The following is a 72,089-nucleotide window of genomic DNA, read 5'->3' as shown; positions in this document are numbered from 1 at the left end:
TCTATATGAAATTGAAAATGACCTAGAAGAGTCAAAACAACTTTGAAAAATGACAAGCTGAGAAGACTAAAATTAGTACCTGATCTCAAATTATATAATATATAAAGTTTAAGACAATGTGAGATTAGCTTAAATTAGACAAAATACAGAATCCAGAAATAGACCAATGCAAATATTGTCAGTTGATTTCAACAAAGGTATTGAGGAACTTTAAAGAAGAAAATTAATTATTTTCAATAATTGTTTTTGGAACAATAGAATATCAGTATGGAAAAATGTTAATCTCCATGCCTATTTTACATCATATACAAATATTTACTTGAAAAGGATTATCGTTTGTATTTGTCAGGGTTCTTTAGGGAAACAGAATCTACAGGAGATATCTAAATAGTATGAGATTTTTAAAAAGCCTCTCATGAGACCGTGGGGATGCACAAGTCCAAATTCCCCAGGCAGGTTACAAACCAGGGCCTCTGATGAAGGGCCTTGATGAGCTCCCAGGAGAAGCCGGCTGTCCAAAGTTGAGCTTGGAATTCTCTCTGAATGCTGAAATTACCTCTCCTTTTAAGGCATTCAACTGGTTGGATAGAACATCACTCACTGTTGACAGAAATTTCCTGGTTGATTGTAGATTTATTCAGCCATCAATGCAATGAACTCACTAATGATTAAAGTCCATAAGTGTCCTTGTAGTGCAATTATGTTGGAAATTGAGGTATAGTGATCTGGCAAAGAGAGACGTGCTGTTTCCATGGCTATGCTTTTAACATAGGAATGCAGCAATTAAGTCTTTTGGGTCATTGTCCAGGGCAGGGAGAAATACAAGCAAACACACTTTACAGTTTGAAAGGAATACTAAATCTTTGTACTCTGAGATAAGTTCTTTAATTTATGAGTATTGTTAATGTGTAGTTACACTGCTTGTTATCTCGATAGCTTGAGTACCTGTAATGCCACATGTGGAAAATAAAGTTGTCTGAGGAGTCTCTACTTGCAGACCTCCTGATCCCAGCTCTCTCTCTTTCTTTCTCTCTCTCTTTCACTCTCTCTTTCTCTCTTTCATTCCCAATACCCTTTTTGGGTCCAAATCACCAACACAATTACTCCAGTGTTTGTTTGACCAAACTATTGGGCACAATTATCTGGCTGAGTTGACACATTAGCCTAACAATCACATAGAACTTAAAGCTAAACTGAAGCTCTAAAACTTTTAGAAGAAAATGTAGGAGGTAACCTTCACAAAAAATTTAAACAGCATACAAAGAAAAAATGGATAAGTTGGACTTCATCCATATTTAAATAAACCTGCTTTTACAATGACATTTTTGAGGAAATGAAAAGACATGTTACAGAATGGGACCTATTACAAAAAACAAATGAATCATATTCAGTGTATATGAAGAACTCTTAAGACTCAGTAACAAGATGAAAACAATCTAATTTAAATATGGTTAAGTGATTTGGACAATTCACAAGAAGTGTGAATAAGCAATAAACACATAGTGTAATAAGCACATAAAGCATGCCCTAATTATCAAGGAACTAAAATTAAATTGTGATGCTATGCCACCATTGCACATTCATTAGAAGTGCTTCAATTAAAATATTGTCATAGTCCAAGTTTGGTGATTATGTTGGTGGTAAGAATATTGAACAACTGCAACTCATAATTTGCTGGTATGTATGTAAAATGGAACAATGACCTTGGGGAACAGTTTGTCTCTTTCTTATGAAGTTACACATGCACTTACCATGTAACCCAAATATTAAAAAACACTCATATCAGCTTTATTCATAATGGCCAAAGCTATAAATGCCCCATGTGCATGTACCCATCAATACATGATTTGATTGACAAATTATGGTATATACATACAGTATTATACTACTCAACCATAGAAAGATGTGAACAACTCATCTAACCTATAGTTAAACAAAACAGATCAGTGGTTGCTAGGACTTGTGGAATTGACTGAAAAGAGCAAGATGGAACTATCTGAGATGACAGAAAATTTCTATTTGTTGATGGAGGTGATGATTACATATGTGAATGCATTTGATAAAACACATCTATGTGCACACTTAAAGTGGTTGTATTTTGTTGTTTGTAATTATAAATCAGTAAACTTGATTAAAATATGAATATAAAAATTGCAACTATTTACATGCATAATAAAATAAATTAGCCTTTAGAAAACAGTTTACTGGCTAAAAAGTACTTTTACAATACAGATTTTTATTGCTCTTTATAACCACATATGATAGTTATATTTTTAATTCTTCTTAGTTGAGAAACTGAATCTCAGAAAGTTTAAGTGACTTAGCCATGGCCTATAGTTAAAAGATGGTTAATAATTAGATCTTTGAGCTGGTGGTGCAACTGGAAAAATACCTTAAATAAAAGGGGAATGGTAAAGACAAGAGAGTTTATATGGCTAAGAGACTTCAAAATGAATTGGGAGGTCATCAAAGGGGTCATGCTTCTGCATGTCTCAGCAGGATCCCAGAGACAGCCAAAGTAGATACAACCCCAGGTACATGTTCTATGGTCATGGCAGATGGCACTGGAGTTTAATGCCTTACCAGTGGGCCCTACTTTGGAATTTGTGCTCCTAAGTGTGATGGAGTTGGACTCAGATGTGACCTCTTTACACATGCTTCTTCTGTCACTTTTACTGAACATGTGGTTAGCCCTGGGTTTGGTATATACCCAGGAGTCTTGAATCTCTGGACTGGCCATGTACCAGCTGGGCCGTGAGCCTCAGCAGAGTTGCAACTCCTACTTTATGGTTCATTGGACTTACCCAGATCAGCTAACAGGGAGGTGAACATGGATGGTCAACCACCACACTAGGGAACTGAAAGTGTCTACAACTGTAAGCAGGAGAATAACACCCATCAACCATGTGGGATCTAAGCCCCCTCTTGATATAGAGGTGGAGTGGACATCACCATCCCAGGGTCCACAGGAAGGGGGACTTACTGGTATTCTTCTGTAGAACTATTGTGACTCTAGCAATGGAAGAAATTGTACCATTAAAGTGGAGACAGGGGCCACAGGAATAACTGAGGGCAGGAAGATGGAGAAGAGTTGTGATGTGGGGGCATTTTTGGAACTTGAAGTTGTCCTGAATGATATTGCAGGGACGGATGCTGGACAGTATATATCCTGACATAATCCACTGAATGGACTGTGGGAGAATGTACACTGCAATGTAAACTATAATCAGTGTAGTGTAGCAGTACTCCAAAATGTATTCACCAAATGCAATGAATGTGCAACAATGATGAAAGAGGTTATTGATGTAAGAAGAGTGGGGTGGCAGTGGGGTGTCAGGTATATGGGAATCTCATACTTTTTATTTTTTATTTTTATTTTTTTATCTAAGGAAGTTTTTTTTATTCATTTTTTTAAAATATTACATTCAAAAAATATGAAATCCCATTCAACCCCACCTCCCCCATGCCCCCTCCCCCCACAGCAACACTCTCTCCCATCATCATGACATATCCATTACATTTGGTAAGTACATTTCTGGGCATCGCTGCACCTCATGGTCAATAGTCCACATCATAACCCATACTCTCCCACGTTCCATCCAGTGGGCCCTGGGGGGATCTACAATGTCCCGTAATTGCCCATGAAGCACCACCCAGGACAACTCCAAGTCCCGAAAATGCCTCCACATCTCATCTCTTCCTCCCATTCCCTGCACCCAGCAGCCACCATGGCCACTTTTCCCACAACAATGCCACATTTTCTCTGTGGACATTGGATTGGTTGTGTCCATTGCACTTCTATGTCAAGAGGGGGCTTATATTCCACATGGATACTGGATGCAATCCTCCTGCTTTCAGTTGTAGGCACTCTAGGCTCCATGGTGTGGTGGTTGACATTCTTCAACTCCATGTTAGCTGAGTGGGGTAAGTCCAGTAAATCAGAGTGTAGGAGTTGAAGTCGGTTGAGGTTCAGGGCGTCGCTATCATATTGTCAGTCCAGAGATTCAAATCCCCTAGATATATCTTAAACCCCAGCACCAACTACAATTATTCCAGTAAAGTAGCATGAAAGTCTTGTGAAAAGAGATCCCATCTGTGTCCAGTTCCATCATGCAGAAACACCAGCTCCAAAGAAGGGCCAACTGACATGGCAGTGAACCCCATCTGCCATGACCATAGAACCCATGGGTCTCTTTATCCCTCAAAAGAACCAATACCTGGGGTTGTATCTACTTTATCTATCTCTGAGACTCTGCTCAGGTGTGCATAAGGGCAATCCTTCTGACAACCTCCAGACTCTTTTTCAGAGACTCATAGCCATATAAACTCATTTCTCCTTTCCACTTCCCCGTTACATTAGGTCAAACAGCATTTTAAACTCCTGTTATTATATGTAGACAGGGATATTCTGCTGGTCCACGTTGAACCTTTAATTCAAGGTCTTTTTCTAGTTGCATCATCAGCTGGTATTTGGTAGTGATCCCTCGGTGCCAGGGAGGCTCATCCCCGGGTGTCATGTCCCACGCTACGGGGAATGCACTGCATCTACATGCTGAGTTTGGCTTTGAGACCGGCCACATTTGAGTAACATGAAGGCTGTCAGGAGGAAACTCCCAGGCACAGTGCTGCTCTAGGCCTTGTTCTTATTTCAGGCATATCGGCTCACAAGCATAGTCATTAGTATCAGGGGCTCACTGTTGGACCCTCATTCCTTCCTGGTTCTTCCCGTTGCACCTGGGGGGCTGCCACTGCTCCCCTAGGGACCACGACAGAGCACCACTGGCCAGGAACCCAGTACCCCCCAGCTGTTGTTTTTAATTGTTTCCACTATGAGTATATCCAAACTTTACCATGCACCCTGGACATATGCCCTGTATAACTCCCTGTCAACCATATATCACCTGTCAATAACATCCCATACCAGTATTCCTCCACTGGCATTGTTGAACCACTCTGTGATCCAAAACTTCCTGAAAAGTGAAGCCCAATATAATGTCAGGTTCCCTTACTAGTAAAATGGAATATAGCGATGAGTTTAAAGGTTAGATCTAGAATACGTATTGATTTGGAAAAATTCTACATCCTATCTTTTTCTTTTCTTTTTTCCTAATTATTGAGCTTCTCTTCACAAGAGCCTTAGATCACAGTAATTCATATATACAATATACAGTACTCCCACACATCCACCATAAAACCTTTTCCCTTCCACAGTGATAATCTTATAACTTATTCATATCATATTTACTTAAACTGATGTAAAGATGCTGAGACAATAGCTTTCAAACAAGGTGACATCTGTGTTTACATTGTGGTCCATACTTTAGGATATACAGTTTTCTAAATTTTTAGTTATCCTATGTTTTACATTATGGTTTACATTATTAGTCTGTCGTCCCCTATATGTTTTTGGTGTAATATTCCATGTTTTATATCCATCCTTGTGTACTCTCACAAAACTCCTCTTACCCCCATATTTACCTTGGTTCCATCCATTCCACATCCATTTTCCCCTCCACTTGGGGCCCACAGTGACAGCCAATCTCCATTTCCCGAGGAGCCACGTCCAGAGATACTTGCAACAGTGTTCAGGGCCTGACTTGCTCAACTGCCCTAATGCCCTGGGAGCCACCCTTTCACTCAAGAGATACAGTTCCCTCTATTTGATGGCATTAGTCCTCCCCAGGATGTGAGTCCACCCCCACTCTCACAACTTGGGTCTCTACCCAATGATACAACCCACCCTGGCAAAATGAGCACTCAGACACTCCCCAGGAGTCTATCCTGCGTCAGACCATCCCCCCCGAGCATCCCAAACAGGTAACCCTCCTAATTATATTTTGATACGATTTTCTCAGCATTTTACTCTCAACCAACACCTGACAATCTCCTATGTTCATTTGTTGCCCCTCCCTCCCCCCAATTTTTTGGGCAATATTACCCATCCGCCCATCCCCAGCCCCCCTCAAACCTGCAAAGCCCAACCCAAAGGCAACCCCTTGCCCCCATTTTATCTCTTATTTGTGCTCATATTTACCGCCAGCTCATCATAGATTCCATACCTGCAAACGTCGGCTCACGTCCTTCCTCCACCCCCCGATTTCCTGTACGTCTATCTTCCAGTCTCTAGCTCTCTGAGGCAGCCTGTTTATTTCATATCATTGAAGTCATGTAGTATTTGTCTTTCAATGCCTGGGTTGCTTCACTCTACATAAGGTTCTCAAGATTCATCCATGTTATCACATGTGTTTGTAGTGTATTTGTTCTTACAGCTGAGTAGTATTCCATTGTAAGTATATACCACATTTTATTGATCCACTCATCTGTTGATGGGCATTTGGGTTGATTCCAACTTTTGGCGATAGTGAACAATGCTGCTATGAACATTGGTGTACATATACATATATTGTTTTCAGTTCTGCTGGGTATATACCCAGCAGTGGTATTGCTGGGTCATATGGCAAATCTATGGTTAGTTTTTTGAGAAACTGCCAAACTGTCCTCCAGAATGGTTGGATCCTTCTGCATTCCCACCAGCAGTGGATGAGTGTTCCCCTTTCTTCACATTCTCTCCAGCATTTGTATTCTTCTGTTTTTTTCATAGCTGCCAATCTTATGGGAGTAAGATGGTATCTCATTGTAGTTTTGATTTGCATTTCCCTGATAGCTAGAGATTTGGAGCATTTTTTCATGTGATTTTTAGCCATTTGTATTTCTTCTTTGGAGAAGTATCTGTTTAAATCTTTTTCCCATTTTTTGAATCGGTTGTTTATCTTTTTATTTTCAAGATATATGAGTTCTTTATATATGCAAGTTATAAGTCTCTTATCAGATATATGGTTGCCAAATATTTTCTCCCATTGTGTGGGTTCCCTTTTTACTTTCTTGACAAACTCCTTTGAGGTGCAGAAGGCTTTAATTTTGAGGAAGTCCCATTTATCTATTAGTTCTTTTGCTGCTTGTGCTTTTGGTGTGATATTCATGAAGCCATTTCCTATTACAAGGTCCTGTAGATGTTTCCCTACACTGCTTTCCAAGGTCTTTATGGTCTTGTCTCTTATATTTAGGTCTTTGATCCATCTTGAGTTGATCTTTGTATAAGGTGTGAGATGGTAATCCTCTTTCATTCTTCTACATATGTATATCCAGTTCTCCAGGCACCATTTGTTGAATAGGCCATTCTCTCCCAGTTGAGAGGGTTTGGTGGCTTTATCAAATATTATATGGCTATATATATGAGGTTCTATATCAGAACTTTCAATTCGATTCCATTGGTCTGTGTGTCTCTCCTTATGCCAATACCATGCTGTTTTCACTACTGTAGCTTTGTAGTATGTTTTGAAGTCCGGAAGTGTGATTCCTCCAATTTCATTTTTCTTTTTCAATATGTCTTTGGCTATTCAGGGCCTCTTTCCTTTCCAAATAAATTTCATAGTTAGTTTTTCTAGTTCCTTATAGAAGGCTGTGTTGATTTTTATTGGGATTGCATTGAATGTGTAGATCAGTTTTGGTAGGATAGACATCTTAATAATGTTCAGTCTTCCTATCCATGAACAAGGAATAGTCTTCCATTTATTTAGGTCTTCTTTGATTTCCTTGAACAATCTTGTATAGTTCTTGGTGTATAAGTTCTTTACCTCTTTAGTTAAATATATTCCTAAGTATTTGATTTTTTAATTTACTATTGTGAATGGTATTTGTTTCTTGATTTCCTCCTGATCTTGCTCATTATTGGTGTACAGAAATGCTACTGATTTTTGCGCATTGATCTTATAACCTGTGACTTTACTAAACTCATTTAGGAGTTCTAGAAGCTTTGTTGTAGATCTCTCAGGGTTTTCTATGTATAGGATCCTGTCATCTGCAAATAATGAAATTTTGACTTCTTCCTTTCCAATTTGAATGCCTTTTATATCTGGTTCTTGCCTCAGTGCTCAAGCAAGTACTTCTAAGACAATGTTAAATAGAAGGGGAGACAATGGGCATCCTTGTCATGTTCCTGAGTTTAGAGAGAAGGATTTTAGGATTTCTCCATTGTAAACAATGTTGGCTTTAGGTTTTTCGTATATACTCTTTATCATGTTCAAAATATTTCCTTGTATTCCAATCTTTTGGAGTGTTTTTATGAAGAAAGGGTCCTGTATTTTGTCAAATGCTTTTTCTGCATCTATAGATATAATCATGTGATTTTTTTCCTTCAATCTGTTTATATGTGTATTACTTTGATTGATTTTCTTAAATTGAACCATCCTTGCATTCCTGGAATAAATCCCACTTGGTCATGGTGTATAATTCATTTAATGTGTTGTTGAATATGATTAGCAAGTATTTTGTTAAGTATTTTTGCATCTAGGTTCATTAGAGAAATTGGTCTGTAATTTTCCTTTCTTGTGGTGTCTTTGTTTGGCTTTGGTACTAGGGTAATTTTGGCATCATAGAATGAGTTAGGCAATGTTCCTTCTGTTTTTATTTTTTGGAATAGTTTCAGTAGGATTGGTGTTAGTTCTTTCTCGAATGTTTTGTAGAATTCACCTGTGAAGCCATCTGGCCCTGAGCTCTTCTTAGTTGGGAGGTTTTTAATGACTGATTCTATCTCTTTACTTGTGATTGGTTTGTTAAGATCATCAATTTCTTCTTTCGTCAATATGGGCTGCTTATGTGTTTGTAGGAATTTGTCCATTTCCTCTGAATTGTCATTTTTTTGGAATATAGTTTTTCAAAGTATCCTCTTATGATCATCTTTATTTCTGTGGGGTCAGTGGTGATATATCCTTTCTCATTTCTTATTTTGTGTATTTGCTCTTCTCTCTTTTTTTCTTTGTTAGTCTCACTAAAGGTTTGTCAATTTTGTTGATCTTCTCAAAAACCCAGCTCCTGATCTTGTTTATCTTTTAAGTGCTTTCTTATTTTCTATTTCATTTAGTTCTACTCTTATCTTTGTTATTTCCTTCCTTCTTCTTCCTGTTGGATTACTTTGTTGTTTTTTTTCTAATTCCTCCAAACGTGCAGTTGCAGTTAGTTCTTCAATTTTTGCTCTTTCTTCTTTTTTGATATATGAATTTATGGCTATAAATTTCCCTCTCAGTACTGCTTTTGCTGCATCCCAGAAATTTTGGTATGTTGTGTTATCATTATCATTCGTTTCAAGGTAGCCGTTGATTTCTTTTGAGATTTCCTTTTTGACCCACTGTTTTTCTAAGAGTGTGCTGTTTAATTTCCAAATCGTGGTGTGCAATCTGGGCCTCTGTCCCTTGCAAATTTCCAGCTTCACTCCACTGTGGTCAGAGATATTATTTTGTATGATTTAGATCTTTCTGAATTCATTAAGCCTTTCTTTGTGGCCTAGCATATGGTCTTACTTGGAGAATGATCCATGTGTGCTTGAGAAAAATGTATATCCTGCTGTGTTTGGGTGTAATGATCTATATATGTCTATTAGATCCAGCTCCTCTAATATACTGTTCAAATGTTTTGTTTCTTTAGTGATTCTCTTTTGAGATGTTCTGTCAAGAGTTGAGAGTGGTGTATTAAAATCCCCCACTATAATTGTAGATGCATCTATTCTTTCACTTAGTTTTTCCAGCATTTGCCTCATGTATTTAGAGGCGTCCTTGTTAGGAGCATAAATATTTATGATTGTTCGATCTTCTTGACAGATTGTCCCTTTCACTAAAATGTAGTATCCTTCCTTGTCTCTCACAATTGTTTCGCATTTAAAGTTTATTTTGTCTGATATTAATATAGCTACTCCTGCCTTTTTTTGGTTATTGTTTGCTTGTATGATTGTTTTCCAGCCATTCACTTTCAGCCTCCATGAGTCTCTGTTTCTAAGCTGTGTCTCTTGTAGACAGCATATAGACAGGTCATATTTCCTTATCCAATGTCCCAGTCTGAATCTTTTGATAGGTGAGTTTAATCTGTTGACATTCAGTGTTATTACTTTCAAGGAATTATTTGTGTTAGCCATATTTTGATTGGAGTTGTGTTTGTCATATTTTGTTTGCTTTTTTTTCCCCTTCTCTTTTTGTCTTTTTCTTGCTCTTACACTCTCCTCCAACTCTGCCTGTCCTGTTTTTTCCTTTCTTCCTGCAGACTCCCTTTAGAATTTCTTGAAGGGGAGGTTTCTTGTTGGCATACCTTTCAGTTTCTGTTCATCTGTGAATATTTTGAGCTCTCCATCATTTTTGAATGCTAGTTTAGCTGGATAGAGTATTCTTGGTTGGAAATTTTTTTCCTTTAGTACCTTGACTATATCTTACCACTGCCTTCTTGCCTCCATGGTTTCAGATGAGAAATCAGCACTTAATCTTATGGAGCTTCCCTTGTATGTGATGGTTTTCTTTTCTCTTGCTGCTTTTAGAATTTTCTCTTTGTCTTGAGCATTGGATAATTTGACAAGTATATGTCTTTGGGTGGGTCTGTTGGGGTTTATGACAATTGGGGTGTGCTGTGCTTCTTGGATATGTACATCTGTCTCTTTCAGTAGATTTGGGAAGTTTTCAGCCATTATTTCCTGCAACACTCCTTCTGACCCCTTTCCCTTCTCTTCTCCTTCTGGAATGCCTATAGTACATATGTTTGAGTGTTTTGCATTATCATTCAGGTCCCTAAGTCCTAGCTGGATTTTTTCTATCTTTTTATCGACCAATTCTATTGTCTGTTTGATTTCCAATGTCCTGCCTTCCACATCACTAATTCTCTGCTCTGCCTCTTCTAGTCTGCTGATATTTGCTGCAAGTGTATTTTTGATTTCTTGAACTGAGGTGTTCATTCCCATCATATCTGTTATCTTTTTGTGTATGTCTGCAATTTCCCCTCCAAGTGTTGTCTTCATGTTGTTAACCTCTTCCTTTACTTCATTAAATTTGTTGGTGATAAATGTTCTGAGATCTTTCATTGCTTGTGCGAAGTTCTGTTCCCCTTCCTGATTTTTAGTTTGTTCATTGGATTCAGCCATGTTTTCCTGATTACTGGTTTGGTTTGTAGATTTTTGTTGCTGTCTGGTCATCATTTTATCTTGATGGGTTTATTCAGTTCCTTAGCTTCTTCGTCTAGTCTTGGGGATTAATTAGCTGTTGTTTTTGCATAAGTGTTATATCTTCTCTTTGTCACTTTGTTCTTCTTATTCTAATTTCTTATTGCTGGTTGATTTCACTTTAAAGGAAAGTATTAGGGCCGGGGAAAGACAATTGTGTAAGCAAGGAAAAAGTGTAAAGTAGTATTGGTGATATATGTTAACAGAGCAACAATATGAGATCTGGGAGGATGGATGTTAGATTCATGTAAGTTGTGTAGAGTTATAGCAGTAGGTAGAGTACCTATAATGAGGTAGTTGACTGAATATGGGAGGAATATGGTATGAATTAAAAAGCTATTGTTTATGTGAGAGAGGGAAATAGAAAAGAAAGGCAGTAGTTGCAAGAGTGGATAACAGACAGAAAACAAAACAAAGGTATTAGAAATTAAGAGTTAGACACTTTGTGGATCAAAGAAAGGGAGGTGGAATTTAGGAGAGACAGTAGATGATGGAGGATATCAAGATGTACGGGAAAGGGGATAGTGTAGGTAGACAAAATCTATTCACACAGAAATGAGGCAGTGGAGGATGAGGAAACCCAGCAAATGTGAGGTGTTCCCTGCAGCACCTACTGTATAGTTAAGATAAAATAAAATAAGAAGAAAATGAGGGACGAGAGAGAGAGAAAAAAAAAGAGAAGAAAGGAAGAAAGAAAAAGGGGGTAGGTAAAGGGCGGGGAACAGCTAGGGAAAAGAAAAAAAAGATATACACCAACCACAACAGCCACAACAACAATAAAGAAAAAAAACCCTAAATAACTGAAAAAAAAGACTTTGGGGCATACACTGGGAGAGAAGACTAGGGGATAATGCAATGTTAGCAATCAGGACATTAAAAAAAATAAAAAATAGAATAAAAATAAAAACAAAACAAAAAAGAAAACATGCAAACATTGAGGGCTAGGACATTCAAGGACCTCAGATGGACCTCAGGGCATGATGTATTCAGGGATTGAAAGTCTGAGATATTGAAGACTCAAGAGGTGTGAGTCTCTGGGGTGTGGGCCACCAGGGTTTAGGGGACTCAGACCTGGCAACCTCAAGTCCAGTTAACAGGGAGCCTGGGAGCACCACAGTGCATCACAGCCTTCAGGGATCCCCACAGCTGGGTGCCAGCCCTATGGGTGAGGTCACATCTGCAAGCTCTATCCTGTGTGTCTGTACCCCACAATTCACTCACTCACTGGGGTCTATTCTGTGGCTGTATCACCAATTCAACTTCAGGACCCCTCCCACCCTGTAATCCCCCGGAACGGCCACCTGGGGGCGCCTCTACACTGCAGCCAATTTAATGACGTAGATCAATAGCCAGGCCCGGGGGTGGGGCTTCAGCCAGAAATGCTAATAACAAAGTCCAAACCCGAAATTCCCAGGTTTCGTAAAATATTCCCCTTATCGGCTTCCAAATGTCTCCCACCCTGCCAGACCCTGGTGGCGTCTCTTTATTGCTACCAATTTAAGTCCACTGTAGATCGGCAGCCAGGCTTGGGAGGGCAGGGCTCTAGGTGGAAATGCTATTGTTTGTGTCCGCAATAAAAAATTCCCCCGCTTCGCAATAAAACTCCTGTTTGTCTCCCCAAATCAGTCTGCAAGCACCTCCTGTCCTATTAACCCCCCAATAGGCTGCTCAGGGCTTATGAATTCCCCAGTACTGCAGAGTCTCCAAAAAAAAAAAATGCCACAGCAGTGCCTGGTGCCGGGCTACACCCACCCTAGGAGGGAGCATTCCACGTGCAGCCCGGACCGCCGTGTGAAGAGTCTCAATTATATTTTATAGACGTATTTTCTCTGTTACCTTCCCACCAAATCGATGTCCAGACACCTCCTGTCCTGCAAAAATCCTGAAACAGCCTGGTCCCGAAGAACCTCCAATGCTGCCCAGTCACTTCTTTGCAGGAGAGACCATCAGGTAAGCTCACTCAGCCACCATCTTGCCCCACCTCCTCATACTTTTTAATGTAACATTTTTTGATCTATATGTTTAAAAACAAAAAGACAATTGAATAAAAAATAAAAATAATTAGGTCTTTGTATTTCAGTGTTCTTTCTATTAGACAATAGTATTCATTAGTCCCTTGTCACATCTACTATAATTGCAGGTTGCTAAGCAAAGTAAAATTACTCATTCTTATTTTAAATATGATATTTATTATTTTTAAAACCACCATAAAATAATATGTAAAGTAAATAATTTTGGTGTTTCCTAAAATTGGGTGATTTCTACAAAATTGGCATATTTTTGACAGGATGTATTATCTTGAATCACAAGATTTCTTTAAATTCTTTGCACATTGAAATCACCACAAAGGATTACTAAAATTACTTAAGGGTAGAAAGTCAAGACTTGTGTAAAACAAATTACTTAGATGAAGGTCATCTGATTTGTAATTGTCAATGACCAAAATATTTGTATACTGTAACTATATAGAAAAATATGTCATGTATACTTGCCAATTAAGACCTTTGCACCCTGACTGGGAAATTGACATTTCATTTAAAAATATCTTTGGAATAAAAATGCAAAAATACAGATTATTCACCAGCTTGCTTAAATTTTAAGTCCAGATAATATTCATCTTCTTTGAAGTAGCAGTAACTAGTTACAGGTTTTAAAAAAATCAAGTATGCTGTAAACAGAGCTTTACACAAACACTTTTCCCCCACTTTTTACACTTATCTTTAACAGAATCATCCAATTGTTGCAAAAACTGCTTGAGAAAGTCAAAGATTAACAACTGCTGCTGATTTTTTTCATCTTGTTATATAACCTGGCAGCAACTCCTCTCAGACCAATACCAAAAATCTGTATTGTATGCGTTTACAAGCAAGAATCCCAGCACTTGGAAAAGGCAAAATTGAAGTAAACATCAGGTTATGAAAAGGCCTGGCCACCCACCAATTTTATATTTTTAAGGAGTTCACTGAGGGAGCTGTGGTGGGCACTGGGGGCCAAGCCCTGGAGTCTTAAGTCCAGAGCCTTCACCTGCTCCCAGTGCAGGTCAAGGAGCAGGAGGACAGACTGCAAATCCTGGAGATCCAGCTCCAGGGCATGTGGAAGCCGAACAAGAGAGCAGTGGTCCTGGAGGACTCCAGGGAGGAGGAGGACTGCCTGCAGGAAGGGAGGCTTCCGCCGTTCAGTGTTTGGAAACTTTCCCCTCATGTTGTGGAAGCTGCTGTGCTTCCACATGGTGTGTATCATTTGAGGATCTGTACATAGTTCTTGAGATCATTTCTTCCCCAACTGGGTCAAAAGAGCTCTTCATGGGGACTAAAATTGCTTCATCTGGATAGATATTTCTTATAGGAGTGAAATGCGGGTTTCCAGCTCATGTAAATGGAGTTGATTATCTTCAGCATTTACACATGCTTACTAGGGGAACTTTAAGTAATCGCACACTGGTAGTATTGGCGTTTACCTATTTTTTAAATCTCAAAATGCTGTGTTTCCTCTAAACAGTAGCTCTCTTAGAAGTCATGATGAGAACTTTTACGTGACCACTGAGTTACCGGAAGAAGCTGACATGACTTGTGGTTGTCAACAATGAGCAATAATGTTGTTTCAGGATGGACTCCATTGAAAAATTTAAGTTGATTGTAGCAATTTGATATGGTTATGAATTCCAAAAACAGATATTGGATTATGCTTGTAATCTATCTGTACCTGCATGATTGAGTCATGATTAGAGCATGACAAAGAATAGAGTTGAGGATTTCTGATGTTGGGGTTTTTGATGTTGGAGTTTGATGCTGAAGCCTTAAAGCTGGAGCCCTGGAAAGTAAGTTCACAGAGGAAACAGGAGCAAGACCCTGGAAGGGAGGAACCCAGGAAACCTGAACCCTTGCAGACATCAGCAGCCATCTTGCTCCAACATGTGAAAATAGACTTTGGTGAGGGAAGTAATTTATGCTTTATGGTCTGGTATCTGTATGTTTCCACCCCAAATAAAAAGCCTGTATAAAAACCAACTGTATTTCTGGTATTTTGCACCAGCACCTCTTTGACTGACTAATACATTGAGCCTTCATCTGTTCTGCTCTCACGTCTTCTAATGATGGCTAAAGCTCTTGCTTTCCTCTCTGCTTTTATTTTGAAACATTTGAAATGTGCAGGAAAGATGGAAGAATAGAGTGAGCTCCTATAACTCCTTCACCTAGTTTTACCTGATGCTAATGCTGCCCTTTTCCTGATCTTAAGGTTTACAGAGTCATCTGTATCTTTCTAACTGGTTTTTATATTACTTTATCAGGGTATCTACAGTTTAATGTGTAGGAAAAAACTTGCTATAGAAATATACAGAGAAAATATTTAATTGTGACAACTTAGTCATACTCTAAATTTAGTTAATTCCTTCAAAAGTACTGATCTTTCTTCCAAAGCTAGCTTCTCTTAGAATTAAATTTTAAAATTTATGACAATTCTACAATAAAACTTCTGCTACTAAATTTTATTTTAGGTTCAGGGGAGTAGGAATTAATACATAAGTAGGATTTAATTTCCTAACATATTAGAAAGAAGATCTCAATTCTGTTTCATTTTCAGCCTTCAGCCCCCATCCTCCATCAAAAAAATCAATTAGGAGATTTGTTTTTAAACATGCAACTTAACAGTAGACTTTGGCCTTTTCTAGAAAGAAAGTGTGTAACACTACATGCTGTGTTTAACTTCCTTTAAAATCAGGACTAAAAATTATAATTTCTATTGCCTTGTTTTATTTTTTTAAAATAAAAAAATAGCTCATGTTAGTTCTATATGTTTGAAATGTGAAGCATTCAAAATCATAACTTAAGTTTAAGGGCCATTTGAAACTATTACTAAAATAGCTTTACTGTTGTAAAGAATAAATTTTGCTGATCTAAAAAAAGTTCATTGAGTGGATTGCACATCAAAAATGAAATAAGTAGAAGTGGAATTACTGATATGCTCTAATGGGATAACACGGTTGAGTAGAAGATTCTAGAACATATCTGTGGATGCTTATTTTCCTAGGAAAGTTTTCCACCTTATCCATGTCCCCAAACCTTACAAACAAAATTCATAGAATAATCTATACCATTATATCAATGTATATGGCTTAACCCAAACAACAGTGATGATGTTGTGTTTCATATTGGCCCAAGGATATCCAGTAAAATGACATCATTTTTAGTCTCTTGCCAGAAGTAGGCAATTCATGAACTGCTGAGAAACTCCTCTAGAGCACCTTGTTCTGGACTGTGTTCCTTGCATGGCGGATGACAAGGCCACATGAGGGTTTCTAGGAGGGAAACACAAGCTTATACTCATGCTTGTGGTTGCTGGAAGAAGGCCTCAGAACACAAGTGATCCTGAGAAGGGTATATTCCATTTCTTACCCATCCAGAAGTTGCCTCACTCTCTCTGTGGTGGAGTCAATATTTTCATAGCCACCATCATTGGAGCTTAGTGAGGACCTCTGCAAATGACTGTGATTCATGACAATGGAGCACATTTCTTCGTAACTATTGCCATCCTTGTTTACCTGTCAAGCACAAGGAGAAAAGAAATCAAGGATCCAGGATCATCCAACAAATACATATTGAAGTGCCCTGACCTTCCTTTCTTCTGTGTCTTTAGCCTAAAGGATGTCACTTTTACACCTCAGGTATCCAAAAGCTCTTGTTCCATGTCCTGGCATCTTAGAGACTTCATTTTAGCCCCACGTTCTGTGCTTCATGCTACAACATATTCTACTGTTAGGACTCACCAAAAAATAAAAGAGGAAAGAAAGACACTACTATTTCACTATCTGGAGAAAAGAATTCATTCTCTCTCTCTCTCTCTCTCTCTCTCTCTCTCTCTCTTTCTCTCCTTTATGTCACCAGAGGTTCTGAGGGGGGAGAGCAAAGAAAAGATATAACATGGGGCATTTTGGGAACATTTAAGATATTCTGCATGATTTCACAATGATGGATCAAAGTCATAACACATTTTGTCAAAATGGGTAAAATTGTGCAATGCAAAGTGTAAAACCATAGTGTAAAATATAGACCATGGGTAGTAGCAATTCTTCAATATGTGTTCATCAATTGTAACACATGTACCACACTAATGAAAGATGTTGCTGGTGGGTGAAAGTGTGGGAGGGGAAAGGGGTGGGGTATATGAGAATCCCCTATATTTTAGACGTAATATTTTCTACACATGCCTCTTCTGTCACTTTAATTGAACCTGTGGTTGGCACTGGGGTTGGTATATATTCAGGAGACCTGAATCTCTGGACTGTCCATGTGACAACCAGGGCCTGAGCCTGAGCAGATTTGCAACTCCTACCCTCTGGTTCATTGGACTAACCCTAGCCAGCTAAGAGGGAGGTGATGAAAGCCAACCACCACACCAGGGAGCCAAAAGTGTCTACAACTGCAAGGAGGAGAATTGCATCCATCATCCATGTGGAATCTAAGCCCCCTCTCAATATAGAGGTGGAGTAGACATAACCATCCCAGGGTCCACAGGATGGAGGAATAGAGTATGGATTAGAGTGGACTTACTGATATTCTACTATGGGACTATTGTGATTAGTAATGGAAAAAATTGTAGCATTGATGTGGAGAAAGTGGCCACAGTAGCTGCTGAGGGTAGGGAGAGAAAAGAAAAGATATGATGTGGGGACATTTTCAGCACTTGGAGTTGTCCTGGGTTGTACTGCAGGGACAGATGCTGGACATTGTATGTCCTGCCATGGCCCACTGGATGGACTGGGTAAGAATGTAAACTACAATGTAAACCATTATCCATATGGTGCAGCAGTGCTCCAAAATGTATTCCCCAAATGAAATGAATGTGCAATTATGATGAAAGAGGTTGTTGATGTCGGAAGAGTGGGGTGAGGGGAATGGGAGGTATATAGGGACCTCTTATATTTTTGAATGTAACATTTAAAAATAAATAAATAAATAAACAAAACAAAAAACACATTTAACCCTTATGTTTTTTCCTAATACTTTTAGAAATTTTAGCCCTTACATTGAGGTTTTTGGTCCATTTCGAGGTAAGTTTTCTATAGGTTAAAATGTAGGGGTCCAATTAGACTATTTTTCTGAGAATAATAATTTGTGCAAGCATCATTTATTGAAGAGATTATTCTTTCCCCATTTAATAGACTTTTCACCATGTCAAAATCAATTTAACATACATGTATGGGTTTAGTTTTGAAGTCTCAACTTTAATCTATTGGTCTATATTCAATGTCTTCCCTTATACCAGTGCCATCTTGCTTTGATTAGTTTTTGCTTTGTAATACATTTTTTTACTTTATTGAAGTATATCATTCATACATGAACATACATGAACAATATAGTAAAATTTGTGAGCTTATAAAACAAACATGCAAAATAAAACAGTCAGAATTAGTGAGATCTTCACAGACTATTAATTATGGCAAAAATCTTCCTGTTCATAAAAAGAAAATTGATTCTGAAATCTACAACCTGACAAACTTAATGGTGATTCTTATCTAGATCTTATAGTATATTAAACAACTTTTAAAAAGAAAATTAAGAATTTCTACTAAATTCACAAAAGCCATATTTCATGATCTTATCTGAAACGCGGTAATATAGCCTGTGCATGAATTCAAAATTATCTAATTCTGTATCCAAGTGCTAGAAAGCCAATTAAGTAATATAGGCCCTATAGGCTTTAAATATTCAGAAAGAATGTAGACTGAATGTGTATTCAAAGTTACATCCAGACAGAATGTCAGTGATATATTAATTCAAGTTTACCTGGGGGGGTGGATAATATGTTAATTCAAGCTTAGCTGGAATGTGGGTGATATGCTAATTCAATCTTCGCTGGTGGCCAAACAAATGGCTAACAACTAACAAAGTCTTTTTTGACCCCTAAACTTCTCCTGGCCCACCATGTGTGTGTCTTGTATTAAAAATAATCTAAAAACTCCACTCAGGGCTCAGCTTTTTGGACAGGAGTCTGCCAGGTTGGGCTGGTCATAATAAACCTTTCTCAGAGTTTCCTGTGTCCTAGCCTTCAATATGCGATCATTGAATCCTCTCTGCTTCCACTACATTTCCTGAGGGCTCTTCTGGGATCACAGTGAAGGCCAGATATGACAGCATTTTGTTGTCCCTTTCAGACACCTCCCAGGAAGCCAGGAGGGTTCAGGCAAACCCCAGCCCAGGGTGCCCCTGGACCCCTTTTAGTCCAGAAAGAGGTTGTGGGCTCCACCAGATCCTTCCCAGGAAAAAACTGGATGCACTGAAGGGTCTAAAAGGAAATCCTGAGAGTGAAAAAGGAGCTCTGCATGCCAGACAGGTAAGACCCCCAGGGACATTGTATAAGAAAAGCCTAACTGTAAATGTTAGAAGAGGGTTCTGATTAGTTCCCAAGAGAATACTAATACCCACAAATTTTGGTGGGAAGCCATCTTCTCCAGGTCTGAAAAGTGGAAAAAAAAAAGCCTGATGTTTGGTTTTAGCTGACTGTGTGTAGGCATCTAGTTTGCTTCACTAGTGGAGGTTTGGTTACAGTGGGAGAGGTGTTGATTGGTTTAAGTCTGGCTCCCTATCTCACTTTAAAAAATAAAAAGCTTGCTGCCTCTTGTGCCTTTATTTTAGCTGTTCTCTCTCTCTCTCTCTCTCTCTCTCTCTGTCTCTCTCTCGCTCTCGCTCTCGCTCTCGCTCTCGCTCTCTCTCTTTCTCTCTCTGCTGCCACAGGAAATGAAGCATCAGTATCCCAGGGTCAATGGTGCTGCATCCCCTGTGAAGAACATATGAAGTGGAGCAATGAATACCAGAGTACTGTGAGTAAAACTTAAACAAAATTGTCACTATAGCTTGCTCCTATGGAGAGAGAACCTGTATAGTATTGCAAACCTGAAACTTAAAGCTATTAATTACAGCTCAAGGAGAAACTTATTTATTAAGCAGCACATTAATTAGTATTAAATACTGTACCTATATCCTACTATAAATATATCAGATGACTATGGTAATACTTGTAGTAAATCATATGCAGAAGGACAATGAACATGTGTTAAAAGTCCTGGTCAACTTCATTTTCTGAGTAATTAATGAACATGTCTGTAAGATAAAGGAATGGCCACCTTGCCTGAGAGCAGTGGGCCCAACAGTCCTTTTAATTGAAAAAAACACCAAATTAACCTGGGGGCAACCTCTCACAATCTTTACGCCACACCAGGTGAAAGATGTGCTTAAGCCCAAGGCCACTAGTGACTTACAGGTAGCTGGTTAATTAATACTAGGCTCAATTATTAAAAACCCGCAAGGTGCAGATAAGGAAGGGTGTGCCAAACTCTCAACCCAGCCACCCTACTACAAGTAGAGGGCCCAAAGTCAGATCCTGAAGAACCTCTTCTCTACTCCTGCCTTGACACTCTTTACCAAAACTACTCAAGCAGGCCAGATCTAAAGGATGAGCCTCTTGTGAGCCCAAACATTAAATAGTTCACAGATAAAAGCAGTTTTATTAAGAAAGGAATTAAAAAGGCAGGCTATGCAGTGCTTTCTCAATTTGAAACCACAAAATATGGAGCTCTTACCCCTGAAATTTCAGCCCTGAAAGAAAAGCTAATTGTCTTTACCCAAAGTTTAAAACTGGCAGTTGGGAAATGGGCTAATATTTACAGACCCTAAGTATGCTTTCCTTGTTCTTCACACTCCCACTACCGTGTAACAAAAACACAGCTTGTTTACTAACAGTAAGTCAACTATTAAACATGGACAAAAATCCTAAATTTACTTTGAAGCAGTACTGTTACCTCAGGAAATAGCAGTTATGCATTATCCAGAGCATCAGAAAACAAACACTGCTATAACGAAAAGAAATGCTGAAGCTAATGCAACTGCTAAAGCAGCAGCACAAACCCAGGTTTCCCTCCTACCCCTTATTCCTGCCCCTGTACAGTACTTAAATTTCCACAGTATACCAAGGGTGAACAAACCAGGGCAGCTAGCTTGGGGCTTACCCTGGAAACTGATGGGTGGCTTGGTAAAAATACTCAAGTCTACCTACCAGGAGCAGTGCAGTGGAAAGTCCTTCATGAACTTCACCAAGGCACTCATCTGGGGATGAATGACCTAACCAGCTTAGCCAAACAGGTTTTCAAAAGACAAAGCCTGGTAAAAACAAAGAAATTAGGAGGAGTTGCTCAATTAGAACCAAAATGTAAAACCTTTACTCTGTAGTTCTGATCACTCCCACAGCTATTAAAGTTAAAGGAATGTTGAGCTTGGTGCACTAATCCTGAATAAAGTCAGCTGCCTGAGAATGCCAGTTCACCAGAAGCACCTGACAGAATGCACAAATCCCAGTCATTGGACAGCCTGAGCTGCATCTTCAAAACACAAAGCTAAGTAGTGTCTATGTCAAAATCAACTGTTTCCTCTAACTCTAGCCCAAATACCTATTGCTAGGATAAAAGGCAAACTAAACTTCCCTTTAAAAACCTCTCCTTTTCTCATCTCTTTTAGCTTAACTGAAAAGAGAACTGATATTGACAGTTTATATCTAACCCCATTGTCTATTGCAATTTCTCTCTAAAGTTAACCAACAGCATAAAATACATACATACACACACACACACACACATATATATATATACTGTTTCCCACCAACTTTAGGAAAATGCTGCCTTTGCAAGAACCTGACCTTTTCTACTTCTGTGGTCCAGTGTCTTAGTGGAACTGTATATTCTCAAAATTCTAATTAAGTTTATTTCTTCCAGAATTAACATCTTGTTAGCCATATGAAGACTTCATCCAGCTTCACCCAGGATGCCAGATCTATCTTCCTCCAACTGAAATAAGATAGCAAGAGAGTTTTACCCCTTGTCAGATAGGGTCAACTGCCCCTGACCATCAGGAAGTAGCTACAGAAAAAAGATCATCTCCCTTCAGCACCTCCTTTAAGTTTAAAAGTGTGAACTCTCTAAAGAAAAAAAAAACCAGGCTAGTAAAATAGGAAATTGGTAGACATCTGGAACCTAGCAAAAAATATCCCCAAGATTCCACCACTTAGAAAAAGGCTTCCTCCAAAAGACAAAAGAAGCCCTGGATGTTCCCAGAAACTTTATCATTAAGCTCTCCTGAAAAAATTAATGAGAAAAATTAGCTGTCAAAATGGTGAACAGCTGAAACTCTTCCATGCTCTCCTCATACTTCCCTGCTTCCTCTCCTTAATAATACAGTGGCCCACCTCATAACTCTGAAATAGTGATTCCAAAGCTTAATAAACTTAAGAAAGTCATCAAAGATGGTATAATATAGCCTGTGCATGATTTCAAACTTATCCAATTCTGTAACCAAGTGCTAGAAAGCCAATTAGGTAATATAGGCCCTATAGGCCTTAAATATTCAGAAAAGAAGGAGACTGAATGTGTATTCAAAATTACATCCAGACAGAATGTTGGCACTATGTTAATTCAAGCTTACCTGGAGGGTGGATAATATGTTAATTCAAGCTTACCTGGAATGTGGGTGATATACTAATTCAAGCTTACCTGGAATGTGGGTGATAGGCTAATTAAGCTTAGCTGATATTCAAACAAATGGCTAAACCCTAAAAAACTAACAAAGTATTTTTTGACCCCTGAACCTCTCCTGGCCCCACCACATGTGTCTCTTATATAAAAATAACCTAAATACTCTACTCAGGGGTCACCTTTTTGGACAGGAGTCTGCTGGGCCTTACTGGTCATAATAAATCTTCCTTCGCAGAGTTTCTTAAGTCCTAGACTTCATTACATGATCATTGAATCCTCTCTGTTTCCACTACAGTGGGATGCTGTATATTTTCATATAGTCCTATATATTTATGAATAGAGTCATATTTAATGATTTAACTTAACAAATAGACTTTGATTTAATATATTTTTATTTCAATTCTGTTGTCTGAACACATTTAAAGGATAGGAGACAATGCTTTGGAGAGCTAAATGTCAGTATAGAGGACATGACAAAATCAGGGATTATTAAGTGAAGTAATTGCACCTAATAATGTTGAAGATGTTAAAATGTTTAGGAACCACCAGTTTAAACCTCAGATTAAAAATGTGGAACCTGCCATAACTACGCTAATCACTGGTTAAATTAATGTCCTAAGCAAGTCTCTTAATGAAAGTTAGGGCCTGGGCTAGGAAAGAGCTGGAGTATTAGAATCAGAAAGGAAGTATTTGAGAGAAAGCCTGGTGACTGTAATTACCCTAAATCCCAACCTCCAGCAAATCCCTCTTATCAGATGAGGCACTCCCTCTGGGCCTGACTGCTGAGGCTCTTCTCTCCTTTCTGGAAATACCTGAAGAAATAACTTTGCAAAGGAAAGCCAACTCTTAAGCCTTACCAGAACTGCATCATTATATTCACATTGAAAATGAGAATCAGATCCAAGTATGCTCTTTAAAGGGGGTTGATTGTAGCAGAAAGGGAATATTTACCCTACAAAACTTACTAAATGCCCAAATCAAGAAAATAGAAAAGTTAATTTACATTGTGTGGTTATTGCTTGAACTCTGGATCCTAGACAGTGGAGGAAACACTTAGATGGGACTGAATGTCTTCATACTGGTGCATTTACCAGAATCTGAGCCCCACATGCCAGCTCACACAGCTGCAAATATTTCTTACACTGAGATAGTAGCCTGGAAAATGGCCTTAGTCATGGCCCTATCAAATGGCATTAATGTTCCATGTTGTATTAATTCCTATTGCTACTGTAACAGATAGCCACACACTTGGTGATTTCAAACAATAAAAATTTATTATCTTATTATTCTGGATATCAGAGGTCCATAGAGTTCAGATGTCAGGATCAATAAGTCTCTCTGGGCATAAATCTGTTTGTGGTAAAACAAGTTTAGATGTTTTTGGTATCTTAATGAAATTGATATTTTATTACCAAGGTTTATTTTGTCAGGAAATCCAGTTGTCTTATTAGATTTATTTGTCTGGTATTTGTTATATAATTTCATTTCCTTTTATATTATTAAATATTCTATATATCTCTATATTATATGTACCTATTGGAATGGCATACAATTAGAATTGTTTAATTAGGCTTATCAATCTTTTCTAAGAGTGTATTTTATTCAATTCATACTTATAAATAGGGAGATGATTTGTTTATATCTAGAATTATATTATTTATAGATTAAATAGTTCATATTCAGTATAGCAACCATGATGAATAGTTGACTATAAATTTTATGGGTCAGTTTTACAATATTTGACCTACATATATCAATTTTAGTTTACTAAAATTTGTATAATATATTAGAAATATTGTCTACCTAAAGTGATTGTTAGTATTTTATCTACAAATAATTTGTTTTTCAAATTTCTGTCATTTTTTTATTATACATCAGCAATATACTTTTGAACTTGAGAGTAGGTGTTGGCTGCATTTCTGCTGATATTCAGGGCTTACCCAGCATATGAAGAGCTGGAAGATGTAAGTCTCTGGAATATATATTTTAATAGGTGTAATGTTAACCATAGGTTCAAATAAAAGGGGCAGAAAAACCAAGCATAAGAAAATTATAAAAGAATCTAATTCTGATACATTGAGGGTATAGTGTTATCATATATTCCAAGATAAGGTCCACCAATGGGGTGCTGATTTCCAAGGGGTGTCTCTATAGCCCTCAGGAGCACCCCAGCTTGAGGCACTGTTTACTGTGGTGACCAATGATATTCTCCTGAAATTTGCATAAGCATAACCACTGGAATGACCTCCTGACTCACTTTGAAATCTCTTAGCCATAAAATCTCATTTGTATTTAATATTTCCCCTTTTTGTTTTAGGTCTTTTCCAAATGTACAGCTGGTTGGTGGTGGGTAATAATCCCTTTTTGCCAGGGAGACTCATCCCTGAGAGTCATGCCCCATTGTCAATGCGAAAGTAGTGAATTTGTGTGCTGGGTTTGGCTTAGAGAGAGGCCGTATTTGAGCACCAATATGAGATATCTCTAGTCAATATATATTACTAGGATAAATTCCAGTTTCACAAGAACAAGGTTCATAAGTACAAGCATCAATATCAAGGGCCTAGTGTATTGGTCTTTCCTTCTTTGCTAGGCATTGACCATGCACTCTAGGTATTCAGGCCACTCTATTAGAGAATGTAGCTGGACTCCCCAGGATGGGAATTCAATATTCCATTGGTTTTCCTCTGCATCTCCACCCACCATGAAAACAGCCCATGACTATATAAATAAATTCATATTGCACAGAGGCATGCCCCACTGCCCCCTCCCCACACATCCCCTCACCACTGATACCCCACATGAGCAGTCGTACCCTGCCACAGTTGCAACCCTTCTGCAATTCAAAGCTTCCCCAGAAACAAAGTCAACAAAAATAATAATAATGAAATTAAAATACTATAAAAGAAATAAAAAATGAAAAAAATTAAAATATAAATTTTGGGGGCATAGTACCTTTCATCACCTAAGATCTGTTATCTTTCATGTATACTGACAATTTCTTCTGTATGTTCCCTCAGTGTCTAATTTTTTTTCACTTTATTTTTCAAAAAGCTTAGGTTACAGTAAAGTCACATGGAAACTACAGTCCATGGTTAGTAGCAATTCTTTAATATGTGTTCATCAATTTTAACTAAAGCACCACACTAATGAAAGATGTTTATGCAAGAAACTTTGGGAGGGGGAGGGAAAGGGGAATGGGGTGGCATATATAGGAATCCCCTCTGTTTTTGATGTATCATTTGTGTAATCTAAAGCTTCTTTCAAAGTAAAAAAAAAAACTTAAAAATTAAAAAAAGAAAATATAGGGAATTTCCATATACCCCTCTCTGCCCCCCACATCCTCCCCAGCCACTAACATACTATATGAGTTTGGTTAATTTGTTATAATTGATAAACAAATATTGATGCATTGCTACTAACCATAGTCAGTGGTCTACATTATGGTTTACCTTTTCCACTGTGTCCTTTTATAGGTTCTGAAAAAATGTATAATGCTTGTACAAGGAAAATGGCAATAAAATATGTGACTTGCATAGTCACAGGCAGCAAATTAATTAGGACCATGGCTGAGAATTCCCGCTGCTGGTTCCTGTTTTGAGGACTTCTAAGATGTTCATGCTGCTATTGCTTGAACAGGACATTTAAAGCCCTGAATTCATCCTTTTATTCCTCAACATTCTCTAACTCATTAGGAAAACCAAGCCAATCTCATTGTACTTGTCAATTTCACACAAATGCAATACCTGGTGAACAAAAAATTTCCTTTTGTAAGTCTTTGATTAGGAGTATCCTATAACAATATTTTTAATAACTCTATTGATACACCACATCATAGACTGCTTGAGTCTTCTTTACCACCAGAAACAGAGTTGTTTTAATTTGACTAGATTAAAAGCCAATTCCAAAAGCCCCAGGATAAACATAAGAAAATGACCCTATAGTTTAGGTTCCTCTTCTGATATCAAAATCAGTATTAGAGTCCTCCAGAGAAATAGAAGCAACAACATATATGTATGTGTGTGATTGTGTGTGTATATATGTATGTGTTTGTGTGTGTGTGTGTATATATGATTTATTACATCTATGATTTGTTGTAAGGAATTGGCTCATGAGATTAGGGAGGATGACAAGTATGAAAATGAAGGGCATCCAGGAGGATAGATATCCCTGTAATAATGATATTGATGTCTTGAGTATGAATTCCTTAGTTTGCTAACTCAGGAAAGAGTGACAAGTGTAGTCTTGAGATAGAATTTCATCCTTCTGGAACCCTCAATTTTATGCATTTAATGTATCCAACCAATTGGATAAGGTACCTATATTATCCAGAGTAATCTGATTTACTTAAATTCACCCAGCTGTAGATTTCAATCCATTTATAAAATACATTCGTGGCAACATCTAGACATTGTATGACAGAAAAACTGGGCACTATAACAGTCAAGTTGATATGTAAAATTAACCATCATACCAATCTGATGGTTGCCAGTCTGTTGACTCTAATGCTGGTGAGTGTAGCTTTATGTGAATTTAAATTCTCTGTATCAAACAGCTTTGGAAGTCACCCCAGTCCTGAGAAATTTCCAAGATGGGGCAAAACAAAGGCTGGTACCTGAGTCAGGTCAACTCCGGACAACTGGTCAGGGCAAAACACAGTTTCACAATATAATAATTGTGTTTTTTTTAAATGAGCAGAAAATTTTGAATGATCTCTGAATAGGAAAATTGGATAAGTCAGCTTCAAGGCCTTGATTTTGAGAAATCAACAAGGGAAACTTTAGGTTAAGTACATATAATACTTGAGTGAGTTATTTATTGTTACTGTTGTTCAATTATACTTATTCATAGTTATAATTTTAAAACACTTTTTGCAATATATTTTTTGCAATATACACAAAATTTTGTATATATAAGTTAAAACAGAAGGCATTACTATTAAAGGAAAATCAATATATAGTTGAAATTTATATAACAATTAAAATCATTTTAGTATTGTTTACATTTTCTTAAATAATACTTTAGAAGCAGTTACATAGGGTTGAATTTCCTTTTGACCCACCATAATGTAAAGACTTAAGGACTCTTTCACTAGTTGAATCTTAAGGACTTTTCTTAGTATTTGCCCATTTTGGCATTTCTGTTGGACTTGAAATTTTTACCAAAAAAATACATAGTGAGTCAGATAGAAGCTTACTTATTTCAGGAACAAAAGTCATGGTTTCATGAGTAATAAATTAAGCCAGTTTTCTGATTCATTCTTAAAAGATTGTGTATTAAATATATGAGTCTTAGGTATTCTGTTGAATCTTGATGAAATCATAGGCCTGATAGGGTCATATATAGGAAATTCCTACATATAGCAGGTTTAGCAGCACTGCATGAAATATATATATTTTTTTTAATTATTAAACTTATATGGTACTGATTTCAATACATGGTTAGTAATGACCAATTATATCAAAGAGATTTAATGAGGCTAAAATTAATTACATAACAAAGATAATACAAATTTTATATATTCCTTAAACTGCATTATTTGTCTTGACTATATTTGTCCACAACCAGAAATTCAAATTAAAATCCTTAAATTCTTAAGTTGTTTTTTGTAATTGTTTTATTAGAGAACTTGTGACTATATAGACCAATCATGCATAAAATACAGGATTCCCATCCACCATCCATTCACTAACACCTTGCATTTCTGTGGAACACTTTACAATTGAGGATATCCAAGGCAATATACCATACATGAATTGGTTTTTACAATGGGGATTTGTTAACATATATACTTACAGTTCCAAGGATGTGAAAGTGCCCAAATCAAGGCATCATCAGGAGAGAATCTCTCCCTGATCTGCAGCTTTGGTGAGCAGGCACATGGTGGTTTCTGCTCATCTCTCAGTTCATGCAGGCCTCATTTCTTTCATCCTCTGGCTTCAGTGACTCCTCTCAGCTTCTGTTTCATTGATTTCACCTTCTGGCTCCCAGGGCCTTCTCACTCAGATTCTAGGTGATTCTCTTTCTTTCTGCAGCTTTTTTCTCTATCTCTGTGGCCTCCTCTTTCCCATTTATAAAGGTGCATAGCCCAACCATCTGTCCTGGCCTAGTGGCAAAAGATCTGACTGTGTGAAAGAAACTTGTGGCTGTAAACTTATTTCATTATATTGATAACATTATGTTAACCAGTAATTCTTTTTCAGACTTAAAAGAAGCATCAGAAACAATGTATCTTATTTTAAGAGCCTGGAATGGGAAAACAATTGGACAAGCTGCAGTGTTCATGCTTGCTCTATCAAATTCTTAAGTGCTGTTGAAGTACAGTGTTTTCCCACACCACTGACTCCAAAACAACTAATGGCCTTTTGGGGTATGTTAGGTACTGAAGACCTTTCATCCCTCATTTAGCTCAGATATTAAAACCATTGTGCTAATCAGGAAAGGTTGTGCATGAAAATGAGAACCCCCACACAGGCTGCTTTTAAAAACAAATTGGCCCATAGCACAGGGTCAAGCAGTTAGGAGGGTGGGCCCTGACTTAACCTGTGAATTGGATGTGACCAGCACCAATGTTGGCTTTGGGTGGGGTTTGTGAGAAAGGCCACATTCTAAACAAATATCTCTTGGGTTTCAGTCACAATTGTGTGAAGGGGCCAAAACATGATATAGCCACAAAGAAAAGCAAGTATGTGCAACATGCCATGCCCTGTTGCAAGGGAAAGGCTTAACCCAATAGTGTCCGCTCACTCTGAAGATTGCCATCCCTATCCAGGGGTGTATTGCAGATACTAGAAACAAGACAGGCACAGTGGACTGTTGTGGGCTGCCCTCTGTGGGGGAGAGATCTGTGGAAGGACATCTGGTATCAAATCCCAGTAAATCCTAGAGGAGAGAAAATAGAGAAGAGAAGACAACAAAGACAGCAAAAACAGGGCAGGAGGAGGGGAAGCCTCCTCATTTTACATTATTAAAATGAATAAATAAATCTTTTTTTTTAAAAGAGGAAACAATAATAATTTATTGTTGCCTATGCCTCAAACTACATAAACTGGGAAAAATGAATTCATTTGGCTAGGGTACTGGCCTGTGCAGCCTCACTGGTTGGGAATCTTAAGCCCATGAGAATAATCTGGGATCTCCTATTCCCACTGACATTCTGTGTTTATCAATGTGGACTCTTCTTATGCCTAAAGTGGATTTTAATGCCACTGAAAGAAACTCAGAATTTTGAAAGAGAAAATGCATGGTATAAAGAACCTTTTCAGAAACCCCCTCTACCTGGTACTTTGTAACCCACTAATGGAAATGTTGCTTATTAACAAAGACTTTTACTCTAAGGCTGAAATCAAACTGCCATCTTTTACTGGATATCATGTTTCCCCTGTCTGTACAAAATAACAAGAAAAATCTGTGATATAAAATGGTTAACCCCCAAATTATGTAATTTCACGGCCAAGCATTAATGTTCAATGTTGTGTATGTTACCTCCATTATTCTGTTGTCTTTTATATTGCTATTGTAAAATCTGAATGCCCTAACTGCTCAGGTTTTATCTTAGAAGATTTACATGTAGAATGGAAGGTGGAAGGGGCATTGGGGTGGACTGTGGGGACATGAAATGCTTGCTTACCCCTCCCACTAATTATTCATATATATTGCTGAAAAGGGTGGGGTGAAATTGGCCAGCAATCCATCCCGGAAAGTTCTGCTACAGTGCACACAGGACCCTAGGCATAGAAATCATTAACCCATGTACATGCTGCCCCTCACTATTGCGTAAGTGCAGCCTCTCACTGTTGTGCACTTGCTGCCCCTCACTGTTGATCAGTTACTGGACTACATCCACCCTCAAGCTGCTTTATGCATTAGTTAAACCCTCTCTTTGTGCTGTCTAGGCCTACACAATCTTTGTCTTCCTGCTGTAGCTACCTGACCAGCTGTCATCAGGACTTGTGAGTAAATAAATGGCATGACTGCTGCTGGCCTTCTGTGTGGGTTCTTTGGAATATCAAAGTGTTCAGTTGACTTTCCCAGGCTTGATTTTCATGCATTACAGTGAGAATGTGTGTTGTTATTATTTTTTAACTAGTAACTCAAACTTCGATTACAATAATGGAGCAGTCACCAAAATACTAAAGTAGTTACAAAGAAAAACCAGCATTATTAAAGATGACCCTTTTTTAAAGTCAGGCTACTCTCAGACCTCTTCAGAAACAATTAACTGTACTGTCTTGGCTTGTTACTTAAATAGAATCTTTAGACAGTAAGGATCAGTATAAACTTCATGCATTGGAAAAAGTTGGAATTTCATGTCTCACCCAGACCTACTAAATCAGAAGCAGTATGTGTAGAAGATCCTCAGGTGATTTATTAACACATTAAAATCTGAGAATTTTGCTTCTGTGTTGTATGATCTAAAATTATTAGGAAAAGCAAGCATTAACACAATATTCACATGTGAAACAAACTATAAAGTATAATGCATGTTTTCTTTGAATTATTGGACTGGGAATATGTCCTAGTTGGTTCCAAGGGGACTATTTGCAGAAAGAAAGCTTAGAGTATTTTTCAGCAATTACAGTCAAAGTGTATTACTCCAATATGTGATACAATATTCTCACAGAGGGTACCCCAAGGGAATCTGAACATCTATGCAAAAGTGCCCCCACACCTCAGCTTAAATTCTGGACCTTTTCAACACGCAATCAGTCTTATCCATTCTGAAGAAAATTCACCCTTTTATTCTTTTCTTGAATACCTGTAATGTCAGTTCCTACTGGGTGATGATAAAGATACTCCTGAAATCTGATTTCTTATGATCACTGAATCCAAATCAAACTCTTGTGTTAAGATATGACTTGTTTTTTTGTATGTTTGTTTTCTTACTGTGTACTTCCCAAATGTGAAGTGTTATGAAATAAATGTTATAAAATAAAAATTAATGTCACTACAAGATGCCAGTATGTTATGAATCAGATGAAAGAAATGAAATGGTAGTTTGTTTTAAAAACTCAAGGAATTTGGTATTTTAAGAATGTTTTAAAAATAAACTGGTGATGCTAATATTCATCCATTCAACAATTATATAGAGATTATTCTCAGAACCTTTGAGAACTATATATAAAGAACATAATATATAATACAGTGTTAAGCACTGACAGTTTACAATATAATGGAAAGTCTATATCATTTAGAATAGACATTTTCCCCAATAAAACTAAGAAACCTCAGGGATACATGTTACACAAAATACTGGAAAACTACTTTATTAATCAACAGAAATAACAATTTATTCTTTTCCCTGAGTGATTTTTGGAATAAATCAACAAAGTTTCTGATTTTTAAAGTGAGGATAAATGGTCCTCAATTCCAGGAACAATATAGACATATTTCCTGACACCTTTGAGGTGAGTTACATGCCAACAGAGAGTGGCATCAGAAAATAGAATTAGGGAGAATGCCAAGAAAGATTTCAAGAGTATACCCAGCTTTGACTGTTGTAAAAGTTTCCATTAAAATAAAGAAAAAAAATAAGGGAGAAACAAAAAAAGAAAGGAAGGGGGGAAAGGAAGGAAGGAAAGGAGGAAGGGAGGGAGGGGAAAAGGAAGGAAGGGAGAGGGAAAGAAAGGAAGGGAAGGAGGGAGGGAGAGAGGGAAGGAAGAAGGAAGGGAATCCCTCCAAGGGACTTGCTGCCAGGCAGGAGACAGATCACTCTACAAATCTAGGAAATGTTCACAGTTTTGGGAATTGATAAGGGAAAACAAGGTTTCATTAAAATTTATTTTGATACCAGGAAATGCAAAGTCTTTAACTTTAATTTCCACAACTTCAAAATTGGAGTTCTAATACCTGACCCATAGGATGAATTGAAGATTAAAAATAATTGATTTCAAGTGATCAGTAGAGTAAGTGGAAGAATGTAGTGATTTTGTACCAGGTATAGGTATTATAACTTTTTAAATGTGGCTCCACTCTCATCCAAAGGGCCTTGAACTCTATGTGGAGAACTGGAAAGTGAGCCTGGAATTCCAGAAGGGGAGTAATTTTTAACAAAAATAATAAACTTCCAGTGAAGTGTCAAGTCATGCTTAATCATTGTGTTATTAAACCTCCCCAATTTGAGGAGAATCTGCATATCTTCACCTGTGGCAAATGCTCCTGTTGGAGAGGCCTGAGTGCTGACATTGCACTAAGAGATGGAAAATTACATGGTAGGGACAGGAATGTGTGCAGATCACATCAGTGTGAAGTTTTGAAATTAATAGAAATCCAGTGGGACAACATGAATGTTATGGAGATGGCTGGGGCAAGAAAAAAGTGGTTGTAATTTTACATAATACTTTTTCAGGAGGCAAGGGGAATTGTTAGATATAACTAGATGGCAGAGCATTCCAATTTCCCTAACCCCTCAGTTTGAACAAATGGCGCTATCTCTGACATTATAAGCAGGGAGAAACTGAGATGCAAAGGTTGGTAGTGTGTGTTCAATAAAAATGGCTACATAAATTCACCACTACTACTATTTCCCCTAAGATATAATAAGAATAACATTTCTTAATAATGGTATGAATTCAAAATTAACACTTTTAGAAGTCCAAAAAAAGTTAGGCTACAGGTTATATTGACTTTTGCTTGGGTGTATAGCTCAATTTATACCATTACTCCCTTCTTGGCAAATATACATAGAAAAAGTCACCAAAATGTGTAGGTTCCCAGTGCTGAGGCAGGAGAATTAGAAGAGTTGACTGCTTTTTTTTTTTTAAAAAAGTGTTCTTTCTGCTCTTAGGTAGTTCTTGTAAGGTTCTGATATCTCAAATGTTGGTGATTATATTCGTGAGCTCATGAGAAAAAGAAGAGAAATGTTATGCCATTCTCTTTAATGGGTTTGTTGGTCAGAGGTTCAAATCCACAATGAAGAAGACAATTGAAGGTATTTATAAACACACATGCACACTCACAGAAACTTAGCTGGCTAAATTACTGAAAGACATTTACCTGGCTAAATCACATTAAAGCACTGAAGCAAAAATGTACAGCCTTGTTTGGCTATGGAGAGAGAAAGAATTTAAAAAAATAAGTAATATCTGGTTTGAAGAATTGAAACAAAAATTTAAAAAAATTTTTATTATCTTTTTTTAGGATACATAAATCACACAAAGTGTTACAATAAAAAATATTAGAAGTTCTCATATACCATATATTGAGTACCAAAGGGAAACAAAAGTATTTTTCATGAAAGTGGGCAAGGAATATATTATAATACTGCCAGTGATGTAAATATGAATTCAGTCTAATAGTTGGCTTGGAACAAAGATGCAGAGCAGTAGTAGAAAGGAAAAAGACTTCCTGGGCACTAGTGTGCTCAGGCTCACCATATTTGGACAGGCACACCACAAAAAAAGTCTAGAAGGGTCTCATTCCTTTAGTGCAGTTTACACACCACAAAAAAAGTCTAGAAGGGTCTCATTCCTTTAGTGCAGTTTATCAGTAGTGGTGTAGGTGGTAGTGTCAGTCTGGTCTGTCATTGAGTTAACTCAGACCTGTAAGTCCAGCAAATGGCTAAGGATGTAAAGGATGCAATGCTTCTCTAGAGATTTCCCATTGATGTGTTCTCTGCTGTGATATAAGTAACAGAAAAAATGTAAATAAAAAATAATACTCAATAGGCTTGCAATGTGATATTGAATATGGATAAAGAGAATCATAGATTGAGTATAAAATGATTTTTTGTGTGCAGAAAATAATTTTCACAAGAAATATTAAAAAATGATAAAATTTTAAAAATTTATATTTTTGAAATTACTGAGCTTCACAATGACAAAAAGATAAATTTTCAAATGGAAAAATAAAGACCTGTAAGAAAATAATTTTATGAAAATAATAAAAAAACCATTGTTTTTAATGGACATGGGTATTAAAAATTACATATTATGTAGAAAGGCACAGAAGTCTCAAAAATTTCCAATTATACAATATGTTTCCTGCAAGTTTTTACAAATCCCATTTCAATAACAATTGGATAATGGATTCTGTTAGGAGTGACAGGTTTTATGTATATTTAGAATTTAGGTAACATTTAAAGATTGTTTAATTGCAGTTATTATGAAATTTAATATTGTAACTTACAGACTTGAATGTATTCTAGAAATAAAGCTTGAAAGTAAATTCTCTTGGGTTATGATTTGAGATACTACAAAAAGAATAATTGAAACATATGCTACAAATCATGAAAGAGCATCATCAAAAATTACTATTAACTATGGTCCATTTATTTGGTGTATTTTCCCCCAATCCACCCTATTATTAACACCTTGTATTAGTATTATTTATTTGTTATAATTCATGAGAGAAAGTTCTCATATTTGTTATGTGAGATAATGTATAAGAATCCTGTATGATGTTATGCATGCTTGTTTTATAAGTTCATGACTTTTATTACACACTTATTGTTTATGTATGTTCATGTATAAAAGTTATACTTTGAAATATTTATAAATGAAAAAAAGAATAGTTGAGTAAACCCAATATAAAAAGGAAGAAAATATAAATAAACACAGAATTAAATGAAATAAAGCCAATAAGGAGAGAAAAATGAAAATTGAAAAATTAAATATTTGAAGAATTAGTACTCATTTATAACTCTGTCCATTGTAAACTGATATTTATCTCAGAAAGGAGAACAGCTCAGTGACAGAGTCAGAGAATTGTTTCCAAATGTGGAAATTAGAGGAGGATGTACAGTTTTTTTGGACTTTTTATATCCAATTCTTAGAAACTCAGTTTTTTATTTAAAGGATTTATACCACTTACATATAATATAAATATTAATATTGTGCTGAAATTTTTAGTTTTTCATTTGTACTATCTACTGAGTGGTCTTTTTATTTTCTCTTTTTTCTTTATTTTTAAAGAAATTTTCTACTACAGAAAAGTTACATAAAAAATATAGGAGATTCCCATATACCTCATCCCCTATCCTTCTCACACTTTCTCCTATTGTTAACATCTTACATAAGTGTGGTACATTTGTTACAATTGATGAATAAATATTGAAGCTTTGCTACTAACCATGGTCTATAATTTACATTATTATTTATACTTTGCATGGTACAATTGTACAGGTTTTGACAAAATGTATAATCAGGCCTAGATCCATTACAGCAAAATCATTTTTTTTAAATTCCAATGTCCTATAAATACCCTAGGTTCCACCTATTCTTCCTTCCCTTCCCCTCAGTAGCTCTGGTAACCACTATCTTTATATCAATGCTACAAGTTCTTTAATTACTACAATGATAATAAGTCTATTTCAGTTCATAGTTACATTCTCATCTCATGTTCATTTCACAGTCTTGAGGATTTGGGGATGGTGCTGCCCACTCTGCTTCATATTGAGAAGGTCTTAGATCTTATGGGGCAGATGAAGGGAACTATTTTGCTTGCAGATGCAAATACTCTTTGCTTATTGGGATGGGGATTGTCCATCATCATCTTTTAGTTAGTTGTCCTGGGTGAGTCCAATGAACTGGAGAGTAAGTGTTGGCTGCAATTCTGCTGAGATACAGGAGTCAACTGACATGAACACAGTAAAGGTTTAAGTCTCTGTGATATATATTTAATTGGCTTAGTGCTAATTATAGATTCAAATAAAAGGAGAATCAGAATGATTTGTAAGGAAATTATAAATGAGCCTACTCTATTGTTGTTGGAAAGTGGTTATCATACAGTCCATGGTAAAGGCCACCCACAGGATGGTGATTTCATTCAGTTGTGTGCCTTCCCTATAGTGCCCAGATATCCCTAGACCACTTGGGAGAACCCCTGTTTGAGGCTTTGTTTACTGTGACAGTTAGTGAGATCTGCTGAGACATGCATAAGCATAACCTCTGGGATGAGCTCCTGACTCACTTTAAAATCTCCTAGCTGTAAAAAGTCTTCTGCATTTACTTTTCCCCCCTTTCAATCATGGTCTTTTCCCAAATGCATCACTATTTGGTGCTTGGTAATAATCCATCAGTGCCACAAAGCCTTGTCCCTCAGAGTCATGTCCCACACTGTGGGGCTATTTTTTCTTGACTAAATTTTGATCATTGAACATTTTTAGTATTCTATTTTATCTTTATTTTTGGCTTATTAATTATACATAATGTTAGATTCTTTTCTGTTGCTGCTTTAATGTTTTCATGTTGAATTTTATCCTGTATATACAAATAACATTACCAATCCCTGTGAAATATGTGGAAGACGTAACTCAGCAAAAGCTCCACAAGACCCCTATGCAGATTTCTGAAGGTTTTTTGTTGATGTGTGTATCTCCTTTCTTAAGTGTAAGTTCCCACACAACTCCCAGCTGTTTCAACCTCTCTAAATGCCAATCTTTTCAATTCAGTGTTTAGTTCTGTTTCCATTCCAATTTTCCATTCCTACATTCAAGAAATTGACCACAAACCAAATCAAGAATGATCATGAGATATAACCAGAATTTTCCTTTTTTTCTTCACTCAGATACCTCATTTTTTATGTGCTGTCTTTTGCCTAATATCTGACAATATTTCATATGTGTGTACATTTTGTGGCCATTTTTGGTGGAAAGTTAAGTCCATTTCTTATTTAACCATCATTGGCAAATTTAAGCTATTGCATTATACAGAAAGAAGTCTTAATTAAATTTGAAATGTCGTCTTTTATTTGAGGTTGATGGTGTTACCTTCACAAGAGTGGCATTAGAAATAAACTCAAGGATTGGAGAGAAAGTAGACCTTGGTTAACTCACATTGTGCAAGGAAGAACACAAAGGAGTGCTGGGCCTGGCAATGGACAGAGTGCTTTACTCTTCCCAAAAGATATCTAATCATGAGGAATTTTAGGTTGCTACCTTTTAAAAATGGAAATGTATCCAGTTTTAATTTTCATCTAGAAGTATTACTTTGATCTAGCACATAATGGAGGGAATTTAGTGTATTGCTAAAGAATGATGCCTGTCCTTGTTTGTATTCTACATTTGCCACTTTTTAAGTTATAAGCCTTAGCAAATTAGTTAAATTCTCCTTGACTTTACTTATTTACATGAATATTTTTTATGGGAAATAGTCATTACACTATAGTTATTTATGAGCAAAAGATGCATTCATCCATCCACAGTTTTTAACACTATCTCTGATTCAGATTATGCTCACTAAATGTTAACTCTTTGTTAATGCAAGTCCAAGTAGAGTTATCAGTTCTTTTGATTTCAGTTGATTTTTACTGATTGTGAAATATGGACTAGATTATTTTCTCCATTCAAAAATAACTAATTCTATTTAAAAGTATATGTAGAATACAGAAAAGAGTGGAAAGTATTTAAGTATTTCTGAAGGAAAGAACTAGGACCTGAAAATTTAACAGGATTCTTTGTACCTTATGGTATCTGAGTTAAAATTTTTTTTTTGTTATTTCTTTCTTTGTCAATTAGATGATCTATCAGAGCACAGTGGCATAATTTATCCTACAGGGTTTCTCAGACTTCTCATTTGTAAATGCCTTCAGCACTAGTATTTTTCTGATAACTTACATCTTTGGAGTCATGGGGGATATCTCCATCATCACAGTAATTATCAAAGATCACCAAATCTACACACCCATGTATTTTTTCCTGAAGAACCTCTCCTTCCTAGACATGCACTATACCCCAGTTACCATGCCCAAAGCCATTGTCAATGCCATCTTGGGTTCCAAGGATATTTCCTTCACAGAATGTATGGCCCAGCTCTACCTGTTCTTCACCATGGCTGCCACTGCCATGGCCTACGACAACTGTATGGCCATCTACAGACCCCTTTTCTATGGGGTCATAATGACCAGAAACCTCTACTGGGAGCCTGTTTCCACTTCCTGGATTTTTGGGGCCCTCTGTTACATTTTCCATGCTGTCAACACATTCTCCCTCCCTTTCTGTGGACCTAATGTCATTGATCACTTTTTTCTGTGACATTCCACCTGTGATGAGGCTCTCTTGTGCTGACTACCAAGTAAATGAAGAATTGATCTTTATTTACAGCAGTTGCATCATTCTGGGAGCCTCTGGGCTCACTGTAGTCTTTCACATCTGCATCATCTCTACCATCATCCAGACCAATCATGTTCAAGGCCACTGGAAAGCCTTCTCAACCTGTTCCTCTTACCTGGCCAATGGTCTCTTGTTTTATGGAACTGGGATTTCTATGTACCTGAGACCTATATCCAACTATTTTCCCATCCGAGGTAGGTTGGCTGCTATATTTTATTCCATTATCACACCCACTTTGAACCCTGTCATCTATTGTATGAGGAATACAGAAATGAATGCAGCCCTTAAGAAAATGTGCCATCAAATACAGAGAAAAAATTGAAAAGCCCTTATTATAAAGCACATTCCAGCAATGTCTTACTAAATCATTTTTTGGAGCATATATATATATGTACACACACTTAGATTTGGAGTACATCATATTACTCAAGAAATCTGGATTTTTTAGGTATTTCAGGATTTGCTAATAAAATAGCTAGATAAAATATACTTCAATTTTCAATGCTTCCTCTATCTAATAAAATAGAGAGATTATTGTGGTTTTAAAAATTACAATCTAATTATTTTTTAATTTGATAGATTGAGGCAATTTGATATAAGAAAAGAATCTGAATTTTAAATGTCATTGTTTTTCATAGAGCACACCAAAAACACACAACTGTTCATTCCTCTTCCCTCAAAATAGTGAAATCAATTAGCTTATGTAACCAAAATGATTATTTTATTGAATTAGCCTTGTATTTATTGTGACATTGACCTGTTATGTAGTCAAGATGTTTTGCCATTTCATATTAATTAGTTTATGCCAAATTAAGTAGCAAGTAAATCATAAGAAAAAATCAAAAGGAGAGAAACTTTTCTATCATTAAATATTTGAAACAAAAAATTCATTTTACAAGAAATGAAATGATATACATTAGTGATAGAATTGAATAATGAAAAAAATCATGTTTAAATTTAATTTGACAATATATACTTAACTAAATCTATCAAAAATCCTGTCTACTTTCTGATAAGTTATCCTTAAATATCTTTGGGTTAAAAAATAAAAATAATTTTGTTTTATGAAGTTTTGTCACACATCTTTCCATTTACATATTTGCCTAATTGTTTTTATTTATCCTAAGCAATTTCTAAATAGCCTAGAATAAATAGCTAAATAACATATTACCTGTTTTACTTAGATGTAAAAGCAAGCAACAATTTCAAAACTGTAGGGATGATATATAAAATCAAAATATAGTTTTGAAAAATGAATAATTCATAGATGGAGATACCAACAATCTAATTTGAAAGACAGTATTTCTTCTATATTATTAATACATAATTTTTATATATTCAAAATATTTTAGTGGCTTTTCTTTTAAAAATAATGCTTTATTAAGGTATATAATTCATACATGAACATACATAAAAAATAAGTGTATGGTAAACATTGTGAATTTACAAAACAACCATTCATATCACCACACAAGGCTCCCATGTGGGGGTTATATGGGACAGGGTGCACTTGGGACAGGATTCTATGGAATATATAAATGTTTATCTCCTAACAGTGTGTTATATCAATGGGTGGAGATCCACATAATAAATAAGAAAATATCAAACTCCTATCCTGAGGAGACCTGCTATGCTCTCAATTAGAGGGACAGATTGCTTGAGAATATAGGCAGTACCTGATAAAAGAAAACAGACCAATGTCAAACCCTCATTATTATTCAAATTAACTATGAATCTTATTCTTCATAAATTAGAACCTGGTGTTTACCATAGAGGGGAAGGGGAAGGATGAATAGCATAGATGGAACATAGGACATCTTTAGGGCAATAGAATTGTTCAGCATCATCTTGCAATAATGGAAACAGGCCACTTCAAATTTTGTCAAAACCTATAAAACTGTACAACCCAAAATTTAAATAATAATGTAAACTATAGACCATGGTTACTAACAATGCTTCAATATTTGCACATCAATTGTAATAAGTATACCATCAACATGTAAAATGTTATTAAAAGAGGAGAGGGAAAAAGGGGAAAGGTGTTGGGTATATGTGAATTCCCTATATTCTCTATCTGACTTTTCTGTATCCTAATACTTCTTTGAAGATAAAGGAGCTTTTCTTATGACCTTGAACCACAAAAATTTTAGCCCATCATACATCAGAGTTCCTTTACTCATTTTGAACGGTTTTCTCTAAAAATTATTTAAGTTATTAATTCTATAAATAAACAAAACATCTCAATATTTAAAATATGGGAAGACCTCAAAGATATTGCAGGTTTGGTACCAGATCACCTGAATATGGTGAATATCACAATAAAATGATTCACACACAAAAAAATTGCTATATAACCAAAACTGCCTATAAAAATTATTTTGACACTATACTATAATCTTTGTCTTGTTTTGCTTCTGTTGTCATGTTGTTTTCTGTCTAACTCTGCCTCCTCTTCCTCCCTCTTAAATGGACACGTGTTATTGCATTGGACTCATATGGTTAACCCATTGTTTATACAGCCTCTAATCCCCAAAAAGTTGATATTCACAGTTTCTGAGCATTAATTCATGGACATACTGGGGACCATTATTGAGACTTCATGCTGTTTCATAATGCAATAGGATATGTCTAAAGAAAACAATGTGCACAGATTGATAAAGATTGGAGACAGTGGCCACAGTAGGTGCTGAAGGCAGGGAGAGAAGAAGTGTGATATGGGGGCATTTTCAGGACTTGGAGTTGTCCTGAATAATATTGCAGGGACAGATTCAGAGTATTATATATCCTGCCATAAATCCACTGAGTGGACTGGGAGAGAGTGTAAACTACAGTGTAAACTATAATCCATTCTGTGTAGCAGTGCTCCAAAATGTATTCATCAAATGCAATGATGTGCCACACTGATGAAAAGGTTGTTGATGTGAGACGAGTGGGGTATATGGGAACCCCTTATATTTTTTAATGTAACATTTTGTGGGATCTATGTATCTTTTTATAAAAAGAATAAAGAGGAGTAAGAAGAACAATTAAAAAATCTGAAACAGGGACACACAGTGAACATAAGCTCCTGGAAAAATGATGCCGACCAATTTGCTCAACACAGGGTTGCCACAAATTTTCAATCTGTAAAAAAATACAAATCTGCAAACCATAATAAAGCAAAGCACTATCAAAACAGGGTATGCCTGTAAACATAAATTGAATAAAAGTCTCTCTTGCAAAAGATAGGTACACTTAATTTAAAAACTCTGCTGGTATGCTATGATAGTAGATACATCTGGAATGTAAGGATTGATAAGTTTAAATGACAGAATAATGGAAATACATCTTAACTAAAATAAAGCTGATGAAATAGTAATATTTCCAGACAAAATTAACACATCACAAAATGTCACTTACATTGAGATAGATATTATTTAATTATGAGCATTTCATTTTGCAGGATGACATAAAATTTCTAAATTTGTGTCAGAGCCACAGGTATAATTTGAAGAAATAATTATATTTGGGGGCACATTTTAACATACTTCTGCATGTGATGAATGGGTGTGTTCATTTCCTATTGTTGTTATAACAGATTACCACAAACCTAGTGGCTTAAAAGAACATAAATTTATTATTTTATATTTCTGGAGGTTAGAATTCTAAATTGGGTTTCACTGGGCCAAAATCAAGGTGCCAGTAGGCCTGGGATTCCTCTGGAGTCTGTGTGGCAGAATTCTATTTCCTGACCAGTTCTAGGTTTTAGAGCTATGTTCCTTGCAGTCCTTGACCCATGCACCATTTTTTTCCATCTTCAAAATCTTCAGTGTACATAGTATGCCCAAATCTTGTTTCCTTCTGTTGTCATATTGTTTTCTGTTTAACTCTGCCTCCTTTTCCTCCCTTTTACATGGGCACTTGTTATTGCATTGGACTCACAAGGTTAACCCATCATTTGTATAGTCCCTATATTAATCAGGGTTCTCTAGGGCACAGAATCAACAAGAGATATCTGTCAATAGTATGTGATTCTATAAGAGTCTCTCACACAGCAATGGGGATGCACAAGTCCTGGTTCTGCAGGCAGGTGCAACTAGGGGCTGAAATGAAAGTCCAATGAAGGTTCTTGATGAGTTCTGGGAGATGTTGGCCATCCAAAGACAAGCTGGGAAATTCTCTCTCAATGCTGGAATTGCTTCCCCTTTTAAGGGATTCAACTGATTGGGTTAAGCATCACTCATTGCTGATGGCAATCTCCCTGATTGATGTAATTATAGTCAGCTATCTATAATTTACCACTGCAGTAAAGTCAATAGTGACTGAAGTCCATAAATGCCCTTGTATTATACTTAGTCCAGTGCTTGCTTGACCAAACAACTGGGTACAATTACCTGGCCAAGTTGACACAATAGCTGAACCTATTCCCAAAAAAGTTGATATCCACCGTTTCTGAGCATTAACTCATGGATATACTGGGGACCATTATTGAGACTTCTGGAGAAAATTAAAAGAATATAATAACAATAGTGGGGAAACGGACTTTGGCCCAGTGGTTAGGGCATCCGTCTACCATATGGGAGGTCCGCGGTTCAAACCCCGGGCCTCCTTGACCCGTATGGAGCTGGCCATGTGCAGTGCTGATGCGCGCAAGGAGTGCCGAGCCACGCAAGGGTGTCCCCGTGTGGGGGAGCCCCATGCACAGGGAGTGTGCCCATGAGGAAAGCCGCCCAGCATGAAAAGAAAGTGCAGCCTGCCCAGGAATGGCGCCGCCCACACTTCCCGTGCCACTGACGACAACAGAAGCGGACAAAGAAACAAGACGCAGCAAATAGACACCAAGAACAGACAACCAGGGGAGGGGGGGAAATTAAATAAATAAATAAATCTTTAAAAAAAAAAAAACAATAGTGAAGAGCTGAAAAAATAAACAGTGCATATAATACTCAGATGTTAAACATTTCATCCTATTTGCATAATGCAGATTATTTTACAGTGCAAATTAAACATTTATGAATAGCAATAATTTGGTAATTCAGAGTGAAAACCTCAAGAACTTTTAAAGGAAAAGATTTACAAAATCCAAATGAAAATTTTACCTATAGAATAAAAAAAAAATATTTTCAAATCACTCATGTGATTGGAAACTAGAAACACATTGGTCTATTACAAATAACTTAAAACATAAATCATGACTGAAATTATTTTTAAAAATTGTACTAATTATAAGGAAAATACTCCCTATAAAAATCTATGAAACTCCTTGTATTAGTCAGCCAAAGGGGTGCTGATGCAAAATACCAGAAATAGGTTGGTTCTTAAAAGGGTATTTATTTGGGGTAGGAGCTTACAGAAAGCAGACCATAAAGCATAGGTTACTTCTTTCACCAAAGTCTATTTGGAGCAAGATGGCTGGTGGTGTCCGTGAGGGTTCAGGCATTCTGGGTTCCTACATTCCTGGGGCTTGTTTTACTCTGGGTTCAAGGTTCCTTTCTTCCTAAGGTTCCTTTCTTTCCTCTGTGAGATTACTTCCTGGAGCTCCAGCTTAAGTCTTCAGCATCAAACTCCAAAATCAAAACTCCAACATCAAAACCCCTCAGATCTGCTCTTTGCCAGGCCTTTTATCTATGAGTCCCCACCCTTTGGTGCCCTAATCATAACTCAATAATGCCCAGGTACAGATCAGATTATAAACATAATCCAATATCTATTTTTGGAATTCAAAACCATATCAAACTCCTGCATTCCTCTTAAGTATAGTTTTGTGTATTTTTATAACCTTATTGTTGATTTGGACCCAAAGGGTATCAGGAATGAAAGAAAGAGAAAAGGGGGGGAAGGAATGAGTGAGAGAGCTGGGATCAGGGGGTCTGCAAGTGATAACTCCACAGACAACTTTATTGTTTACAAGGGGCTCTCTATATACCCCAGTGTATGTGACAACAAGCAGGAACATCTAGTCTATGTGACATCAAGCAGCATTACCCATAGTCTAAGGAATTTAAAAAATCTTATCTCAAGGTACAAAGTCTAAGTGTTCTATTGACTACAAAAGGTATGTGCTCATCTTTTCTTTCCGCCTTTAACAGCTTCATCCTATTTGCCAGGAACTCTTAATTACCACATTCCTTAGGTTGCAAGCATAGCCATGGAGACAGCACTAGCATGGAGACAGCATGTCTCTCCTTGTGAGGCCACTGTGCCTCATTTTCCAACATCTCCTCCTTTTTGTTTTTGTCGAGGTGATCGTGCCTGTCTTAGGTTGCCCTCCTCTGACTACCGGCCAAGCTCTTTGACTTGGGAAAATTATTGAAGTGCTTTTGCTAGCACCAGATTATTTGCATGTCCTATGGCTGTTATACTTTGCAATTTTCTTCAAAAGCACTGTCTGGCACAGGCGAGAATCACGAGCAACAGAACAAATATGATTAACCCTATTCCTAAAGCTGACAGGAAATGCTGTGATTTCCACCAATTAACTGGGTTAAATTTTGTAATATGTGAAGTCATATCTGAGAAAATATCCTTATCATTGGCTACATGAATTTGATTTTGAGACATTTCTAATATTTTTTCTTTGTAATTCCATTATTTCCAGAGAGATATTACTTTTATGGCCTAGCAAATGATTCTTAATTTTTTCCCCATTCTGTATGATGAATTTTAGGCAAGAGGAGTAATACAAAAGTTGCTTTCATTCCAATCACATTTCAATCCCCTTAACAAATTTAAATTATACAATTGAACTCCAATATGCAAAACAGCAGATTCTAAATCATTGACCCAATTATTTAATCAATGTTAATCAATGTTGATCAATGTGCTCTTGGCTATGCTGATGTGGGCTATGGGTGGCAGGCTCTGTCTCTTCAGAGATAACCTAAACTATCTGTGACTTGTGGGTGTGGGATGAAAAAAGATTGCAGTCCTGCCCTTGGTGAGCAGGAAACAGTTTAGCAATGCAAGGTCTATAAACTTTAAGTATTCAGGGGAAATGCAAACCAAATATGTTAAAAGCTTATCTAGAATGTCTGGAGTCCATGCTAAAATCTTACCTAAGATATGGAAGACAGATATGCTAATTCAAGCCTATTGAGAACTGAAACAAAGGGAACATTTGGCCTTTCCTCTCTGTATAAAAGACATTTGAAAATCTTGTTCCGGGCTCAGGATTCAAACAGAAAGCTCCCGAGTCCAGCGGGCCGTAAATAAACCATTTTTCCTTCTCAAAATCATTCCTGAGTCCTGGCCTCTCTATACACAAATAATTGAGCCTCTCTCAAATTCTGCAACAATGCCACAAATCACTAGCATTTTTATGCCAATCATGCACATATTGTTGAGTCTGAGCAGTCTCCTGCAAGGTGACAGGAGCAGTTGCAGCAGCTGAGATGATTCTGATTAGTCCCATTATACTAATTATTAGGAGTCCAATAAATCTTTTTGTCCATTTCATGATTTCTTGCACCATGTGGAGTAATAGCTGACTTTAAGGTGATGACTGCCATATTTGGTTCATTTGGACAGGAATCCATATACCTCGTCATCTTCTGGCTATTGTGATGGTGTCTCCATCCTGCAACACACTTTCTGACAGACATGTATACAAGGCACCATTCTTATAAAACAAAGCATTATCTTTTATGGTTACTTTTCCAGTAATGAATATGAAAGGATCCCTGACACATGCTTTCAATTGATAGGTTTGATTTAATTGTAGATATTGACCCATTTGACTGTAATTACCAATCCATTCATAAGTAGGGGCAATTCCAAGAAATACTTTCCACAAGTTTTTATGTATATTAAGATTATAGGTGTCATTAATACAAGGGGTTGGTAACCATCTTCCTTTACATTTCCAAATAGAAAAATTGCTAATATATACCACTTGTTCACCCAAGAATAGAGGTTCTGGAAAAGGATATTGCATATTACTAAGTTGTTGACCCTTGTTGTTAAGTCCATACCATATAAATCTGCCATTATATTTTTGGGGGTCCCCATTGGAACACTTTCCCACACTATTCCCTAGGAATCATTAAAAATGACAGATCTTCTTTCTATATGGTATTCCTGCCATCCTTTTTTCTTTTCAGGTTTTTGGGGTGGACAATTATAATTTTGCTTTTTAGTTACCAAAGAATTATATAAAGGAAACAAAATTATTAATAATTTTGTTCCATTAATTTTCATGGTAACCAGAGTCCAATTTTTTGTTTGCATGCAAGGGGAACTTTTTCCAATACATAATCATCTATTATCAAAAGGAAGGATAAGATTATATATTTCCTTCCCTTCTTCATCAGGTTTTAAGTGTAGTCTGTCATCTATAGTCCCAGGAAACACATGTGTTTTATTCAAAAATACAGGAAATGATAGGTCCCTCCATGTTAGAGCACGTACTATAGGTGGATTAGGAATATATGTCCAATAAGTGTGATTTTCACCTGCATGACCCAGAGTTACCATTAAAATGACCAGAAGAAGAGAAATCATCGTCAAAATTCTCTTCCTTCTTCTCTATCCACGGTTTAATCCATAGAGCTGGCAGCCAAATTTGTTCCTCATCTTCTGTAATGACAAGAGCATATCCTCACCCCCATACTTTAACCTTTCCCTTTTGCCAAGTGTTAATTACTACCTCTTTCCAATATATTGGTTGATATTTAGCTGAGTCACACAATACCTTTTCTTTATTCTTATTCAATGCATAATGCTGTTCAGCAGGTGTTATTGAACCATATACATCAAGGAAATTTAAAGTGAATAAAGCTTTTGCCAATTGGTCCTTTGGTACTATAATGCCATCATCTTCCTCTTTTTGTTTTAATAACATTTGCTTAAAGGTATGATGTGACCGTTCAACTATGGCTTGACCTGAGGAATTATAAGGAATTCCTGTGACATGAGCAATGGAATATTTAGAGTAAAATGTTGCAAACTGTTTGCCAGAATAAGCTGGGCCATTATCAGTTTTGATTTCTGCATGGCATCCCATAACTGCAAAGGCAGACCACAAATGTGAATGAACATGACAAAACCTTTCCCCACTGTGTGCTGTAGCCCAGACAAAGTGAGAATAAGTATCAATACAAACATGAACATATTGCAATTTACCAAAAGTTGGACATGTGTGACATCCATTTGCCAGATCTGATTTGGAGCCAGCCCTCAGGGATTAGGGCCTTTATCAAATGGTGCTGACACGAGAGGGCCACAGGTAGAACAATGTTTTATAATATCTTGTGCTTGTAATTTTGTTAAAGATGGAAATTTATGTCACAATCCCTTAGTATTGATATGAGTTAGAGCATGATATTTGGTGGCATCACATATAGACCCTACCAGAATATCTGCTTGCGCATTGTGGGGATAAGGGGCCAGGTAAAGCAGAATGTGATCAAATATGGGCAAATGTACAGAGAATTTACTCATTGATGAATGAGTGCCTGCAATTGCAGGAACATTTGAAAGAGCTCATCAGTTATATTGAGAGGCTCTTTAAAAGTTTGTAGGACCATGAGAAGAGCTGATAATTCTGTACATTGTGCAGAAGTATGTGGTGTTTGCCAAACCTTTTCTGTAAAAGGAGTACATAGCCTCTTTACCATTGCTACTACTGTCTGTGAAAATAGTAAGTGCATTTTCAATTGGAAATGACTTAACTATTTTTGGTAAAATCCAAGCTGTTCTCTGTAAGAATGTTAACAGCTTAGAAGTGGGGTAATGGTTACCAATAATTCCCTGAAAATCACTAATAGCAACTTGCCATTATGTATTTGTAGCATAAAGATGTTTAATTTCATCATTAGACAGACTGCATATTATTCTATCAGGATCAGTTCCTTTAAGTTGCAATAATAGAAATAAGTTTTTGTAAATATGTTTGCAATCTTTTTTGTTTATTATTGGGGATAAATACCCATTCTAATATGCCATCTTGCCAGAACAGGGCCATAGGAGATTGCTGGGTAGAAAAAAATCACCAAGTCTATGGTTTTGTCAGGATCTATTTGAGTCAATTGTCCCTGTGAAATTCGTTCTTCAATGAGATTTAATTCCTTTTCTGCCTCTGAGGCTAATTTTTTCGGACTTAAGAGGGCAGGGTCTCCTTCTAAAGTTTGAAATAGGTGCTGCAACCTGTAGTTAGGAATGCCTAGAGTAGGATGAATTCAATTAATATCCCCCAGAGGTTTTTGAAAGTCATTTAAGGTTTTTAATTTATCACATCTCAGTTGTATTTTCTGTGGGCGTATGCATCCATTTGCCAATTGCATACCTAGATAACAATAGGGGGCGTTCTGCTGAACTTTTTCAGGGGCAATCTATAACCCATACTCAGGAAACACCTTTTCAGCATGCTGAAACAATTGCTGTAACTTGTCATCTGAAGAATGCGCAAATAATATATCACCCATGTAATGAATAATCTTAGCTTTTGGAAACCTTTTTCTTAGCACCTGTAGAGGCTGATGAATGAATAATTGACACATGGTAGGATTGTTCATCATGCCCTGAGGCAACACACACCACTGATATCTCTGCATAGGGGATTGATTATTTATAGCAGGAACAAAAAAGGTGAATTTCTCTTTATCAGAAGGATGCAAAGGAATAGTAAAGAAACAATCTTTCAAATCTATAATAATCAAAGACCAATTCTTAGGAATCATAGAGGGCTGTGGAATCCCTGGTCGTAGTGCCCCCATAGGGCTCATAACCTTATTAACACCTCTTAGATCAATTACCATTCACCATTTTCCAGATTTCTTTTTTATTACAAACACTGGAGAATTCCAAGGACTATTTGAGGGCTCAATATGTTTCTGTGATAATTGTTCTTTTACTAAACTATGAAGGGCATTGAGTTTTTCCACAGGCAGGGGCCATTGATCAACCCACACTGGTGCTTCTGTAAGCCAGGCTATGGGAATAGTAATGCCCTTTATTGCAATGGCCCCTGTGTTATATTTTGCATCTCTGAATCCTGTCTCAGTGTAACAGAACCAAGTCCTCTATGATCCTCTTGTTGACATATGTTAGGGTTATACTGCATATCCATAAATAAAGCTTTTGCCTGCTCAGTTAATGTAGGAATGTGAACAAAAGCTCCCCATTGACTATGTAAATCATGGCCCCATAAATTAAGTCTAACATCAGCCACATAAAGTTGTAGCATAGATTTTTGCCCATCAGGTCCTAATACATCAAAAATAGAGGTACTCTGATAAATATCTGTCATAGTGCCAATGCCAGTAAAGACTGTTGGGACTTTTTGTAACATCCATGATTGAGGCCAATATCATTCAGCAATGATGGACACATCAGCTCCTGTCTCTATTAATCCCCAAAACACTTTTCCATCAATATAATAGTAACTTCAGGCTTATCACCTACAAAAGTTTGCCAATAAATTTCATTCCCCATAGACCCAAATCCCCCATTTCTAGCAGAAGGAAGAGTGCATGGTTTGCAATAGGGCAGGAGTAATAATTGAGCTATAGGTTGCCCCAAAATAATTTGTACTTGATTAACAGCTTGCACCATAACCTTAATTTCTTCCTTATACTCACTGTCTATAATACCAATTTGTACTAGCAGTCCTTTCATAGTTAAACTACTCCTACCTACAATTAAGCCAACAGTTTCAGGAGGTAATGGGTCTTTTACACTTATAAATATGTTTGCATACCCATAGCAGGAGTAATAAGTTTAGTTTCTGTAGAAGCTAAATCAACAGCCACACTCCCTCGAGTAGCAGCCCTTAATTTAGAAACTGGAATGCATGCTGCTGGCCATTGGTGACTGGGTATCTTTCCTGTAGGCTCATATTGTTTGTTTGAGGGCCTTGAGCTAGGCCCTCAAAGCAGTTTCCCAACAGTGAAATGGGAGAGCAAATTTTATGAAATCTAGACTTGTATTCATTAGTCCAATGAAAGCCCTTTTGACATATAGGGCACAGTTTAGAGGGGGGTTTTCCTCCCCAATTATTTTGTGGCTGAGCGAAATTTGCTCTGCAATCCCTTTGAAAATGACCAGATTTCCCACATTTAAAACAACTTCCTCTTTTAGTCTGGGGTCTCTGATTGCCCCTTATTGCCGCAGCTAGTATTGCCATCTGGTGGGCGGTGGAACCTATGTCCTGGCAAGCTTTAATATAGTCTTGTATTGACCCTCTCGCTGTCTTAATGGGTCTAATAGCTTTTTTGCATTCACTATTTGCTTGATTGAATGCAAGAGTTAATAAAATCAAGTCTCTAGCATCCAGAATTTCTATAGTTTTTTGAATAATATCTGATAGTCTAGCTACAAACTCTACATATGTTATAGACCAGTGATATTGACCAGACTCAGAGTCTGAATAGAGTTTCAATTGAGAGCTTCATTAGCTGCACAGTGACTGCCTCATCCTACACAGAGGAGAGAACAGCCCCAAGTCTCAGGGAAGAGGTGTTTTTATAGTCCTTTAGGAAGGGGAGGGTTTAGCAAGCAAGCAGGCACAGAAGCAGAACACTGCAGTTAGCTGAAGATAGCATATCTATTTTTTTTCTTTTAAAAGCCCTTTTTTGTGAGCAGCCCTAAACCCTAAGTTATTTATTGGTACTCTTCTTGAGTGCAGCCCTAAATTGTTTACACTTTTTTTTTTACAAGCAGCTCTAAGTTACTTATTTATCTGAAGGCACTTACAATTCCTACTTCCTAATATAGTTCTATTCCTATTTTCCCAATGTGGCCTTACCCTTACATTTCTCCCTTTCCTTTATGGTAATTCAAATCTTTGAATTTCTTCATGGGTAGGCACTAACTGGTAGGGGGCATTTAAAATTATAAGTTTAACAGTTTGGAATTTTTTTTGTACTAATTTTTTAAAATTACTGATTATATATGGGCTGCAGGTAAGCAGTACAAGGGGGATAAACAGGGGCCTTGCTAAACCAGTGAGGAGAGTTGTGAGCCAAGGGGACTAGTTAAAAAGGCTGTGATACTAGTTGGCAGGCATTTCCCAGCATGCTTTTAATGCCTGCGAACTAAGGCTAGGCTTTCTTTAATAACTCTCGAATGGTTAGTATAAAAACAGCAGGCTTCACCTAGGGTTACACATAGGCCTCATGCTGGAGGAACAGTAAATCTAATCTTTGCTTATTCTGGAGAACTGCTTTAGGGAGGGAGTGTAAGGCTTGTTCCAGATGGCTTGATATTTAAGGTTTTTAATGTCCTGGGTAACTAAGGAGGACAGGGTGTTTAAGTCATTGTTCCTTTTCACTAGGGCTGCTGATTTTATTGCGACGGAGCTGGCTACCCCTAGACTCACTAGCAGCAGAACAAGAAAGGGGGCCTCTTATATATTTGGTGACCTGGTTCTGGTATTTCTAATAAGTTAAAGAGCTTCTTGCCCTTAAGCCCTGGATAGTAATAAACCTGGGGGATTATATTTATTAGGACACAGAAGTTGGAGTTGGGGAGAATATAAGGGGTTAGACTTGAGATGCAGGCAAACTAAGTTCCCGGAGGGGCAACCATCACCCAGAATTTGTCTGAATTTGTCTGGTTTATAGTTGCACAGTGTTTACAGGTGTTAGCAGAAGTTTAGAAGTTTTTATTCTGGACAGCAGAATCCCGGGGTGGGGGCTCTCCTGCAGTCATCCTGGGGCCACCAGCGCTCACGTGGATTTCCAGTCAGGCTCCAGATCCATCTATTAATTTTGTTTTACCTTTAAAGAGTTTACACCTTTAATTTTAAAGGGGTGCTGAAGGGAGATGATCTCTTTTCTGTAACTGCTTCCTGCTGGCCATGGACTGTAGTCATGCTTAATAAGATGTAAAACTCTTATTTCAACTGGAGGAAGACACATCTGGCTTTCTGTATGAAGTTGGATGTTTTCACATGGTTAATAAGATGTTTATTCTGAGTGAAACAAACTTAATTAAAATTTTGGAATACTCGTTTTTAAAAGAGGACATTGGATTACAGAGGTAGACAATGTTAGGTGCTTATAAAGATGGCACCCCTTTTAAAAGCTGGTGGGAACTATATATATATATATATTCCCAAGTTATCTATTTTCAGAGAGAAATTGAAATACTTAGTTTTGTTTGAAGATACATTTTAAGCTGTTTAATGATTGGCACTCATGAGCTCTGTTAGATGCTTTTGGTGAACTGGCATTCACCAATTGCCATTTGGCAATTGGTTTTATTCAGGATTAGTACACTAAGTTGGAAATTTTTTTTAGTTTTTAGCTGTGGGAGTGATAATTATTAGGCATATATTTAGTATAGGATAAAAGTACAGCATTTAATATTAACTAATGTATTACTTAATGCATAAGGATTCAGAGTTGCAATTAATAGGTTTAAGTTTCAGGTTTATAATACTTTACATGTTATCTTTCCATGGGAGCAGGCCATAGTGCCAACTGTGCTTAAGTTTTACTTACAGTATTCTGGTATCATGGCTCCACTTAGCAAGATCTTTACACAGTGAGCAAGTTGCAGCATCGTTGATTTTAGAGAGAGTTTCCAGTATTTTACTAGCCTGGTGCATAGTGCTCTCTGGCACTATGGAACAGTGCCAGTCTGGGGGCAATATCCATTGTACACTTGGCTATACCAAGTCATCATTGGTTGCTGCAGGAGCTTTCCATCAACTTCAGGAGCAAAACCAGAGGCTGATATAGCAAAGCTTTCTAATTGAGGGGTCAGTGACCAGCCTAGCCTATAACTCACATGAAGAGGAAACCTATAATGTATTCAAGGCCTGGATTGAATGCACAAAAGAGTTTGACAATGTTAAAGTTTATTCCTTGTTTTTATGTATTTTAAACAATTTAATGCAACACATCATATATCAAATGACTGTTTACTTATACAATTTTACCATGAAGATAATAGTAGGTATTTTACTTTAGTAATAGAGGGGAAAAAAACACTATTTTTCATTGTTAAAATGAAAACAGATGATTCTTAATAGAATCAAGATAATTTTTTATTCTATTTATTTAAATATGCACCTTGTGTGGCTTTGACAGGTTTTATTATCACAAAGTTATTCTTTGCAACAAATATCAATCCAAGTTTGTAGTTAACAATGACTTTTAGAATTATAATTATTTAAACATTTTCAGCTTGGAAGACGCTCTACAAACTTTTTATAATTGACAATAACCACACTGACCAGTTACCTTATATTTCAATAAACTTATTAAATTATAATTACAAACTAAAGAAATTTACTTTATTTATTTAAGAGAGCACACCCATAATCTTTTTTTAGCTTAATTTTATTAACATAAACTTATAATTTCTCTTACTCAAAAGACTGTACATACAATGTCAATTTATTTAATGGGCACTTCATAAACCAAGGGAGATTATGCTCAAGCTAAACAAAATCAAAATTATTATAGTTTATGCAAAGAATGTTCTTTTTTTCTTTACAGGAAGTTAAAATTTTTTTGTTTGTTATGAAAATGAATACTTTTCAAAAGCATACAGATTATGAGGTTTTAAAACACATTATAATTACTTAATTTGTTTAATCATAATCCCAGAAAGATTTTCCCATAGTTTTTATGGACTTTTTTACTTGTTGGAAACTGAGGCATGGTGATCTCACAAAGGAAGATGTGCTGTTTTCATGGCTACACTTTTAACATAGTAATGCAGCAATTAAGCTTTTCAAGTTAACAGGATAGAGCTGTCCCAGGCAGGGAGAAATATGAGTAAACACACGTAGTAGTTTGAAAGGAATACTGAATCTTTGTACTTTGAGATGAGTTCTTTAATTTATGAGTCTTGTTAATGTGTAGTTATACTGCTTGTTATCTCTATAGTTTGAGTATATGTAATGCCACATGTGGAAAATAAAGTTGTTTGAGAAGTCATTACTCGCAGACCCCCTGATCTTAGTTTGTTAGTTTTTTGTTTGTTTGTTTCCTCCCCTGTTTTATCTTTTTTTCATTCCTGATATCCTTCGGGTCCAGATCTTCAACATTTACTTACTGAAATTTGTTAACAGAACTATTAATTAGTTTTATTTTATGGCTGTTAAAAGGTTCAAACTGGGAAATTATGGGGCAAACTGATTTCTAATTCTTCAGCTTTGTAGATAGATTCAATATGCCACACTTAGCTCTGCCCTTAAAACTTTTGCAGAGAGGAGGCTCTTTTTTTAATAGTTCTTATAATTAGACTTTTATAAGATTCTTTTCATCTTGCTCAGTTTAATTTGGGCAGCAAGAATATTTATTCACATATATAACTGCATATTTAATTTTTTAAACCTATTAATTTTATAACACTTTTAAACACCTTTCATTCAGCTTATAACATATTAAATGAACTTATAACATATTAAATGAAATTACTTTAATTTTTCCTTTAAGGTAAAGGAACAAATTTCTTGCAGTTAGTTTGAAACAAAAAGCTACTTTTCAGGATTTGATTTTTAGAACATTATGGTCTCTTAAAAGAGATAAGACCCTTTTTTCTTCAAACACTGAGGAAATGATGAGGTTAAAAACACAAGAAGCTATTTGGATAAAACATACTTTCTTTGTATATTGATTACTCAGGAAACTTTTACTAAAAGAGACTAATGACTTGAGAGACTTTGAGAAAGAGCAACAGTTTTAACTTTGCATCAGTAAATTATTTGATAGTAAACTTTTTAAAACTTTATAGACAGAACCATCAAATCTTACTCAAGTTTAATCATAAGAATTTCTCTTCCACAAATCTTCTACACTTTCAGTATTCATTCAGGTTTTGTCCCACACTCTACTCTTTCAAATAATCAATCACTTTATCTTAGGACAAAATCATCTCCTGTTTCCTTAAAATAAAAACACATTTCATATATCCCACATACTAAGTTACCAGGTAAACTTTCTACCACATATAATTGCCATCAACACTAAACAAGCTTGTTAAAATAATGAACTTTTCTTTACTTTAAGTACTTAGTAGCATGTAATACCAGAAACAGTCTTTTAGAAGCAAGTTGGGAAGGCAGGCTGGCCACTAACAAGTTTTCCTGTTATAAAATTACCTTTTATTAGTAGTATTATCAATTCAGGTTTTGTTTAATAAAGATTTTTGGAATTAGCCATTTAAATACCTTCATTTAAACAATGCTTTGTTAAACTTTTTATAATTATTTATAATTTTAAGACTACTTTTACCTTCACAGAACACATTCCCTTACTTAAAGTTACTACAATACCTTCTACAATTTGCCACATGCATCTGAGTTCCAAGAGTTCATGAAAATCAGCCATCCTATTTTAGGACAAAACACATTCTTCCAGAAAAAACTCATTAAATTTCAGTCAGCATTCCCACGAACCTTTTACCTTCTTTAATATTCATTTAAGTTTTACATCCTTCATTTTATCCTGTGAAGAAAAATATTCATTTCAATTTAGACAAGAACTATTTTTTTATGAGAAGACATAGTAATTTTGTTAAGACTTACAATTTTTTGTTATTGTAGAAATCCCATTAACATTCAAACTTATGTATTAATATAAGCACTTATTTCATATTTGGCCATTTGAGTAGAACTCTTTTTAAAAAAATTTTTATTTATTAATTTATATCACCATCTGGAGGTATCAAAATATACACTGACGTTGAACAGGCAAACACAAAACAATTACAACACATTAGCAGAAACATACAGTTTACAACTGACTCATAATTTTTCACAAATTACACAGAACAGAAATACAAAAAGACAAACAATTAAGACAGATGAAAAGACAAACCAGACAACCTGAACTGAAGTCAAGAGCAACGTCTTGCTCTGACCAGTGGGTGGGATCTATTTGCTGCATCCAGCAGATCCATTTCCCCACATTCCACAGACTCTGCAGAGGTTTTCCAGGAAACAGGCTCACCGAGGGATGTCCCATTTGCTGATCCTGGGCCCAGGAACTCCTGAAGCTCTCCAGATAGAATTTAAGTGGAGACAAGTTCCAGGGCCAAGTGGCGTCTGGGGCTGAGGAACGTCTCTCTGAGGCCTTCCCCTAGACCACCGGTCCATCCCCAGAATGTACCCATCTCCCTGAGTCTGAGGAGATCAACTCCGCTGGAGTGGGGGATCTTATTGATCAATCTCACTGGGGCCTCCAAATGTTATAGACCAGGGATATTGACCAGACTCAGACTTTGAATAGAGTTTCAATTGAGAGCTTTATTAGCCACATGGCAACTGCCTCATCCTACACAGAGGAGAGAACAGCCTCGAGTCTCAGGGAAGAGGTGTTTTTGTAGTCCTTTAGGAAGGGGGGGGGTTAGCAAGCAAGCAGGCACAGAAGCAGAACACCGCGGTTAGCTGAAGATAGCATATCTATTTTTTTTCTTTTAAAAGCCCTTTTTTTGTGAGCAGCCCTAAGCCCTAAGTTATTTATTGGTACTCCTCTTAAGTGCAGCCCTAAATTGTTTACACTTTTTTTTACAAGCAGCTCTAAGTTACTTATTTATCTGAAGGCACTTGCAATTCCTATTTCCTAATGTAGTTCTATTCCTATTTTCCCAATGTGGCCTTACCCTTCCACATATGGCTCATTTACTCCTTGTATAACTTTAGCAAAGGATTGTACAGGTTTCCCAGGGGCTGAAATTTTTCTCCAAGCTGCTAAGCAGGACATTCTAACTTGAACTATTGCTACATGATCATACTGCATTTGTCTGCCCACTCCTGTCCAAGCTCCTATTCCTAATAGCTGTTCTGCCAATATAAGCACCGGAGGGTCTTGACTAGCATCTCGCCATGCAGTCATATTAGCCTCATCAGTCCACCAAGTTTTAAATTGCAGAAATTCAGCAGGGCTAAGAACAGTACGGGCTAACATTTCCCAGTCCCAAGGAATCAATCTATCTGCCTGAGCCATGCCCTGAACTAAGCCAAACGTATATGGAGATTTAACCCCATACTGCACGCAAGCCTGTTTTAAATCTCTCAGTAGTTTAAAAGGTATTGGTTCATGATGGAACTCAGCACCTCCCTGAGGATTATTAGCATCTGATGGAATTGGTCGTGATATAACCAGAAAAGCTGATAAAAATTGCACGACCTCCAGATTCCCTTGTCAAGATACTTGCAATAAACAGCACATCAAGGGTGTTTGAGGAGTGGGGTTGGAAACAACTATCTTTTTAACACAGGGTATAGTGTCTGCCATATCTGAAAAAATTCCAGGGGCTGAGGTTGGGGCAGCCACAAGCAGCGGCTCATCAGGTGCAGTAGGTTGCACTGGATATAAGCTAGGATAAGCACCTGGACGAGATATATGGAGATTGGATATTTCATTAGAGCAGACAGTTGCCTTTTTATCTATAAAAGGATTAGTACTGGGATTAGGCATAAAGCCAGGAGATTCTCCTCCATCTTTTGGTTCAGAATTTAGTTCTTTCAAATGGCCCTCCATTTTCTTTTTGTCTGTGGGTTTTGAAAATAGAATAATTTATTCTTCCTCATCTTCATCTGATTGTAAAGGATCTAAGGTGGCAGCAATTTGCTGGCACAAAGCCCACGCAGATAAAGGAATGGATTCCCCTTTCTGATATGCTCTTCGTAAAGCCTTTGTTACACGTTTCCACTGTTTTGAATTTAAGACATTATGTCCCCGAGGCTGAAAACAACCACAATGCTTTTGTATTAAAGCAAACAGTTCTTTTAACTCACAACTTTTTACAGGCACCCCACTAGCTTTCAGTAAGGTTTTTAACACTTGCAAATGTTCTTCCACACATCCAGTTTGATTACCCATTATCCTGATGACTTTGTGGAAAATGTTACTTACCTAAAAGAAGACTCGAGTCACACTGCTTTGGACACCACGCGACCCTCCATGAGGTCTTTTCCGCGGTTCCTGATACTGATTTGGAAGACTCACTAACTTCTTTGGGCCCCATGGTGGGTGCCAGATATTGGAGATTTGGACCTGAAGGGTATCGGGAATGAAAGAAAGAGAAAAAGGGGAAGGAACAAGTGAGAGAGCTGGGATCAGGGGGTCTGTGAGTAATAACTTCTCAGACAACTTTACTGTTTACAAGGGGCTCTCTATATACCCCAGTGTACATGACAACAAGCAGGAACACATAGCCTACATGCCAATAAGCAAGAACACGTAGCCTACATGCCAATAAGCAGGAACACTTAGCCTACATGACATCAAGCAGCATTACCCACAGTCTAAGGAATTTTAAAAAATCTTATCTCAAGTTATAAAGTCTAAGTGTTCTATTCACTACAAAAGGTATGTGCTCCTCTTTTCTTTCAGCCTTTAACAGCTTCATCCCATTTGCCAGGAACTCTTAATTACCGCATTCCTTAGGTGGCAAGCATAGCCATGGAGACAGCACTAGCATGGAGACAGCATATGTTTTGTTATTAAGGCAAAGGTAAAATAATAAAGCAGTATTTGTTGAAACAAAATAAATTTTTAAAAAGAGAGGGTAAAATTAAAGAAAAAAAATGGTTAGAAATAATATAAAAGCAAAAATTTGAATTGGTGCAGATATGAAAGTGATACTTAAATTTCTGCTTCTGTGTAGGAGGTTGAACATCACAAAAGAACTAATTCCATCCTGACAATGAGAAAAATCTGAATAAACTGTATAACAGAACCTTCAATGTCCTATCAGAGAGTTCATTCCCTCCAAGGAGAGAAAAGATATATACTATATTCACCTTTGGTAGAGCATGGGACACTGAATATTGATCAAACATTTGATGAATATTGATTCAAAGATCATAGGTGTGGAAAGGTTTGAAGAAGGAATAAAGGTGACCAGAGTGAAGTGAAAATTGAGAGAATAGTGTGAATTATTAAATATAAAAATGTGAATAAAAGTCAATTCTATTATGATCATAAAGTAAATATTGTGCATTAGATTTTTTAAAGTATTTCATTTCTTTTGTTTTGAAATACTTGATTAATACAATTGCTTTGTTTTGCTTTGTTCTGCTTTATTAGAGAAGTTGCGAGTTTTACAAAACAATCATGGGTATTATACAGGATTCCCATACATCGCCCCACACCAACATCTTGCATTACTGTGGAACATTTGTTACAAATGATGAAAGAACATCATCAAAATATTATGACTAACTATATTCAATAACTTACAATTGGTTTATTTTTCCCTATTATTAACATCATGTACTTTAATTGTCTATTTTTGATGGTGTATGATAGATTGTTCTCATATTTTTTCTGTTAACCACACACCATCATCCATTGTAGGGGTCACTGTGTTATACAGACCCATGTTCATTCTGAAGGCATAGATACCCTCAATATTATAACAGCTTTAGTAGGCTGACAGCATTTCATTTTAAAATTCAGTCATGACTCTTCAAAATTTACACTGTACAACTGATAAATCTTAGATATAGCTAATGTTGCACCAAAAGACATCAGTGGCTTTTCTCCAATGAAATTAATAACAGGATAATTTTTCCTAGAAATCGAAATGATCAATATTTCCAAGATTCACACATTCAACAACTTAGACTTCTGAGATAATTGAAAATGGGAGGGGTAGCTCTAGTAACATTTCAGAAAATAGATTTCAAATGCAAAACTATTGTAAGAGAGAAAGAAGGACACTATATATTAATAAAAGGGGCACTATATAAAGAAGAAAGTTCAATCAAAATATTTATGCAACTAACCAAAATACAATTAGAAATCACTGGCAAAGCTAAGGAGAAAAATAGATGCCTCTGCAATCAGAGTGGGGACCATTTTCACCATTAGACAGAACAGCTAAGCAGAGGCTTAATAAAGAAACAGAGAACTTGAATATTATGTTAGAGGAATTAGAACTAATAGACATACACTACAATTCTGGAGTGCATATGGATCATTCACCAGGATAGACTACATGCTAGGTTACAGAAAAAGTATCAATGAATTTAGAAAGATCAAAATTATGCAGAGTAATTTCTCTTACCAAAAAGGAATGAAGCTGGAAATTAATAAGGGGCACAAAACCAGAGTAGGCACTCAGATATGGAAGTAAACACTCTCAGGTAATCAGTGGATCAAGAAGGAAATTGCAAAATAAATCAATAACTACATTGAAATGAATTAAAATGAGAACACAATGTATCAAAACTTATGGGAGGCAGCAAAAGCAGTGCTGAGAGGGAAATTTATAGCCATAAATGCTTATAGTAAAAAAGAAGAGAGAGCTAAAATTAGCTGATCTACAGAACATCTGGAACAATTAGAAAAAGAATAACAAACTAATCCCAAAGCAAGCAGAAAGAAAGAAAGAACAATTAGAGTAGAACTAAATGAAATGGACAATAAAAAAATAGAGGAAAAATTTAGCAAAACCAAAAGCTGGTTCTTCCACAAAATTAATAAAATTGACAAACCTTAGCTAGAGTAATAAAGAAAAAAAAGTAAAGATGCAAAAAAAAAAAAAAACAAAACAAGAGAAGGGATATAACCACTGATCACACAGAAATAGAGTAACATAAGAGGATACTTTAAAAAATTTTATGCCAACAAGATGGGTAACCTAGGTGAAATGGACAAATTTCAAGAAACACACAAGCAGCCTACACTGATGAAAGAAGAAATAGGAAAAAAAAATCAACAGTATAATCACAAGTAGCAAGAATGAATTAGTCATCACAAACATTGCAACCCCAAAAAGACCAGGGCCAGATGGCTTCATTGAATTCTACCAATCATTCCAGAAAGAAGTAACACCAATCCTACATAAACTCTTCCAGGAAATAGAAGTGGAGAGAACATTATCTAATTCATTCAAAGGTGCCAATATTATACTAATACCAAAACCACATAGAGACCCCATAAGAAAAGAGAACTACAGACCAATCTTTCTAATTTAAATGCTAAAATAGTTGACAAGATATTTGTCAATCATATTCAGCAACACATCAAGTGAATTATACACTAAGATCATGTGGGTTTCAACCCTGGTGTGCAAGCTTTATCTCTGCTTTGCATTACTGTGAAGTTGGCACTGCTCTGACAACTCTTGCTGTTGGTGGTTCTTTTGTTCTGAAGGTTTACTTTGTTTGAACATTGTTTTATAAACCTGATGTACTTGCTGTACTGGTCCTTTGACCAATTCCATGTTTTCAAGCCTTCTAGTAGCAAGGCAGGAAACTCAAAAGTCTATGTGCTATGTGTCCACTATAAGGGCTGGGAGGCCATCCATCTTCTGTTATCTAAGTTGATGCTGAATGTTGGGACTGAAATGACCAGCAAAGTTCTCTTTCCCCATCATGTGATTCCTGAATCTTTTCTTAAAAGATGTGAAGTATGCTGTGTTCTTACACAAATATCAGCTAGAGACTATTTCTGTGAACATTTGCCTGTTTGAATGCATGGAAAATGAGAAACTTGCAAACTGAATAATTTAAGGAAACGTGCAGTACAATACTGCATGCAAAAGTGTCCATTGAAACCTCTTTTCAGAAATAACTGGCTAGTAAAAAAATTCTAATATTGGTAGTAGTACAAATGCAAAATGGTTTGGGCAGAGGAACAGATATTTTAAAACCTATAATTAAGGAAGATGCTGGAAACTCTTTCATGGTAAAATAAGGTGGCTAAAGGAAACTTTATATACAAGTGTGGTACATTTGTAATGATTGCTGAAAAACATACTGAATATCATCCTGGGCAAAGTTCTTTTTTGGAAGGGTCAACTCCCAATCGTGTCATTTATGGCATATTTTAGAGGAAAAGAAACTGCCAAAATTAAAATATTTTCCTTTCTGTGATGGTGAAATTTTAAAGACTCTCAATGAAGCAATTGAAAAGTCATTAGGAGGAGCTCTGAATTTGGAATCCCTGTTTAGGCCAAAGCAGCAGTATCTTTGTTATCAGGCTTGTTTGTTTTTTCTGAAGAACTGGTATTTCCTGACTTGGTAACCTTACCAAGGGCCTTCAGGATGAGCAGGTTGTAGGACCCAATAGCCAAAGTAAGTGCCTGCTTGTGGATTTGCCAGTTCTCCATGGTATCAAAGTGCATATACCATTGGCAGTTTGATTCCTGGAATCAGCTGAACTCATGAATTTAAACTGTTCATTTCTTCCTGATGGAGACCCAGTTTACCAGAAGTTATTTTTGGACTGCCTTCTGCATTCATTATAGCAGCTTCATACAGGTGATGCTATGATTTTGCCTGTACTTTCTTGTTTCAAAAGATTTAAGGTTGGTTTAATTTTTTATGCTTCACAGATGTTTTAAATGCATCATATTTTCTTATCCCATATCCTCTGAGCCCCTGAGGAGTTGTGCAGGCCTGCTATGTGTTTTATCAAGACATTCTGAATCCAGTTTTCCAGTATCTGCAGAATGTGAATGAATTGCTGAGCACTTTGCTCAACTCTGAAGCACCCCATCAGGTTTTAGAGTTTTACCAATGAAGGGGCTCCTTCAGGGGGCACTACTTGATTTTTTGTGGGATTTGAACATTGCCATTGCTTAAAGACATTTGCATTTGATTATTCAAGGAGAGAGAGAAGAGCTCATCAGCAGCCTTCTGTTATGGAATTGAACATGTCCCTTCTGGGATTTACTTTGACTTCATATAGTTTCCAACGTTACTTCATCCCTTTGCTCTATTAATTTAAAACCTCAGCAGTTTCATTTTAGGAAAAGGCCAACTTTTGCACCAATCAAACCCTCTTAAATTCCAGAAAACCACAAGCTAGTTCTGACTTCTGGGATATGTGTGCCCACAGGCATAGAGTTCCTCCATGTGGTGTAATTCATGCAGGGATAATATTTAACCTCTGAACATGAGATGTATTTATGTGCTGGGGGCAGATGTACCCAAACTTGCATATGTAGTTTAGTTAGTCTGATTTCTCTACTTAAGAGTTGCACCTTCGTGTCTTCAGATTTTTCCAACTAATTTCCTCTCAAGAGACTTATTTTAAAATGGCTCAATGGCTAATGCCACTAATGAACTGATTTAGGTTGAAGGGAGTATCTCCTCCATAACACTGATTTCCTTTAACATGTAACATGCCAGTTGTGGATTTCAGGGAACTCATTTTGCCAGATTTCTTTTATTTCTTTATTATTTTATTTTCTAATACTGTTTAATAAAAAAAAATATTTTAGATAACATAAATGTTACATAAAAAATATGGGGGATTCCCACACTTTCCACACTTTCCCACATGAACAATATCCTTGATTAGTGTGGTATATTTGTTACAGTTGATGAACACATATTGAAGCATTGCCACTAAGCATGGATTATAGTTTACATTATAGTTGACACTCTGTCCAACACAAAATTTTGTAAGTTATGACAAAATATGTAATGGCCTATATCCATCATTGCAACATCATTCAGGACAATTCCAATGTCCCCAAAATGCCCCCATATTACACCTCTTTTTCCTTCACCCTCCTCTCAGAATCACCAGAGACCACTGCCTCTACATCAATGAAAAAAGTTTTTTCATTGCTAGAATAACAATAAGTCTATAATAGAATAATCATAAGTCTATTCTAGTGTCCATCATTCATACTCCAATCCTGAGGATTCTGGGATGGTGAAGCCCACTCTACCTCTAATTGAGAGGGGGTTTAGATCTTATAGGGCAGATGGATGGGATTATCTTGTTTGCAGTTGTAGACTCTCTCTGTTCCTTGGGATGGACATTGTACATTATCATCTCCTTCATAGTTGTCCTGGGTGAGTCCAATGAATTAGAGAAGGTGTTGCAACTCTGTTGAGATTCAGGACCCAACTGGTACATGGACAGCCCAAAGATTTAAGTCTTTTGGACATACCGCTATTGAGTCTAATAAAAACTCTAGATTCAGATAGAAGTGGCAAAATAGTCATGTGTAGAGAAACCACAAATGAGACCAACACTGTCACAATGGGGAGTGCAAATTCCAAAGTAGGGTCCACTGGCAGGATGCCAAAACTCCTGAGCTGTCTGCTCTGTTAGTATCTGGATGTCTCTAGAGCCTTCCGGATCCCTGATATTTGAGACAATATTTACTGTGGCAGTCAATAAGGTCCTGCTGATATGTGCAAAAGCGTAACTTCTGGAATGACGTCCTGACGTACTTTCAAATCTCTTAGATATAAAAAACTCATTTGCATTTATCCTTTCCCACTTTTGACCTTTACTAATTCTCCTTTTCAGTATGAAAGTAGCACTTATGAAGAAGATTAGCCATGAAATGGTTATTTTATCAGTTACATTTTTATTTCTTTTGAATTGTTTGTATTTTATAGTGTAATATGAGCTTTTCTGACAAACAGTATGGAGGAAATCTCCACTAGCTTGAAGTTCCAGAAAATGGAGAATATTTATATTTGCATGTGCATTTATGGTATTTTTGTCAGTTATATGAAAAATAGATGTATTATCTGATATATTTGGTTGATAAATATTAATCTGAGAGTTTTTCATGTTCTTTGCTATTTTGCATTCCATTATAGATTCATGAATAAAGTCAATAGTACAGAAAAAACAAATAAACAGAGAACTATAAGTGTTGGAGAGGATGTGGAAGAAAGTGAATCCTCATCCACTGTTGGTGGGTGTGGGAAACTGAGGCACAGTGGCCTCTCAAGGAGAGACCTGCTGTCTCCATGGCTAAGCTTGCAATCTTAAGGAATGTGGTACTTAGAGTTCCCAGCAAACAGGATGAAGCTGTGAAAGGCTGAAAGAAAAGATGAACAGATAACATTTGTGTAGTAAATAAAACACTTATCTTTGTACCTTGGGATAAGATTTTTTTAATTCCTTAGACATGAGTAATGTTGATGGTTAACTGCATGTTGCTGCTTCTACTCACATGGACTGGGGTATATAGAGAGATCTTTGTGAACAATAAAGTTGTCTGAGGAGTCATTACTCACAGACCCCCTGATCCCAGCTCTCTCATTCTTTCTCTTTGTTTCCTTCTCCCTTTTCTCTTTCTTTCATTCCTGATACCCTTTGGGTCCAAATCTCCAACAGGTGGGAAAGTAGTATGGAACAGCCATTGTGGATGATGATTTCATGGTTCTTCATGAAGGTAACTATAGAATTGTCATATGATCCAGCAATCCCACTGCTGGTTATATTTCAGTAGCAGTTTGATATTATTGATGAATTCCAAAAAGAAATAGTGATTATGTTTGTAACTGGTCTGTTCCTCTTGGTGTGATGCCCTTTGTATTAAATTCAGAGGTTTCACTTTTACTTGATTAAAGTAAGATTAGGGCTTTTGATTTGGCCATGCCAGTAGGACATTGAATCCTTGTCCCCTTGGTGGACAGAGACTCACACAGAAAATGACACAGCAGAGAAGGCAGCTTAGTTTTTTTAAGCTGGAGCCCCAGGGAGAGAGCCAAGCCATTCACCTGATAGTTAATAGCTGGTCTTGTTGAAAAAGCAGAGCAGTTGATCCCAGAAAGAGATGAGCCCTGGGAAGAGAGACAAGCCTTTTGCAAGCCTATAGCTGAGATTGGAAGAAGCTGGGACCTTGAAGCCTTAACAGGAAGAGGAAGTCTGAACCCTCACAGAAATAGGCAGCCATCCTGCTCCTACATGTGGCAACAGACTTTGGTGAGGGAAGTAACTTACTCTTTATGGCCTTGTAACTATAAACTCTACCCCCAAAAAATACACTTTATAAAAGCTAACAGATTTCTCATACTTTTCATCAGCACCCCTTGGCTGACTAATACAATATCCAAAAGAATTTGAAATCAGGGACAAGAACAGATACATGAACACTAATGTTCATGCAGCTTTATTCAATGTTGCTAAAAGTTGGAAGCAGCCTAAATGCCCACTAACAAATGAAAGGATAAGAAAAATGTGGTATATTAATACAACGGAATATTACTCAGTGGGAAGAATGAATGAAATATTGACACATAGGGCAACATGAATGAATCTTGGAGACTTTATACTGAGTGAAGTAAGCCAGTCATAAAGGACAAATATTGCATGCCTCACTAATATGACCTAATCATATTGAGCAGATTCCCAGAACTAATGTCTGGAAGATAAGTTATCAGAAGACATAAAAAGTCTCTTTAGCATCCACATTGCTATCAACAGTCTCTTCAAAGCACTGTAGGTCTTTTCACCCAAGCATCTCACAATTTCTCCAAAAAATACCCCTTACCCATTTATAAAACCATTCCAGCATTTTGGTAATTGCAAAAGCACTACCCCATTCCCAGTACCAAATTCTGTATTAGTCAGCCAAAGGGGTGCTGTTGCAAAATACCAGAAATTGGTTGAATTTTATAAAGGGTATTTATTTGGGGTAGGAACTTACAGATACCAGGCCATAAAGCATAAGTCACTTCCCTCACCAATGTGTATTTTCACATGGTGGTGCAAGGTGGCTGCTGACATCTGCAAGGGTTCAGGCTTCCTGAGTTCCTCTGGGCTCAGTTCCTGTTTTTTCCACAAGGACAGCTGTAGACTATGAGGCTTTCTAGGCTTTGCCTCTCTCAACAAGTCAGCTGTAGACTATCAGGCATATGGCTCTGTCTCTTTCTCCTGGACTCCAGCTTAAGACTTCAGCATCAAACTCCAACATCAAAACTCCAACATTAAGAACCCCCCAATTCTGTCTTTTGCCATGCCTTTTATCTGTGAGTCCCTATCCACCAGTGGATGAGGCCTCAACACCCTAATGATGTGGCCCAATCAAAGCCCTAATCATAACTTAATCATACCCAGGTACAGACCAGACCAGGTTACAAACATAATCTGATATTTATTTTTGGAATTCATAACTATATTAAACTGCTACACTCCTCTTATCCCCTTGCCAAATAACATAAGTTTTAATAACTTTATGTCAGGGTATTTATGTTGAAACATATTAAGGATAAGACTGAATATCACCCAAGAACTTGCATCTTCTTCTGGTGAAATAGTGAGTATGCATCTGGTTGTAACAAGACAATTGAATTAGGTTAGGCAAAAAAAAAAAACTGTTACTGTGTTTATATAGAGGGAATGTACAGAACAAGGAGGATGTAATGAGGGTACCAAGAAGACATCTGATGGATTGTGATGGATAATTTCATGCATCAGCTTTTCTAGGGTACAGTGTCTACTGTTTTGTGAAGCAAATGCTGACTTACTTGTTAGTGCTAGTGTAATTGTTAGATTTAAATCATTTTTCAGCTTATTGTATCTATGGCTGATAATATATACAACGAACAAAGGAAATTACCTTTACCAATGAGAGGAATCTCCTCATCCAATCTGTTGCATGACTCAAAGCAAGAACTGAAGATTTCAGAATTCTGAAAGAAGAATTTTGATCTCTACTTTTAGTAAGCCCACTTCTGGGGACTTCAATAGGACTTTCACTGAGTTTTCAACTTGTGGTCTGCCCTATGGAATTCATACTTGCCAATTTCCAGGGTTGGGTGAGCAAATTCCTATAATAAATATCTTAATATTTACATTTATAATATATTGTTTTTATTTATCTGGAGAACCCTAACTAATATACCAACTAAGTAAGAAGATAGTGGAATGAAATGTTAATTTTTTTTGAAATATGCAGCCCATAATTCCATATCCAGTGATATAATATTTTAAAATTAGAAGGAGTATTTAATATATTATAAGGGAAAAAAAAACCTGAGACAGTTCATCACTAACAGAACTCATCAATAAGTATTAAGATAAGTTTTTCATGTAGCAGGAAAATGATATTGGCCAGAAAAGTGGATTAGCAAAAGTAAAGGAACAGTGCCATAGAAGTAATAAATGTAGGTAGAATATTTTTTATTAGTTGATATAAAGTATATTTTTTGTTTAAATTCATAAAATTAACAATGAATAATAACTACAGCCTATGGATAAATGAAATAATGACAGCAATTTCACAGGCAATGGGAAGGAGGAATTCTGTTACATGACCACATACATGGTGCTTTCTTATATTTTTTCCACTGGATTCCATTTACTTCCAGCTTTGGCTGCTTCCCATTTCTTCTTTCTCCATCTGAATTTTAAAACAAAACATGTACAAAATATTTATGGGAATAATATACTGTAAACTACAAAATACTGATTAAATAAATTAAATGTTTAAATTAATGGAGAGTCTAAGCATGTTCATGCATTGGAAGACTCACCATAGTAAATGGCCAATCTTTCCCAAATTGATACAAGAAGCAATGTGATCCCTATTAAGTATCCACTAGATTTTCTGCATGTGTAAAGAATATTATTCCAAAATTTATATGATTCATCAAGGGGCAAAGTTCCCCTACATCAGTAGGTATGTGAAATCAGAAAAAAAAAAAAAGTTATCTGTTTAGAAGATATAATGGTGGAACAGACATAGTAAAACATTTCCTTTCCAAAAGGGAATAATTGGAGGGAGAAAGAGTTCACAGATACCAAGTAAATCAGAAAACCAGAGGGCAAATTCCATTAGATTTCAAGGTCTGGGAATAATCCTCTGTAGCTCAATGCTCTGTCCTCACCTACCAGGGGTGGGTTCCCTACTCTCCAGACTGAGGTGGTCCCTTTGGTCCAGGCTCCTGAAGCCATGACTCTGTACTTGGAGTCACTGTTCCTTCATTTTGTTCTGTCTCTCTCTTAGTCCTAGTGGGTAGTGTATCTGGTGGTCTATAATTCTCAAAAACTTTTCAGTCTCTTTGTAATAATAGGAGTCCAAGTTATCAGACAAGAGTGTTCCTCACAGATCTTTCCTGGATAATAGTATCTTTGTTCCTGGCTTCTCCTGAGATAGTTTATTGGATCTGTGAGTCACTCAGTTAATCTTTTTATAAATTTGTTGCCCATTCACACCTTTTACCAAGCCTTTCCAAAACACATTATCTGAATTCATTAAGAATATTCCAAATCATCAAGTGTTGATTCATATTTGATTAGAAGTTCTTTCTTTAAGTTTTCTGTTTGCTCTCATACCTTTCTACAAGCAGCATGAAGAAACCAGGGCACTCCATATTTTACTTGGAAATCTCCTCAGCTAAATATCCACATCCATGCTTTACAATTTTTGCTTTCCACTCACAAAACGTAATTGAGCATGCTCTCCTCCATTTTATATCAAGTATAATCTTTCCTCCAATTTTCAATAACATGTATCTAATTTCCATAGGAAGCTTCACCTGAAGCACATTTAACATTAATATTTTGGCGATATTTTTCTTATGATGATCTATGTATTCTCTTAGGTGATAGACTCTTTCTCTAGCTCTCTCCTCACTTCCTCCTGAAACCTCAACAGGCATTGTAAGGCAATCAAGAACTTTAAGATCAAGCACCTCAAAACTTCCACTTTCCCCCAAATCTGTGTTAGTTACCTGGGGCTGTCATGGTGTATCACAAAGTTGATGACTTAAAACCACAAAATATACTGTCTCTCAACAATGGAGGCTAAAAGTCCAAAATCAAGCTGTTATCAGAGTCATATAAACTGAGAAACCTTACCTCTTCCTAACTTCAAATGGTTTTCAGCCAACCACTGCTGTTCCTTGCCTTGAAGTTGCAGCATTTAAACTCTATCTTCATGATCACATGGCGTCTTTGATCTCTCTGTGTCTGAGAACAAATTTCCTCTTCTAAGGACAACAGTCCTAGTCAATTAGCGTCCTCCCTGTTTCAGTTTGGCATCAACTTCATCACATCTTCAAAATCACATTTCAAATATGTTTACATTCACAGAACTTGAAGAGGGTTAGCAATTGAACATATATTTTTGTGACACAATTTAACCCATCAATTAATTGATAATAAAGGATTTTTGGTTCAAGGCAAGCAGGGAGTGAAGGCAAAGACATATTTGTAAACAGACTGGCTCATTGTTGAAGGTGTGCCTTACTGAGTGCAAATTGACGAAGACTGTAAGAATAAGAATAATTTTTTTTCTTTATAATATTATGTAAAAAAATGAAGTTGGTGGACTCACTTTCTGAATGCAAAACTTATTATAAGGTACTGTAATCCAAATAGAAAGAAAGATAAACATATAAGCCAGTGGAATAGAATTGAGAGCCCAGAAATTAGCATATGCATCTATGGTCAACTTTTTTCAACAAAGTTACCAACAATATTCAATGGGAAAAGAATGTACTTTTCAAGAAGTGTTCCTGGAACACTTGGATATACACATTCAAGAAAGGAAGTTGGATTTTTCTAGACCTGTAATCTCATTATAGACAAAATTTACCTCAAATGAATTGAAGAAATAAATAAGAGCTCTAACTAAAGATCTGTCAAAGAGAAAGCTTATGTTTTTCTTATATATTTTCTGAGCATGCATCTATTAACAGCTCTGGGCATTTGTGTTTCTTTCTATATTTCCAGTAATATAAGGAAGCTTCCAAAAGTCCTTATTATCCAAATAACTCCTCAGCTTTTCTCTCCAGCCTTTATGATTATAGGAGAGGTCAGTGTTTCCTCAACCTCACTAGGCAAGTGTAAGTGCTTTCAGCCCACATGGACTACATGGTTAGGACATGAGTGGTTCCACCCCTGCCCCCGATAAGGCAGAAGGGGCAGTGACCCTCATCCTCTCCAGGCAGCTGCAGCAGCTTTCAGCCTGCATGGACTAGGCTGTTGGAAGCATCTCTGATTCTGTCCCCACCCTGATGGGGCAGGAGGAGAGACAGTGCACCCTCAGGCTCTCTGGGCAACCATAAGTGACCTTTTGTTGAATATTTCTTGGTTGATTTAAATCTTTGACTATTTTCTTGATTTTCTTAAAGTTGATTCTGACAGGTTTTGCTCAGACTTCTGTGTTTCTGTGGGAGAACAGATTTTTGGATTAACCTAATCTGCCTTTTTGTTTGTTTGTTTATCTACCAATTTTTTAATCAGGTTTTTCACTTATGATCTAATCTCTTGGTGTAGTCCTGTTCATATTTTCTATTTTTTTTTTATTTAGTTTTTTATTTTTTATTTTTAAAGAAGCTTTAGATTATGTAAAAAATGAAAGGGATTCTTTAAATTCATTGGTTTGAGTATGTATGTGTGTTTTTAAGTTATAATATACTTTAAAGTAAATCTTGAATTCTTTTGCTGGGATATTCCTATCTACATTTTTTTATGACATATATGTTTCCCCAGTTTGTTACATAAACTTGTAAGTTTTTCTAAATCTTTGGAGGGACGCACATTCTCAATTCAAATATAATCAATATTTTTCATTGCAGTTTGTGCTGTACTTCTTATATGAAAGATACATTGGCTGGTATCCTGAAGATATTATCCAATGTTAGTATCTAAGCCATTATAGTTTTGTCTTTTGTGTGTTATCCTTATGCTACATTGTTTGTGCAAAGTGAAGGCATGTCAATGAATATCCAGCTGCCCAATCACCATTAACTGAAAGTACATATGCTACCATTCAATACTTTTATCATATATTGTGCTCCTAAATGAGTTTTTCTGTAGTTTTGTACTTTATACTGATTTGTTTATTTCTGTACTGATTTGTTTATTTCTGCACTCATACCACATATATGCAAATAA

The 72,089-nt window shown here is 36.6% G+C and overlaps 1 protein-coding gene and 1 pseudogene across 1 annotated transcript; both read left to right on the top strand.

Annotated features, from left to right (window-relative positions):
- Positions 1-31,903: 31,903 nt before the first annotated feature.
- Positions 31,904-38,917, top strand: LOC131273524 (olfactory receptor 5AR1-like). Its single transcript, XM_058276878.1, is given in 3 exon segments — positions 31,904-31,954; positions 38,041-38,505; positions 38,507-38,917. Coding segments are annotated over 3 exon segments (927 nt in total).
- Positions 38,918-58,542: 19,625 nt separating this feature from the next.
- LOC131273523 (cap-specific mRNA (nucleoside-2'-O-)-methyltransferase 2-like) lies at positions 58,543-63,136 on the top strand (annotated as a pseudogene).
- Positions 63,137-72,089: the final 8,953 nt, after the last annotated feature.

The sequence above is a fragment of the Dasypus novemcinctus genome, chromosome 15 (assembly GCF_030445035.2).
Source record: "Dasypus novemcinctus isolate mDasNov1 chromosome 15, mDasNov1.1.hap2, whole genome shotgun sequence".
NCBI lineage: Eukaryota > Metazoa > Chordata > Mammalia > Cingulata > Dasypodidae > Dasypus > Dasypus novemcinctus.
The sequence above is the reverse complement of the archived record's forward strand: the minus strand, read 5'-3'. Positions and strand labels throughout refer to the sequence as shown.